The following is a 72,089-nucleotide window of genomic DNA, read 5'->3' as shown; positions in this document are numbered from 1 at the left end:
TCTCTCCTTCCTTTTCTTAATCTGCTCCTTCTTCCCACAAAGATGCTCTGAGTCTCTGCTCTGTGGACTGAGCACAGGAAATTCACTGTGAACAAAGCCAACATGGTCCCTGTTCTCATGCAATTATTATTTAAATTATAGCTATAATGAGTGTTTTGACAGAAAGGTAGAGGGCATTTTAAGTGTATACAACAAAAAAGACCCTACCTGTTTTTTGAGGTCAGGGAAGACCTCCTTGTAAATTTGAACTTTAAGATGAGACATAACAAATGCTGGTAAGGATGTGGTAAAAAGGGAGCCCTTATACACTGTTGATGGGAAGATAAACTGCTGCAGCCACTAGGAAAAATTTCATGCAGGTCCTCAAAAAATTAAAAGTAGAACTGCAGTATTACCTAGCAATCCCCTTTCTGGGTATATATTCAAAGGAAATAAGATCATTATTGCTGAGAGATATCTGTATTTCCATGTTCATTGCAGCATTATTCACAATAGATATGGAAGCAATCTTAAGTATCTGTTTAGAGGTGAATGAATAAAGAAAATGTGATCTGTATACAATGGAATATTATTCACCCTTAAAAAAGAAGGAAATCCTGTCATTTATGATACCATGAATGAAATGGGAGGGGGTTATGTTAAGTGAGATAAGTCAAAAAGAGAAAGACAAATACTGCATGATTTTACTTATATGCAGAATCTAAGAAAAATAAATGTCAAACTCTGAAAACAGAATGGTTTTTTGCCAGAGGCTGGGGAGGTAGAAATGGAGAGAGCTTGATGAAAGGATACAAACTTCCAGTTATACAACTAACAAAGTTTGAGGGTCTAATGCATAACATAGTGACTATAGATGATAATACCATATTGTATACTTGAAATTATAACACGCATTATACCTATAATTTGCTAAGAGGGCAGGACTTAAATGTTCTCAGAAGAAAAAAAAAGTTACTGTGTGAGTGATGGATACGCTACCTCGATGGCAGAATCCTTTCATAATATATACATATGTCAGATCATCATGTTGCACACTTTAAATATTTATAATTTTATTTGCCAATTGTACCTTAATAAAGCTGAGGGGAATAAAAAAAAGAACACTGCATATATGTTCTCAAAGTATAGCCTGGAAACCCTAGAGTACCCACCTGTGATGCTTTTTGGGGATTCAGTAGTCCAACCTATTTTTAATAATAATACAAAAAATTAATTAGCCATTTCCATTCTCTTACAAATGTACAGTGGAGTTTTCCAAAGCCACATGATGTATGATTAGAATGGACTGAATGTAGAGGCAGACATGAGAATCCATCTGTCTCCTATTAAGCCAGATGTTAAAAAGATTTGCAAAAATGGAAAACAATGTCATTCTTCTCACTAATGCATTTTTACTTTTAAAAAATAGTTATTTTTCCTAAAATATTCTATGTTAAAGTGAAAATAATTTACTGTTATTTTTAAATGAGTTAAATATTTTAAAATGTCCCAGTTTGATTTATAATGTAGGTACCCATAGATAGAATCCACATTAAAAAAAAACTCTATCAGTCCCAAATAATTTTTAGTAGTATAAAGGAACCCTAAGACCAAAATGTTTCAGAATTGCTGACTAAGCAAAGAAGAGGAGACAGTGAGTGTTCCATGTTAAGGAAACAGCAAATGGGAAAGGACTGACCTAGATACAGCTTATTGTTTTGAGGAAATTAAAATGGTTGGAACACAGATAGCAATGGTGAGAATGTGTAAGTTGAAGGTCAGGGATCAGATTTGGGGCAAGGTTTAATATCAGGTCAGAGGGAGGTCACTGAAGGTTTTTAAGTAGGCTGGAATTGTTCAGATTTATATTGGAAGAAAGAGAGAAGGAAAGAAAAGAAAAATTAAAAGAAAGAAGAAAAAAAGGAGGAGGGAGAGGAGAAAGAAGATCAGTTAGGGGCTTTTGGGGAACACTTGGTAAGCCATGAGGTAGAGGCAGTAGGTTGGTTAGAAGAAGATGGGTTTAAGTGATATTGAAGAAGGAGAATCTAGAGAACTTAATGTTTGGATATCAATAGAGAGAGAAGTTACTGCATAAGAAGGAATGAATTCTCTAATGTCTTTTTACTCACACAGATGATGGTAAATCCTAGCTCTACCCCACTAGTTCCATGATTGTTGGCAAATTATTTAACCTCCATAAACTGCAATCTCCTCAAGAGAAAAAAAAAGAATTGTTGAAATGTTTTTAAAAAGTAGCATAATAACTGAAACACCATAATCATTTAATAATGATTAGTTTTCTATAACATTTTTTCAAATTCACTTCTTTTTCTAACCATTTTTAGGTGGAAGTGGGAAGCTGGCAGTGTTCCCCAGGAAACATAAAATTCTTGGGAAGTGAAGGTCTACTCAATTTGTAAAACCTTTTGTGATTCCTATATACCACTGTCCTTTTAGGGCTTCTGGTCCTGTCCAAAATGTCCATGAGACTTTTGGTCCATGAGCTGTTAAATAATAAAAATGTTGTAACTTTCAAATGTCTTCATGAACATTTTGGACTGGTGCAAATATCAAGGGTCTTTGAGGTGGACCAAATGTCTCAGTGGACATTTTGGACAGGATTAAAAGTGTCCACTAATCAACCACTGGGGGTGTGCTTTCTTCAAGCCCAAACAAACTCTCTCTTTCTCTCTCTCTCTCTCTCTCTCTCTCTCTCTCTCTCTCTCTCTCTCTCTCTCTCTCTCTCTCTCTCTCTTCTCTCTCTCTCTCTCTCTCTCTCTCTCTCTCTCCTCTCTCTCTCTCTCTCTCTCTCTCTCTCTTTCTTTCTCATCTTGAAGGCTGCTTTCTCATTTAAATTCAGTTCTTCTTGTCCCATGGGCTCTCTTTTAATTAGAAGCTTTGTCCTGCTCCTTTTTTTCCACAATCTGATTCGGCTACTCTGTTCAATCACCTTTTGCTGTCTTCCCACAGTCTTAAACTAGGCTTATTGTATTTTCATGCCTTGCCATATTCCTAAGCAAAGAACTCCCTTCCCTGGCAACTACCATCTACAGATGAAATAATTAGGAGGAAAGTTAGGACACAATCTATGAAATAATTATGAATAAAACGTGGTAGTCCTTATGGAAAGTCACATGATGGGGGCCTGAGCTACCTCCTCTCATTGTTCCTATTATCTTTTGAAAGGCTGTTCTCAAATGCACTGACATGAGAATTTCAGTGGTATTTCACTGGGGGCCAAAGGGAAAAGGAGACAGTGAGCTGCAGGGTCATGGGACCATAGGAATGTTTTACATTTTGTTAAGTGGCCCTTACAGCAGAGAAGCAGAGCCCGGAAGGTGAGCAGAAGAGAGCATGGGTCTGGCAGTCTGCCCTGCAACAATGAGCTTTGTCTGCACGCAGGTTCACAGTGCACAGACAGTAGACATTTGAATAGAGTCCATTGTTTACCACTTAAGTGGAAAACAGGAAATAGGCCAATGTGTCAGGCACGTACTTGTTTTAAAATAAAATTTTCTAAGGATTTCAGAGAAGTATAAGCAGAACCTGGAGTTCAAGGGAAAATGAGGGAAACAAGGACACATAAGGGTTGCTTGATGTTACTGATGCTCTTCAGTCTTTGCTGGGAGCCTGTCATCCTTGGGCTGTGGGTTCCAACTCTGAACCTGAATCCAAAAAGGAAGCTAATTTCACTTCTGGGGAGGGATTTTGACTAAGATTTAATCTGAAGTAATTTGGAGTGATTGATCCTCTTTCTTCCTCCACTTAAAGGATACCTGCTCAAACTCAGGGATACAGTTTAGTGGAATTACAGACAATTTCCTCTTTTAGAGGGTGAATAGGTCAGTGAACTGTGGGTTAACATGTTTATTTGGTGGGTAAGCATAGAGTGAAGAAGGTAGACAAAAAGATGAAAAAGAATCACAGTAGTCAGGCAGTCCTAAAAATTCAACTAATTGGCTAAGCATTATTGGAAGTTTCCAGCTGAAATTTTGAAGTTACTTGGCCCTGTGATAGAGACCATAATAAAGATGGCAAAATAAAAATAAAGGACATTAGTTCAGAATTCCTTCCTCTTCTTAGAGGCTGAGGAACAGAGAAAAGTGGTTACATTATGTATATACTTTTTAAGTATAGTAACTGATCAGTAAATGACATATGCTTAGAATCTTACACTGGTCCTGTTCCATGATTTGATTTCCTTATCTGCAGATGCTCAGACTGACATTCCGTTTTCTTATGGCTCAGTGCTCTGTATAAGAATGGTCTTTCCATTGTGTCATTTCAGTTGGAAAAAATGAATGGTAGTGATGTGAATGCCACTGAAAAGAAGGAAATGACTTAGTGTCCATGGCAAAGACTCTGCTATGTTCTGCTGAAAGCTCTAGTTTGCAATTCAAACTTGGTTCACTTTCTTTTTAGTAATTTTCTTCTGAAATTTGTTCACAAAGGAATAAAATTTAGAATTACAAAAAATCCCAAGGAAGAAAATAGAAACAACCTATAATCTGACCTCTAAGAGATAACCAAGATAGTATGCTACTATATATCTTTTAATATACCGAAATTAATGGAATGTTTTATACTATTAGTAAACTGCCTTTGCCATCTATAATTTGCTTCACAATTTTTATATCACTATATATCATATTCTTCCCAACATAATTTCAAAGGCTATAAAACACTTTTAAATAATTCTCTATTCTAAATATTAAGATTAGTTTTAATTTTCTCCATAAAATATTTCTTAATAAAGTTTTGTAATGAATATGATTCATTTGTTATTCAGCAAATATTTCTTGAGTACCTACCATGTTCAAGTCATGAAATTAGGCATTATTATAGGGGGCAAAAGGATACATTAAGATAGAAATAGTCCCTTCCTTCAAGGGAATTACTGAAAAGGGCCTAGTCTCCCCTAAAGAATAATAACTGTTCAAGAGGTACCTTCTCCTTTTTACTTCTGTGGTTTCATGTCCCTTTGTATTCTATATAAATTCAGTTCATAAAACCAACTACTGAGGTTGATTTAGTTCATGTTCTTTCTTCTAGGCAGTATTGTGTAAGAGCCCAATAAAATTATATGGGGTTGATTTGTTAGGGATTTTGTTAATTCTATAAGCTAAATATATAAGTTAGAAAACATTCAAAATAGTGTATTACAATGATTATAATTGATATGCTTCTGTACCAGTAAGTATCATAGAAACTACACAGAAAAATAGCCAAAATTTAATTCTATTATAATTAGAAAAGCAATTTAATCAAATTTAGCTCAGAAACTACAGGTTGCACAGTATAACTGAAATTGTGATTTGAGAGCAAGACAGCTGAGTTTCCAACTCAAATGGTGGTCACAAACTTACTTTTGGTGGGCAATGAAATATTTTAATGGAATTATTAGCATCTCCTTCTGCCTCTAAAATTGAGGCCACGTTTATTATTTCTTGCTAGGGTGGGAGGGGCCAGTGATGACTGATTTGCTCACTTGTGTAGCACACACTTCCTCTGATGTCAAGACCATGAGGGTGATTCCATTTGAATCAGTAATTTTCTAACTGCTTCAGAACCACAGGTTGTAGTGCTTAATTCTAAATATGCCTCACAGAAAATCATATCCTATTATAGACAGATAGATGTAAAATTGAAACTACATCTGATTAAGACAACACAATCATGGTGATGATAGGCAGATTTTAAGACAACTCTCATGATGCAGTGTTACTGCAGGATTATGTTAAGTTATATGGTAAAAGGGAGGTTGTCCTAGTGGGCCAAACTAATTACACAAATTCTTTAAAAGCAAGGAGTTTTTTTCCATCTGGGAAGAAGAGGAAGTCAAAGACAGTTGAAGCATAAGTAAAACTCAACCCACCGTTGCTAGCTTGAAGATAAAGAAGCTATGTAGAAAGGATAAGAAGGAAATGAATTCTATCGACAACCAATGAGCTTGAAGAAGAGCTTGAGATCCAGAGGAGAAATGCAGTTGGCTGACACCTACCTTAGAGTGAGACTCTGATTAAAGGAATCAGCTGAGACCACCTGGAATTCTGACTTAGAGAAATGTCAGGTAATAAATAGGTATTGTTTCAAACTACTAAATTTGTGGTAATATATCACTCAGCAATAGAAAATTAATACAATGGTTGTAACAACTCAGATTTTATGCCTTGCTAATAGCATGTTGGTCACATATCTACCATTGACCAAGGACATACTATTTTTAAAAAATTTAAATGAGGTAAGAGTAAATTTATGACATTATTAACTAAACTGCCAAATAATAGAAGATGGTATATCATCAAAGGAATGAAATCTATAATATATGCATATTTTTGATATTGATGACAAGCTTCTTATAATTTATAATAAACTAATATATAATAGTTCAATAAATGAAATAATAGAAATATATTCAGACTGATGCTGTGGTACAGAAGAAGTACAGGCAGTACAGGAAGTTCTTCCTAGAGGAAGTGGTGATTGTCAAGGGTTGCAAGAGGCAACTTACCTTATGTTTACAGGCCTATGGAAAATAAATTTTCCTGGTGCTGTGCATGAAAAAAAAAACTGAGGAGATATAAGACAACTCTGATGAGCCAAGAGCAGGGAACTAGGAAAGAGATACGGCAATCTGAGATTTCATAACTTTTCTTTTTCTACTCCAAGTCTTAGGATGATTCTCTAAGAGAAGAACACTCTTGTCCAGATCTTCCCTCAGAAACCTTCCATGTGTATAAAGGAACCTCCTCAATCACAGGAGCTAAGGATAGCATTTTTGTTATTAATTGAAAGTCTTGAAAGGCTTTATATGTAAGGTGAGTTTAATGAAAGATACCCCTATGGGGGACAGAGAAGATGTTTAAACCACAAGCATCTGAAACAACCATAGGTAAGAGCTGAATGCAAATAATTATAGTGCCTAGAATACCCAAGCTAGGAAGCTCAAACAAACAAACCCCACCATCATTATTACTGCTTTTCTTGAATTGTTTGTTTATAAAATCAGGGTAGTAGCTATACCTGTTTGTCTTATTAAACTAATATGGTGGCAAATAAAAAGTTCTCTCAAATAAAATATTTTTGTAGAAAGAACATTGTATGAAAATATTGAAGTTGAACTGTTCCTTGTTAGGGTGTGTTTATGCCCTGGGACAGTGTGAAAGGCTATTGGACTCTGTGCATCCTTTGCACTGTTGAAACATGTGGAATTGAATGTTATTGTGGGGAAATCCCAAGTGCCTTCGGGAGGATTCCACCTCTATTAACTCATGATTAATTACTAGGTATTAAGAGGGAGCCAGAATAATTAGACTAATGCCAAGTATTTAGACTAATGCCAAGTGAAAGACCAATGGGTCCATGTAGGTATAAAGAGAGACAAAGGATACAAAAATATAACTGAGCTATAAATCACTTACTTCCATCATGCTATCACTCTACAGGTGATTACAAAAGGTAGTTCTCCCTACTGTCTGATGGTCCTGCCCATCAGGAATCATGTTAATGGCTGGTGCCAACCCAAATGTTTGCTTTCATCTTATGCCATCATTGACTGCTTTGCAGAAATCAGGATGTTTTCTCTGCTCTGAGCTGTCCTGTTGAGCAGGTTTCAGTTTTATCAAGGAAATACCCTTGTCCTCACTCTCACTGTTCCAGCGGCCCTGGCAGCCCTCCTGGTGCATGCTGAATGAGGTCATATATTTAGCGGGGTGATGTCTTAGCTGAGAAAGCTGAGGCAAATAAGAGACATTTTTATATCCACCATTCATTCAAAAAACTTCAGGGAAGGGATTTTAGTGTATTATAATATAATATGCAGGGGATTTAGAGGAGGAAGGCCTGGGATTACTGACTGTGTGATCTTGAGCAAGTTACTCTATCCCTCTGATGTTTTACCTCCTCTGGGTTGTATAAGAATTGCCATAAGGTTTGCTTGGGTAAACGCGTGACAGAGCATGAGCACAGTAAATGTCCATTGTTGACCGTTCGGTTTCAGGGAAGTTTGGTATGTGGTATAAGAAGAGCTCAAGTGCCTGTGTCCTTTGGAGCCAGAAACTTTGTGTCATTATTTTACTCTTAGCTCAGAGTTTTCTCCTGCCCTTCCCTTTCAGGGCTAGAGATCACAGAACACCAGTTGGTAAAGCCAGAGGTAATGAGATGGGTAGTCGGAGAAGCATTTCTGAATAAACACTTCAAAACATTCACCTTAGGGGTTTGCATACTATCTGAAAATTCAAACTATTGTTGAAAATATTTTGTAATTTTTCACTTGAAAGTTTTTATGCAAACATTTGAAAAGTCCTTTCATAGGCAAAGGTGACAGGTGTGATAACGCCCTCTCTAATCTGTCCAGAAAGTGACATTCAGATAAATATAGCTACAATTTCAAATAGTACTCCATCTAACTGCCTACAGCTAGTAGAAATGATACAAGTTTTGGAATCTAAGTACAAATCAAATAGACACACACAGATTTATTTTCAAGAAGAAAAATGCATGTCTCTGTGTGTGAAAACTTTAGCTTAGCTTTTGAGTATCTCCCCTTAGAGAGGCTTATATGCATTTTTGTTTGTTTTACCCTCTGTTTTATTTGGCTTCTATGAAGGAGCCAGAACTTCTCCTCTCTTGTCTCTTAAAACAATGTGACCAAGATCCACTTGGTCCCTCATGTCTTGAAGATCTCATGGAAAACAAGGGAATGTGGTTGTGATCTTCCTGTTGGTTTCTTCCGACCGGCACAGATATTTTTCAGAGGGAGAGAAAGGCCCTTTCCAAGTCTGATCTCAGCCCCGGCTGTGTCCAGATTGTGTCACAGGCTGTGTTCAGATTGTGGTTTCAGGCACTCGCATCTACCAACTTGGTTTTGGCTGGAGAAGGAAGAGTTCCTATCACGAATATACCAAATTGCCTCATGAAGCATATATGCACAATCTCCACTCTTGCCAAATTTTATTTCTCTATAGTTGGCTCTACTCAGGAACAGGAAAACTTTAATTTTAGTTCTTTAATTCTTTCAAGCAGTTAATTTCTTTGCAGACTTATAGGTTTTTAATGTAACTTTTGTGAGACTACCATTGTTTATCAGTATTTAATACTTTTACCATTCATGGATATTTCTAGGCTCAAAAGTCTATCAATTTATATGGCAGTTGTTATGTGTAGCTGCACTTTAGCATTTGGGAGGCCAATGTTTTTCTTAAAAGAGCTGACATAACATTAGAGTGTTATATGTATTTTTTCTAAAAAACTTCTGATAAATTCTAAACTAATAATAATAGTGGTCACAATGTCAAGAACAACAGCATTGAGAGTGAATACTACCCCTCCCTGAACCTTGTATGTTTCAGGTATCACACTAGCTTTTTACATGAATCATTTAATCCTCACAGAAGCATAATAAAGTAGGTAATTGCTTTTCTTCATTTTTCAGATGAGGAAAATGAGGCTTGGAGAAATTAAAGACCTGTTCACGGTCACAGAAGAGATAAATGGTAGAGCTCGATTTTGAATCCAAGCAGTCTCTTTTCAGCTTAATGGCTATCCATGAGTGAATGCCATCAACACCACCAATCATCAGGGAAATGCAAATCAAAACCACGGTGTAATAGCACTCCACATCCATTAGGATGGCTATTATCAAAAAACAAAATAACAAGGGTTGGTGAGGATGTGGAAAATTTCTATTAGAACACCTGTACAATGATACAGCCACTGTAGAAAACAGTATGTCAGTTCCTCAAAAAGTTAAACATAGAATTGCCATTTGATCTAGCAATTCCATGTCATTTCGGAAGAAGTGAAAGCAGGGCTCTAACTGATATTTATCCACCCATGTTCATAGTAGTAGTATTCACAATAGCCAAAAGGTAGAAACAACCCAATATCCATGAACAAAAATACAGATTAAAAATATATACAATTCCATAATAAATGTAAACTAATATTAAATAAATTCTATATGCATACAATGGAGTATTATCCATGCTTAAAAAGGAATCAAATTCTGACCTATGCTACATGGATAAACCTTGAGGACATTATTATGCTAAGTGAAATAAGCCAGACACAGAAGGACAAATATTGTATGATTTTACTTATGTGAGGATCCTAAAGTAGTCAGACTCATGGAGACAGAAAATAGAATGGTGGTTTCCAGGGCTAGAAGCAGGAGGAAATGGGAAGTTAGTATTTAATGGGTACAGAGTTTCAGTTTGGAAAGATGAGAAGTTCTGGAGATGGACGGTGGTGATAGTTGCACCACAATGTACCTAATGCCCCTGAACTGCACACTTACAGGTGTTAACAATTATAAATTTTATGTGATGTACATTTTACTACAATATAAAAATAATTACTTGGGAGATTTTTAAAAAATTAAATAAGAGTGAATGTTGACCAGAGTATCTTCAAATGGTGGATTCATCCTACATTATAACTTAAGAAGCTACACCATCGCCTCTCGAGACGGACGGGCATGGGCAACAGCAGACCCTCCATATCACCCTGCCCAGGCTCTGTAGCTTCAGCTTCACTGGAGAGGACACTCCAGCGTCATCGCAAGATGTCGATTCAACACGGGAGGGGACAGATACCGTGTCACTCCCGAGTCGGACTGCACAGCCATTCTCGGCGGTGCAGATAGACTCTTAAGAAGCTACACCATCGTCTCTCAAGACGGACGGCTGCCGCCGCCGCCGCCGACAACGATAACTTAAGTCAGTGAATTCTGTTTGTAAGTCATGAGTAACAAAAAGACTAGGTTTGGGGAGAAGAGTCCTCTCTCTTTTACAGAAGTGTCATATGACCTCTTTCCTTAATGCTTTGGTCATGTTCTCTTGAGTCTTCAGGAGAAAGACAAGGGAAGGCCCTCGTTCTTATGCCTTTATTATTAGTTTTGCTTCCTTGTCTTATCACTTTAGGTAAATCATTTACTGTCTACACCTCCATGAGAGGACTGTTGTAAAAGTTTTTAACCTTCGCTGGTCTTATTTCTGTCAACCCCCACCCCCTTGAATTGGCAGCAACCTATGTGACAAAGATGATACATGGTTCAGTTTTCATTGGCCCACTATTCAGTCACTAATAGCTTACCTCCCTCCCACTCACTCAGGGAGTGTCTCCAGCCTTGGAATCTGATAGTCAGCTTGTGGTTAAGATCAACCCAAATGGCCCAAGTTCTTTTCCTATTAGCCCACACAATTCAAATTTTAGCTTTAGTTTTCTTTTCTTTTATTTTAATCCTCACCTGAAGACATGCTTATTGATTGTAGAGAGAAAGGAGGGGAGGGAAAGAGAGAAAAATATCCATCAGTTGTGCCCAGACCAGGGCTGAACCTGCAACCTAGGCATGTGTCTTGACCAGGAATTGAACCCCCCATGACCTTTCATTAGAGAATGATGCTCTAACCATGTGAGCTACATGGGCCAGGCCTCTATGTATTTTTAAAAGTTTTTTTTAATGTAGTCAATTCTTGCCTATAAAGTAACCAATTAAAAGGTAATGTTTGACTTCCAGCCAAGATGGAGGCTTAGACGGACGCGCTAGGTCTCCCTCTACAACTAGAGAGGAACACAACTACTTCAAAACAAAGGATAACTAGAAATTCCAGAAAATAAAACTACATGGAAGCCCAATGTATGAAGTTATAAACCAGCGGCGCCCTTTGGGCAGGTAAGAGCGAAAGGGGGTGGTGCTGTTTGCGGTCGCACCTGGGACAGCGGCGGGGAGAGCAATCCCAGCGGCAGGGAGGACAATCCCGGCTGCAGTCAAACCCCCGGCAGCTCACGACCCCAACGCTGGGGAAAGCAGCCACCACATCGCCTTGAACAGTGAGGCCCAGGGGGGCAGGAGGACGGATCCCGGTCTCCTAGCGGAATAACTCTGTGAATCCATCTTGGACCCCCGCCCCCACACAAACCGCCACGGCGCTGCGAAATAGGTTGCGGACAGGCGCCCGTCACTGGGTTGTGACGACAAAGGGCCACGGCGCAGCGAGAAAGGCTGCGGATCAGCGCCGGTCGCTGGGTCGTGACGAGTACACAGGCACTGCCCCCTACACCCGCCCCAAGAAAACAAAACGCATCTGTCAAAATGAGGCAGACAACTATAGAAATCCCGGTGGCACAGCTCACCAGGCAACAGATGGAGAACCTGACACATGAACAAATAAGAAACCTGTCAGAGGCTCAGTTCAGGGCCATTGTTATCAGGTGGCTTACAGAATTAACAAAAGATCTGGAAAAAGATGAGAAAGAAGCGAAAAACACTCATAAAGAAAGGAACAAAACCACATACGAGATAGATGGTGAGGGAAAAAAATCCAGAGTTCATTTCCACAAACTGGAATATGGAGAAGGAACAAGCAGTCAACCAATGCAGCGAGAGGAAATGGGAAGCAACGATGAGAGGATCAGAAACCTCTGGGACAGCTATAAAAGGCCCAACATAAGAATCATTGGTTTGCCAGAGAATGAGGAAGATGAACTAGAACTTGAAAAATTGAGTGAAAATATAATAAAGCAGAACTTCCCAAACTTGGGGAAGGAAATAGACTTACAGGTCCAGGAAGCACAGAGAGTTCCAAAAAAACTGGACCCAGGGAGAACCACTCCAAGACACATTATAATCAAAATGTCAAAAATTAAAGATAAAGAGAGAATCCTAAAAGCAGCAAGAGAGAAGAAAAGAATCATGTACAAAGGGGTCCCAATTAGACTATCAGCTGACTTCTCAAGGGAGACCCTGCAGGCAAGAAGGGACTGGCAAGAAATATTCAAAGTAATGAAAATCCAAAACCTACAACCACGAATACTCTATCCAGCGAAATTGTCATTCAGAATAGAAGGGCAGAGAAAGTGTTTCCAGGACAAAATAAAACTGAAAGAGTTCATTAGATCCCAACCACTGTTATATGAGATGTTAAAGGGACTGGTTTAGAAAAAGGAGAATCAAGACTATGAAATCTAAAATGAAAACTGCATCACAAGAAACAACAGAAGCTAGGGAATTGAAACAAAGGCAAACTAAACAGGCAACGAGAGTGGAAAAAGAACTATAGGTACGGGGAACATATTGGGGGGAGGTCAACAGGGAGGGGGAATGGGGAGAGGGAGGGAGATGATATAGGAATTAAGGATCATGGTAGGAGGGAATGGAATAGACAGAGGTTGAGAAGAACTATATGCACAACTAGTGGACATGATCTAAAAGGGGGGAACAACTGGAGGGAGGGGGACCACCAGGTGGAGGGGAGCAGAGGGAAGGGAAATTGGGACAAATGTAATATTATGATCAATAAAACACATTAAAAAAAAAAGCTAAAAAAAAAAAAAAGGTAATGTTTGATATAGGAAAAAAAGAAAGGAAACTGAGATATTTTGGATTTATCAATAGCCAGCTGCACTAAGCTTTGGCCAAGGCCCTCAACTGCTGGATGCTGGCCTTTTATTTCTTTTTTTGGTGGATCTTTCACTAGATCTCAGTTAACACTCTCCTAAACTGATATGAGAGTCTGAAGTACTGGACCATTGTACATGTCCTGCCTCTACTTGATGCAATTTTTAAAAAGCTATAATAAGTATATTGAAATTTTCAGTTTATTTTAAAATATGCATCTATTTATTTTGAGAGGGCAAGGTTAAATTTGAAAACTTAATCTCCAGAAATAGGTAATATTATATATTTACTTAAATAAGACAAATATTTAGTTCTTTGAAAAAATATAAAACAGTTCCAGTATTATTATCTAAGTTTTTTACTACAACTTGCATTTGTATAAACATGCTTTACTGAGAAACATTTGGAAAAATTATGCCAAAGGTGATTCCACCTTATCAGAACTCATCATATTATGAATTTATCAACCATGATAAACTGATGACTAATATAATAAGAGTATATGTGGCTTTTTAAGAAATGTAGATTAATTGAAGAAGTACATTATCCATGTGTATATTATAAATAAGCAGATAACCACATAAAACCTGTTGTAAAAATGTCAGTAAGAATGCATACTTTGGTAAAAACTTAATTAGATTACATTTTTAAAAAGACAGACATGGCCAACTGTGGAAGATTGCAACTTTTCTCATGGTCATTGCCCATTTTGACATTCTTTGGCCTAGGCATAGGTCTGTTAGACTTTTAGTTCTGTGCTACTTAAAACATCTTTGGCCCCTCCAATAATATGTCTAAGGGATGTGACTTTTTCCCTCACAAATTCAAAGTGTGAAAGGACGTGCATATTAGCTTCACTTAACAAGAACTATGTTATTTCTGCGCTTAGCCTAGACACTACAACTTTCTCTTTTATGTAGCTGACTAGGGAATAATCCACTTGTCTAACTCTTGATCTTCCCTTGTATTATGTATGTAAAATTCTTGCCCTGCCTCTATCTTTTCATTCTTTGCTCTTCCTTTCCCTTCCAGTCACAGCTTTAGGTTCAGTGGTGGGAGAATAATGGAAGAACCAGTTTTTAGGTACATTTCCAGGAGACTCTTAAAAGCTATACCTAGAGATCTTGGGAATGGAAGACACACATTTGTACAGAGCCTAGGTCTATGTGGGTTAGTGCAAAAAAAAAAAAAAAAAGAAAAGAAAGATTTCTTACAGGCTTTAACACCTTAGGTAAGTAAATTATTTTCTCTAGGATTTATGTTTTTAATCTACACATACATCTCATCAACACATAGTGCTATGAAAGCTGGGTAGCTACATACAGACAAATGAAATTGGACCTCTGTGTTACACCACTCACAAAAATTAAGTTGAAATGGATTAAAGACTTAAACATAACACCTGATACCAGGAGCACTTCTAAACACCTCTGGTTTGGCACTGCCTGAGTCTAATTGATTTTTGCTCAAATGAGCTCTTTAAATTTTTAATATGCTAACAGTTCTAGTGTCAGAAGAAAGAATCAAGGGAGATGTCTGATGGCCCCCAGGAGCAGTAAGCAACCAGGCGTAGGTACCTGTTGAGCTCCTTGAGCTCCCTGCCTTTTCGCTGCCTCTGGAGGTCATGCGGAAGTCCCTTTTGAATCCTGAATTCTAGCTTTGTAACGTTTATATTATAAGCTTTCAGACTTTACTTTGAGCATGTCTTTTTCCAGACTGGGTCCAGAAACAAGCCAGAGTCAGACTGGCTGTGACTTTAAAACTGGACTGGGTCCAGGGTCTGACTGGGTCCTACGTTATCTGGACTGGGTCCAATGTGAGACCTTAGGTGATAAAATTTTATTTGAAGGCCAAACAAGTAATTTAACTTTACCAAAGACAATCTTGAATTACAGTGGCCACAGTGGAGAACTTTTAACCATCTTACATAAGTCGATCCATCTAGGAGGTGCCCTAGAGAAAAAGGGGTCTCAGCCAGGCATTCACGGTAAAAGGTAGAGGGAAAGTTCTTTTTCCTCTTCTACAGTTTCTGGTGAGTTTGATGAGACCTGCTTCAATGCCCTCCTCACTCCAGAGCCTGCACATGCCATCCTGGAAAATCTGGCAGAAGCTGGCAAGTCCTGAGAACTTGGCTTGGCAACCACCAGGTTGGGCACTCCAAAGCTATGGCTGGACAGAATTGTGGGTTGTACTCCATTGCAGCTAGGGTTCTACTGACCATTGTCAGTTTTTAGTGGAATTGTCTGAATCTTTCTTTCTCTTGGTTATCTTTGGGAGTGGCTCTGAATCTTGGGAGTAAACTCTTTTTGGGGGACTCCTTTTGTGTTATTCAGTACTGCCAGGAATATTTACTGTTTGTCCTAGCTCAAACCTAACATGATATTCAAAAGGATTTTTGTAAAGTAGCTCTGTGGTTAGAAGTTGGCCCAACTGGAAGCTGATACTCAGAGCACACTAGGAAATTTTTAAAAAGGCTTTCTCACCTAAGCTAAAATGAAACTGTACTCAGAGGGAAAGAAGTTATTGTGGAAGGAATTACTAAAATATTGCAAAGAAATACATCTCAAAATTTAGAACATAGAAATTTTTTTATTTCTAATCTTCTGATTTCCATATTAATTAAACATCTTCTCTCTGTTGTAATGAAGATAATGTAGTTGGATTGCTTGATATCATTCAGGCTGCAACCGTTTTTTTTTGAGGAATTAAAAACTACTTCTCTTACTGAGTCTTTACAAGAATAGAAATGCAGCTCTAAAACCAATTCAAAGCTCACCTATCTTTATTACCAATCCCCAAATCATGTTAGAAACAATGCCTGTGTCTGTTCAAGTTGTTTAGTGTGTCTATGTGGAGGGGTGGTGGAGTGTGGAGGAAATTTTTTGTGCTGAGAGTCCATTGTTTTTACAGGCCAAGGTTGCGGCCTAGCTGAAAAGAGGGCTTAGAGGGGTCTGACTAGAATTTGGTCAAGCAGAGAGTGTTTGCCACCTCTACCCTTGGGTCACATCAATGTTCCTGAATCATTAATACGAAGTGTCAGGCATCAAGCCATCCACAGAGTTGGGGAGGATAACTGTACTCTTCTTACCACCACTTTGAATATTCTCCCTGTCAACCGCGGCTCTTTGTGGCTCCTTATCACAGTCAACAAACAGGAATGCTTCTCAAAGCAGGAAATCCCAGTGGCCATTGACTCACCCCTCTAGAGACAATTGGAAATCAATTCTGGAATACTGCTATGAAGCAGGCTTGATTCCTGCAAACCTGTCCCCAGCAGGGGAGTTTTCTCTTTTAGTTTAGCGGCACAACTCCTCTGTCCAAACTATTTTTTCAAGTCTCTATACTTTTTTTTTTTTCATTAAACTCTCTCCTCCTCAATGAGCTTAAGCTTTTGAAGATACAATTCAAGAAGTTTTTCATGCTTAGTCATATATCTCCCTGAGGTACTGAAACACAGAGCCTATTCTTGAATTGACCAAGGGGAAGGGAAACATTCATAGAAAAGCAGGAATGAATATCTTAGAATATTTTCCAGTCATACATACCAGCTGTCATGGACAGGAACTAAGGTCTAAAAGTTCACTCCTAGACATGATAGAGTAAAAGAAATCTCAGTTTTGTGCTATTGATAATTCACTGAGGTGAGTGTAATGGGACACACACTCACCTGAGTTAGATCATTATTCTGTTTTCTTTCTTGTTCATTGTCACCTCACTGCAAATTCCTTATCTGTGAAATGAGCATGTTGGAAAGTTAGCTCTTCCAGCAGTCATAGTTTTAACATATCCAACTGGCACATAAGTGACCTGATCATTTAGCGCCTAAAGAACACTGCTGGCAGATTTGTATCTATTTAGTTTACTTGATGCCCACTACCATACCATATGGTCATTTCATTCAGTTCCATAAAAGTCCATCAGATCAGTTACTAGTGTCAGAGATTACCCTTTCCTGATTGAATGATTGGCTTTCATTATATTATACAGGTATTCTAATCTCTGACATAAATGGGATATCACCTTTTCTCTGGAAGGAGTAATGGACATGTGCCCTTATAGCTTCTTTTCCTTTTCTCCTGGAACCATTTTTCAGAAGGATAATAACTTTTCTCCTTTTATAAGTATGATTTTTTTTTAAAAAAAGAGGGAGATAGAGTCACAAAATCTGTTAATATAATTACCCTAGCCCCTCTTTTTTTTTTTTTACCAAGTATCCTGGTCAGTGACTGAGGAAAAAAATTGTAATCAATAGGATTTCCATTTTAAACAGAAACGTATTGATGCTTATTTGTAGATAAAAAGACAGGCAGCAAAAGGTGCTTTGAAACACCTATTCGAATACCTATCTGTAGACCTGTTGCCAGCTCTCTTCAAACCTTTTCTTTCCCACAGTCACTTCCCTCTTTCTGTGCTATGTAACACGAACAGTCTCAGAGTTCTGTTGCACTGAAAGATTTCATTCCTTTTATTTTTCCCCCCTTTGTCTTACTTTGCACTTGGTAGAGTATTGCTTTCCCAAAGCTGTTTATATGTAGGTGGCTCATGTTTTTCATAGCTGTGCTCCTACTTTCTACAGCTGAGTTGCATATAATTATTGGCATCTGATGGAATTTATTATAAGCAAATGGGTGTCTGAATCCTATGCTGACTTCTCTCCTTTCCCCTCCCCTGCAGCTCCCTCATCCATGTGCAATATATATGTTTTGTGGGGCATCTTACTCAAGGCCAGATGTTCTTGGCTGAACTTCAGGACACATCCTGATTCTGTTTACAGGTGAGGAAGGAACAAAGTCTAGTGCTCTGGAGAGAATGGGGGGCACAGAGTTAATCCACACAGGCATGTTTCAGACCAAAGCAAACAAGAAACTAGTTGGCTTCCTCTGGAGTCTGATGTCACAATCAGACTTGTTGTTTCCTGATTTTGTTATAACCTGAGGCCAGGACAACTCTATATTAAGTTTATTTCCATCTACTGAATTGCATTTGCCTCCTGAAAAAAACAATGACCACTTAAGAGGCAGAATGTGTTCCTTGCCATATTCTCTCTCTCTCTGCATACTTTTAAAATGGACATGAGCAATTTATCTTGAATGCTATTTTGTTTCCCAAACTACCTCTTTTTAAATATTTCCTAAGGGCTTTCATTTAATCAGGGGCCTATTTCACTGGGGTTTGTGGACAGGGGACCCCAGAGAGGGTAAAACTAGTTTTCGAAAAATGAGCAAACAAAACCTTGGATTCAGGATCCGTACTTTAAAATATAAAAACAATGGACAAATGAGATGTGTTCTATGTTATTTTATAGGAGAATCGTCTTTTCTTAAATGTATTGGCAGTAAAATGACTTTGATATGACAGAAATAATAACTAGATGGTCGAATATTTTAGGTTTTAATCCCTCATTTACTTAGTTTTCATCTAATCAGAGAATATTGCTTGAGTATCTGCTATCAGTCATTGCACTCAATGTTGGAGAAATCAGGAGTGCCCAGTATATCTATCAAATATAATTTAATTTAACTTTGTGTTTCACAGCTCTTCGCTGAGATTTTTAAAAAACTTTTAAATAAAGTAATGTAATAAGAGAGTCATTAAAAAAAGTAAAAATAGAGAATTATATGTAATAAAAAGTAAAAGTGCCTTTTCTCCTGTTCCCTAGAGACAGCCTTATGATAAGATTATTCCCGTGTTTCAATATATTTTCTATATAGTTACAGTAATCCAGTAATTTTTTTACACAAATTAAATAATATTATACTATAAACTTTTCTAGAAAAATTTTCACTATCAATATTTTGTGGATTTTTTTGGTTCTAGCATATTGTGATTTTCTTTATTGTATTCAGTGCTAATACAATATACCATTGCATAAATCCACTGGAATTCATTGAACCTGTCCCCTGTAAGTAACCCCTTCTGTATGCTTTGTCTCTGTACTCTCTTCTTTCTGTTTTACAAACAATACCACAATGAACTTCCTTGCATATTTATCTCTATACACATTCCCCAAATTGTGCAATTGGTGAGTAGTGTGCATATTTAAGAGAAATCATCCTCTAAAAATTTGCATTGAGTGTGGTCCATGATAATTTTTATTTTTCTGTAGTCTTCCTATTATAAGTTAATATTGCCAGTCGATAATTTTATATTGGCAACAAATATGTATTTTTTAAATCTTTGTTTCCTAGGTCAGCAATTTTCAACCGGTGTACCACAAGAATTTTTAAAACATGCAATACCGTTTCACTCTGCCTGTTTTTTATGTGAATAGAGTTGAACCATGTAATCACTTATATAGTCTCTCTATATTTGATCATGCTCTCCTTCACATTCTCACTTTTATGTATTTTTTCTCTTTTATATTCTTGATGAAGCAAGCTAGTGTTTTTTAATTAATGCATGTGTTTCAAAGAACTGTCTTGGATTTATTTTTCAATTATATTTGTTCCTGTTGACTTCTGCTTTTGTCTTTATTAACGCTTCTATTTTTCTTGGGATTTTACTCTTGTTTTTCAAACTTTTTGAGTTAATATGCAGTTTTCTATACTTACGACTAATATCCTAGATTGGTCTACAAGATTTAGGGAAAATAATTATCCATTTTATCCTATGTGACATGATAAAGAGTTATTTTTTGGAAGGTTACTTCTCAGCAGTAAGCTTATTAATAATTTATAGGCACAATGGATACCAATGATTAGACACACAAGGCTTGTTTTCCACCCAAAGCACCTTTTCCTCAGAAACCAGAGGGATGTTGAAATGCAAGGCCACATAAGAAACTCTCACTCTGCTGGCAGGCTTTGCCTCGAGGGTACCTCTTGCCATTCTCCTGTTCTCACTCCTCTCTGATCTATTGCCTCGAATTTGAAAAATGTTTATTAAAGTTGTTTGTTATTGAATACATCTTCATGAAGGAAACCCCAAAAGATAATATTAAAAATTACTCATAGCTTTGGGTTAAGTCTTAATCTCTTTTAGCTCTGTGAATTAGGATTCTATCAAGAAACATATGATATGCTAAAAGTAGGTGATGCAAAGTATTTAATAAAGGGACTATTGACAAAGATTTGGGTAGCAGGTCTTAAAATAAGAAGTAGTTTAGAGGCTTGGAGCTATTAACAGTAGGTGATACTGCTACTAGCTCTAAGCCTGAGAGGTGAGGGGCAGCAGAGGTTTTTCGAGCCTAATGGCAGAGAGAACTGTGTGGGGAGGACCAGCTGACAGGAATTGTGCTTTCTGATCCAGGGAAGCGACCAGCCTGCCTTGGCCCCACAGGGAGAGATGCAGTGTAATGAATACCCTTGACTTCACTCTTCCCTTCCTTTCAGACTTCTACCAGCATGTCCCGTGGTTTGAAACCAATGAGAAGTAAGCGGGTAGTAGTACCTGTTGATGTAATTTATCAGTAAAATATTGTGGGGCTGAGAGCAAGGTGGAGAGGGATGAAGAATGGATACTAAAGGGAAAATAGAAGACACTCAGTACACGCGCCTCCCAGGTACTATCCATTCTAATCCTTCTCAGAGTCTGAAAAACCCATATACCAGCTTGTTCAGAATAACTTTGTGGAACTCACCTCTTGGTGTCTTTACTAATTTGTGGACAGGTTTTTAGTAACAAATTCAAATTCTTTAATAAATATGGAACTGTTTAGATTTTCTATATCTTTTGTATGCAAGGGTAAGTTGTAGTTTTTTATAGGAACTTATTCACCTAAATCATACAACTAACTTCCATAAAGTTGTGGATAATATTCCTGTATTTTCTATTCTTTATATGTGCAGTCTTGTAGTGGTATATTCTCTTTCTTTTTTGATATTGGTAGGTATGTGTTATTTCCTTTGTTTTGGCCAGATTTGCTAGGTGTTTATGTTATTATCTTTGAAGAACCAACTTTTGGTTTTCTTCATTTTTTCTATTAATATTTTCTATTTTATTAATGTCTTTTCTATATTTACCATTTCCTTTTTCTATGTAATAAGCCATAAACTTCCCTCTCTAAGCCTTGCCTGCATTACACATATTTTTATACATTGCATTTTCACAATTATTCAGTTTGAAATATTTTCTACTTGTCTTCTGAGTCTGTCTTTGACCTATGAATTATGTGGAAATGTGTTATTTTATTTCCAAATGTTTGGGATTCAATAGGAATTTTGTTAGTATCACTTTCTAATTTGATTCCATTTTGATTAATGAACATATGCAACAAGTTTTCAATTATTTCAAATTTATGGAATATAATATTTTTGTGAAGCAGCATATTTTTTATCTTGGTTAATATTACATTTGTTCTTGAAAACAATAGTATTCTGTCCTGTTGGGTGCAGTATATTATAAATGTCAATTAGATCAGGGGGATTGATAATACTGTTAGTAATTATATCCTTACAAATATTATGTCAACGTGTTTTATCAGTCATTGATAACTGGGTGCAAAATTTACCTAATTATCCCTTTAGTTGTTTGCTTTTGCTTCATTTATTTTGAAGCTCTATTATTGGATGTATGAACATTTAAAATTGTTGTGTTTTCTTGATTAACAACTCCATTACCATAATTAAAGTTTTCTCTTCTTCATCCATGGCAATACTATTTATCTGGAAGTTCACTGCTTTGTTCATGCAATACTGCTTGTGTGGATATTATTAAAGCTGCATCATCATGCTTATGCTTGTTTGTATAGTATAACCTTCTCCATCCTGCTCTTTTTCAATCTATTTTTATCTTTATAGGTAAAATTAAGCTCTTATAAACTGCTGAGGCTTGATTCTTTTAAAGTGCCATCTAACAATCTCTGCCTTTTAATTGAAGTGTTTGGCTTCTTTTTATTAAGTGTAATTATAGATATGGTCGTGTTTAAGTCTGTCATCTTGCTGTTTGTCCCATATATTTGTGTTGTTCTTCTGTTCTTCCTTTCCTGTCTCTTGGTTTAATCAGACGAGTCATTTACTATTCCATTCTATCGCCTCTATTGACTTTTCAGTTATAACTCCTGTATTTATGTCTTTAGTGGTTACTCTAGGATTTAAACTACCCATCCTTAACATATTACTTTCTACTTAGAGATCATGGTGTAACATTTCAAATAAATGCAAGAAATATATTTTTAATCATTTTTATTGTCATTCTATTACAGTTGTCCTAATTTTCCACCCTTTACCTCCTCTGCCCATCCGCTCCCCCACTCCCACAGTCAATTCCTGAACTGTTGTCCATGTCCATGGGTCATTCATACGTGTTCTTCATCCTCCATCCTTTGGGTTACTGTTGTCATGTATTTTGCTTCTAAATACAATATAAACTACAAATATAATGTCATTATTTTTGCTTTAACTAATTAGTTTTCTTTTAAAGGAATTAACTAAAGAAAAATGATTTTTGTACTTATAATTTCTGGTGTCCTTACCTTCCTATAAGTTTGAGTCTCCAAATGGAGTCATTTATTTTCATCTAAAAGAATTACTGTATTTCTTGCTCCATAAGATGCACTTTTTTTTTCCCCCCAAAGTGGGGGGAAATGTCTGTGCATCTTATGCAGCAAATATTGCATCACAGACCGTGATGTGTATTACCTGACCTGTCAGCAGTGGTGACAGGTGTTAGAAGAGGAAGCGATGGGCCCACGTGAAACCCCTGGGGACGCTTAAATGTCCCAGTTTACTGCTGAATCTCAGAGCATCTAGTCAGTTGCCCTCTGGCTCTGCTCATCACCCCAGACCTGGGAGAGTGCAGAGAGCCACCTGACACTCCCAGCTACAATCCCTGGTCTATCAAACCAGCAGAGGCTAATAATGGGTATGAGGCCAGTGCCAATTGCCAGTTGTCTTTGACACTGGGTGGTGTCTGTGTCAGTAGAACTGCCTCCAATCACCGATCACTGTGTCTTAAGCTCTGCCAATTATGAGAGACAGATGGATGGAGCTGAAGTAACATGTTCTCAGCTGGCTACTGGCTCTGTTAGATGCTATAGCTGTCTCATCTACCTCCATACTGTTTCCAGTACACACCAGATTTCTGTGTGAGGAGGCCAGCAGTAACTGGGTGAGCAGCCATAAATGCTGAAGTTTGTAGTATATAAAGGGAGTTATGGTGGGGTCAGTATTCTAGTAGTTACACGGGCACTGAGGGAATTAAGGGGTATCACTACCCATATCAGGGACTGTGGGTAGTCTGCCAGATCCTATAACTAGGATAGTGATACTCTCGGTAACGGTTACAACTAGTGATACCTCTTAACTCCCTCAATGCCTGTTATTAAAGGCCCCCATAAATTCTGACACTAGTGATGATGAGTTCTTGGGGTTCCCAGAAAACTAGAAGGATACTTGAACCTTAAAGTCTCTCCTCATTTGTTAATGACAGTGATGATGGTTCTTAATACTGCTGTTGACTGCTGTTCACTTTGCATGGTTGAAATATTATCCTCTTATATTTTATTAAATATTTTAGTACACCATTTAGTTTAGAATATTTTTTTCTTGTTTTTCCTCTTTAAACCTACGTGCATCTTATGGTCAGGTACTTCTTATAGTGTGAAATATATGGTACTTAGATTTCTTTCTTTTTTATTTTTCTGATAGTGCTGGTCTGCTGAAGAAGAATTTTTGTAGTTTCAAATGATATAAAAATCTTTTTATTTCACCTGTGTTTATAAGGATATTTTTTCTGTATGTAGAATTTGGGGCTAAAAGCTGTATTCTTTTGGAACTTTAAAGATGTTATGTCACTACCTGCTGGCCTCTACTGTTTGTGATGTGAGTTAGATGTACCCTAAAGGATTGTATTATGATATGTCATTTTTCTCTGCGTTAAAAATTTGTCTTCATTTTAAAGTTTAACCAGTTTGGTCATAATATACTATGTGATTTACTTTTATTTTTATTTCTTAGAGTTTGTTCACTGATATTTTTGGTTGTGTAAGTTGTCTTTTATTTTTTGCAAATTTGGGTGATTTTTATCTACCCATGTCCTCTTTCTTTCTTTTTTTATTTTTTTTTTCTTAGTTGGATTTTGTTTTTATTTTTTAGATTCAGTTGTTGATAGTTGTGAGTTTGTTGTCATTTTAGTATTCATAGTTTTGATCTTTTTCTTAAGTAAGTTCCTTTGACATTTCATATAATAATGGCTTGGTGATGATGAACTCCTTTAGTTTCAGCTTGTCTGGGAAGCACTTCATCTGCCCTTCCATCCCAAATGATAGCTTTGCTGGATAGAGTAATCTTGGTTGTAGGTTGCTTTTCATCACATTGAATACTGCTTGCCAGTCCCTTCCTGCCTACAAAGTGTCCTTTGAGAAATCAGCTGATAGTCCTATAGGCACCCCCCTGTAGGCAACTCTCCACCTCTCTCTTACTGCCCCCAGGACTCTCTCTTTATCTTTCACCTTTGGCATCTCAGTCATGATGCGTCCTGGTGTGGTCCCCTCTGGGTCCAGCTCGCCCGGGACCCTCCATGCTTCATGGACCTGTATGTGCATCTCCTTCACAAAATTTGGGAAGTTTTCCTCATTTTTTTCAATTCTTGCATCCTCATTCTGCACTGGTTGACTGTTTTTTTTTCTTCCTTATGTTTCAAATCATTGATTTGAACCCTGGTTTCCTTCCCTTCACTACTGGTTTTGTGTAGATTTTCCTTTGTTTCACTTAGCATAGCCTTCACTTCTTCTCTTATGCGTTTGCCGTACTCAAGCATATCTGTCAAGCTTGTGAGCATCTTTATCACCAGTGTTTTGAATTCTGCATCTGTTAGGTTGGTTATCTCCTTATCTGTTATTTTGGCTATCTCCTCGTCACTTAGTTCTCCCACTGGAACCTTGATCCATTTCCCCTTTTGGGCCATACTTCTCTGTCTTCTCATTCTGACAGGCTCCTGTGTTTGTTGGCCTCAGTGACCCAGGTAGAGCCGTCGCTCCCATTTTGTTGTAAGGGGTGGAACCTTAGGGATTCATCAGTACAGGGCGACCTCTTTCAACACGTTGTGGTGCTGTATGTGGGGGAGGGGTCTGAGAGGGAACAGTCCCGCCTGCCCAGCACTCACCCCTTTTCCAGGCACCTCTCCCACTTCCACACCAGACTGGTGCCCTTGTAGCTGCTGCCCTGGCTGTTGTTCCCAGAGTGGGTGGGTCTGTGGACGTTCTAGGACCGTGGGGGCCCTTTAAACAAGCGAACTCTGATGAGACTGGCAGTTTCTGCCTCCACCCCAACCCCCACTGGTCTGCACAGTCAGAAGCAGTGAGGCTTGATTTTCCCCGATACTGGGACCATGAGCTGCGAGGTCCGGTGAGGAGCTGGAAACGGTCCCAGGTGTCCCTCCTGACTTTTTAAAACGTGTGACTGCTCTTTCTGCCAGCCTGCCGCTGCCGCCACCACACCATATCCTCTTCGCCCTGGCTCCACCCCTCCTACCTGTCTGGATGAGTATTCTTCATATCTTTGTTTGCTGGACTTCCATGCAGTTTGATTTTCTGGAACTTCTGGTTGTTTCTAGTTTTGAGGTAGTTGTAGTTCTTCTTAGTTTTCTGTCCTCTTTCATTTCTGTTTAGGATTCTAATTATGCTGTTAGACTACTTGATGTTTTTATATAGGTTGGCAAGTCTCTGTTCACATTTTTCAAATGTTTATTCTTTGTATTAAGAGTGGATCATGTCTATTGATCTATCCTTAAGTATACTAACCTTTTTACATCTTGTTCTGGTGGGCAGTTAAATTTCTGATGGTTCCAGTTTTTTCTGTCTGGCTTGGTTTTATTCCCAGCCAAGGAGAATCCATTTTGGGTTTTACCTTTTGCCTTGAGGATGGCCACAATCTAGGGCAAAGTTTCTTACTCCTAAGGCATGGCCTAGCTGGGGTCTCAAATGAATGCTTAATGTGCTCAAGTGAGGTCTCCCCACTCTATCTGTGCCTAAACACAGGCATCTCTGAGTACTTTGTGACTCTCAGCAGCATGGTGTGCCATGCCTAGTAGGCCTTGCAGAGTCTAGCTTTACACATATACCTCTCAACCCTCATCCAGAGAGCCCTGGTAACCCCTCGTTGGTATAGCTCTGCCTTCTTCAGTACTCTGCTTTATAAATTCCAGCTGCTTCAACAGTCTCAAAATTCAGTCCCTGCCTCTTCACATCACTGAGATTGCCATTTTCTCTTGAGTGTTAACTTCCCTAAAGTGTGGTTCAGTGTGCCTCAAGTCAGAAAGTCAGGAAGTACACGTGACTCACATATGTTTTTCTTCTCTTAAGAATTTCTGTCTCCTAATACCGCTGGTCCAATGCCTGAAGACTGTTGCTTCAGATTTATTTCCACTTTTATAATTATTTATGGAGAATGGGCAAGTTCAGTACCAAATTGGCTCTCGTGGCCAAATGTCAAAGTCTGCCTGCCAGTTGTTGATAGAGTGATTTTTCCACGCTATTTGTGATTTGCATACAGAGGCACTTTTTCCTTCTAACCGGGTATAGGTTGTGTCTTTTCACTTTGTACTTGATGAAAAACTCTGTAATGTGTTGCATCTTTCTAATTCTAAGTCCTATCTGCTCATATTCCTTCTAAGACCAGAGGGAATGTTTAATTAAAAATGAACCAATAAGCTACATACTGTTTGACTCCAACTATATGGCATTCCGGAAAAGGCAAAACTATGGAAATAATACAAAGATGAACAGTTACCAGGGGTAGTGTTGGGGAGATGAATAGGCAAAGCACAAAAGGTTTTTAGGACAGTGCAACATGGAGAATAAGCCCTAAGGTAAACCATGAACTTTAGGTCATTATAATGTGTCACTGTAGGTTTATCCCTGGTAAAAAGTGTAACATTCTGGTGAGTGATGTTGGTAATGAAGGAGTCCATGCCTATGTGGGGACAGGGAATATATGGGAAATCTCTGTACCTTCCTCTTAATTTTGCTGTAAACTTAAAAGTGTTCTAGAAATAGTCTTAAAAAATGAACTGACTAATAATAGTGTTTTAGGACAAACCTATAACCTATATGATTAATAGTTTTATGTGTTCAGTTAATTTTTTTTTTACTTTTAGTTTTCATTTCTTAATAACAGAATTGCATGTTTTTTTGAAAAATAAGTTTTCTCTTAGGCTGATTTTTTAAATTGCATATTCACTTTATTTACTTTGTGTTACGTCTTAAGAGATAGCAAATTATTTGAAGGTTTAAATTATTAAATTCCACTTGTATTACCTCTTTTCTTTCTTTTCTTAAAGAGGAATAGCTGACCCCATTTTTATCAGTAAATATCTATCTAGTAAGAGAAGCATAATAGTGTATGACATAGATGTGGGTCTTAGGATCAAGGTTGCCTAGATGTGAATCTCACTTCTGGCAATTAATAGCTGTGCAATCTTGAGAAACTCTCCTATTCTCTCTAACCTTCATCCTAAAATAGCAGTAATAATTATACCATCTCTTAGAAAGTATTTTTTAATGTTTCAATTTATGCAAAAGCAGTTGGCATAATGTCTAATATACAGTATGTGTTTAATATAATGTGTTAATAATATCTAGTGCTTAAAATACTACACTGATTTGCTTACTTAAAAAAAAACAAAAACAAAAGAGGCAGCATAGTAGACTGGAAAAGAGTAAGAAAGTATCTATTCTATTTCTACCTCTTTTTATTTGTGTGACCTCAGCTCTCCAGTCTGTATTATTGTATAAAATGAGCACAAAAGGTCAGCCTTACCTATCTCAGTTTGGTGCAAGAATCAATTGGATTAATGTTCTAAGCTTTCAAAAAAAATCAAACAAACCTTTATATAATAAGTGAAATACAAACAATTCAATAAAACAACAATTTTAATAAGTTATTCAAGTTATGATACATATTGAATCCTAATATTCTCCACTCAATAGAATTATCTTGCTATAAAGAAAACACAACTTTGTTTCTTCAACAGGAAAAAAGTGATGGATGGTCCCCTTCTGAACTTCCATAGTTTCTGCCAGGTGACCCATCACTTTGAGAGGGAAGAGTTGTATATTCTTGCCTACAATTTAATGAAGAGAGAACTTATATGTCTCATTAGAAAATTATTACAAAAAAGAATATGCTGCACATTTATTATATGTATACAATTATATGTATTTCATACACATGTGACAAATGTGTGCATAAATGTGAGTTTATATTTAATAAATAACACATTCAAGAAAGTAAAATTCAAACTGTAGAAATTTAAAGTAAGGGCTTGACTCCCATGACACTCTCACTTGCTGAAAACTTCTGTTCAAAAAAAAAAAAGAAAGAAAACTTCTGTTCATCATATTGCCAGATGCTATGACCTATTGCTAAAAGGATCTTGATTTTCCATTCATGTGACTATGATGCTGACATTTCATCCCTTTCTCTAGGAAGCAGGGTTCTTGGTGTCATAGCTCCAGAAAGAGAGCTGGAACACTACTTAGCACCAATTCTGCTGTGTTAGATTCAGTCAGGAGACAGAAACCACACTAGTAATTTGAATAAGTAAATTTAACATAAAGAATTGTCAACTAGGTAAAAGGTGTAGTTCTAAAAAGGATGTAACAGAGATATCTATGGTTTAATTGGGGTAGTGACTACGGAAAGCAACCCCCAGCCCTAGGCCTTAGAGAAAGGTGAACAAGGAAGAATCTCAAATACTTGGGGGAGGGAGGATTGGGCAGGAAGCACCTTTTTAAAGGGTAAACACTTCTGCTTTTGACTTAGGAGTTGTTCCATATGGTGATTGCCATGGAACATGACATTCTAGGAGCAATTTTATATCTGGGAGTTTCCTGAATTCAACCTGAAATTATTACTTTAGGAGGAAATAAGTAAGCTATTTTCCCTTGATTTTTTTTTTTTTCTTAAATCTGAGCAATGCAAACAACCTTCAGAGCTATAAACTCTGTGCCACAGGGGTCCACTAACAACAAAATGAATCTTCCCCCAATATTTACTGACTGAATGTGGAAAGTTCTAGGCTTCTTTTTCTGGGAGACATGATGATGTAAGTTCCTTTAAATGACTTGCTGCCTCAAATGGAAAAGAAAAATATTTAAAAGTTGTTATATTACCAAGTAGAATGTGGTTGAGTTAAATAAAATAGTAGGAACATGCAGCAGAAAAGAAACAATGGTGAAAATTTGTATTTGCCTAGGACATTACAGTTTTCATAGAACATTTCATATAGTTCATGTTATTGAATTTTCAAAATAACTCTGTAAATAGTCTGAATATTATTTTCTTTATTTTAAAGATGAGGAACATGAGGTTTAAGTGATTTCCCCCAAATCTCACAAGTGGCAGAATGAGAATTTAAACCCATACCTCTCAAAAGACAATCCCTTGATCTTTCCAAAGCAACTCAATACTCTGAGGTTTGTTCAGCTGCTTATTATGAGACTTCATCTTTATATGGACACAATTTAGTTTCTCATCCTGAGGCCCCAAAATTCTAAAGTTAAATGGGTCTAAGGAACTAGGTAACTAACAGAGAACCTGTGCAGAAAAGTAAATGAAGTCCCCATAAAGGAGAAATAGCAAATAATGAATGGTCTCTGGATAAGAAGTGAGACTCAGGTAATACTGAATCAAACTCCCAGCTGAATCTTCCTTGCTAACTGCATGATTTCTGGCCTCTTTCCTAGAAACTCCCTGTCAAGTTTCTGGAAGCTCAGCCACAAAGGTAGGGGAAGGTTATTTGAGACAGGGCCATTCTGTTGTACCTGAAAAGATCTCTTCTTCAGCAGATGACCTGTTTCATGGGGAGTGTCAGGACTGCTGAGTTACTTGCTGAGAGATCAGCTTCAAGACAGGCCCCTATTGATACGGCTGTTCAGAATAAAGCCAGTCTGGTGTCTCAAGAATTTTAAGATATTCATCAGTTGCATTCTTTACATTCAGTTCATAATGTTGATGTGTGTGAGTCCCCGTGCTCTGGTCATGGTGCACACTACTTCCTGCATTCTTTTCCTTTGAATAGATGCTTTTACTCTGGGGATTTTAAGCTTATTTTTACCTTCTTAATAGTGTTACTTCTATGCAGCATAAGTATGCTCTTTAAGAAGTAGTATTATTTCACCTTGAACACCTGGTCTTTCCTGTTTGTGGTGGCTCTTTCCAGAGCAAAGGCAGACTAGGCCCCCGGCAGAAGGACTCATGGAGTCCACAGCTGTGCATTGTCTCTCCTTTTGCTCACCTCTCTTTCCCTCATTGTATTTCACAAGTCAGTTGTCCTTTTGGATCAAAACATTACCATAGAATGGGGCCTTCCAGCTAGGTATGTGTTGGCTAACGGCAGCTCTAGAGTAACTGATATTGGCCTTTATTTCACACCTGTGTAGGTAAGACTCATTTTATCTAACTCCAAGACTCATTCCTTCATACCCTCTTAGTGAATATGCTGGTTTGGAAAGCAATCGTTAGTACATACAACAGTCTAATACAGTGGGTACCAATTAAGTACTGATTAAATTGAATTGAGATTTAATTAGATTGTCCATTTTGAAAAATAGTTGTTCTACTAATATGAAAAACATATTCATTTATACATTATTCTTGATTTTAGCCTCTATTTATTGTCTCATAGGCCTTAGAGATTCTTGCGTATAGCAGATATTTAGTAAGTGCTCATTATAAATGAATGAATGAATAAATGAATGAACAGATGATGAAATGTAAATTTCCACACTTAGATTTAAATAAATTTATAGGTATGGGATAAAGAAGTACCTTGGTGGTGGAATTCCTTAGAACTACAGATGTATTAGATCAATTCATATAATATAGAAAGGTTTATTATATGTCATACAATATATAAGACATTATAATGGTTCCTGTATGACATCAAAGGTGAATCAGCCACCGAACTTACTATAAAGAGATTTAGACACAAATAACAGATTTAAGATGGAAGATAATAAATGAAATAAAGAATCTGTGAAGAATCTCTTGCAGAAATCAGACATCTCTTCTGATCTTCCCCAGCTTTGAAATTCCTGTACCCATTACAGGTAACAGCTTCAAGATGTTTCATCATTCCTTCTGCCTCCAATCACAGAAACCTCTGTGGTTACATGGGCTATTATTCTCCTCAGAAGAACTGTTCCTGCTATATCTGAGAGAGCTCTGGTTCTCAGATATGGCCTTACCAGCTTCCTGAAAAGTTATTACCATCTCATTAAATCATGTTTCTTTTTCTGAGTGAATTCTTTTCTCCTTCAAGTGATATATTCCAACTTCTTTATGCTCCTAATCTAGAATAATTAATTTATTTTGCACTTTTAGTTTAAACTCAAATGTAAACAAGTTAGGACTCAGTATAGATCCCACCAAACAGTGTGGTGTAGAGCAGAGCTGTTCCAGTTTTTCTCTTCTACCACATCACATGCTTTGCTAACTTCCTATTGATGTGATTAAGAAATCACACCAGATTAGCAGGAACACAGGTGTTTCTTTTGATGCAATGCCAATTAATTGATGGTTAAAGATTGTTAAATATCCCTAGGAAAACATTACCTCATATGAGGAACAAAGTTATAATCATTGTTGTATTTAACACAAGAATTCCAGAAGAGACTGGTCTTTGTTCTTTATGACAAATCCTGACTAACTTCATTTCATTTCACAGCTTAAACAAAAGCTGCATAGTCTTTCCTGTTCTGGGATAATAATAATAATTATAATAACCTACACTTATTTATTGTTAATACTTAAATGTGTTTTCCTATTTTAGCTTCAAAACAATCTCTGTGGTAGATATTATTATTGTTATTGTTATTTTACAAATGAGAGAACTAAAGACCAGAGAGTTAAGTCAACAGCTAATAAATGGCTATTAGAGGAATCAGCATTCATAACCAGGCATCTGACTCTAGCCTGCACTTTTAACTATGAGATTTTGCAGCAAGAAATGTTTGGGTACATTTTATCATATGAAGACCTAAATATTTTTCATGGTTAGGGAAAACTCATGCTCACCCTTTAGTGACTAACTCAAATGTCATTTCTTTTTATTCCTTCCCCATTATAGCCAATGAAATTTATTTAGTATCTCTGCTAAGCATGGTGCATGGTATCCACCAGGGCAGAGTGTTGGCTGAATGGATAAGTGAATGAAAGTATTTGTATTACACCTAATACAAATTTCTGTCATAGCTGGACTTACACTGAATTATGGGTATAGTGTTGCTCATACATTTATTTATATATTAGACTATACACTTCTTGATAAAAGAGCTTAGTTTTAATCTTTTTTATGCCATCACCTAGCACAAATCCTGGCAGATAGGTACTCAATAAATGTATGCTAAATGAATGAGTGACTTGGAGAGGAAGTGAATGAATGAAAGGATGATAGAGATAAGTGCTAGAATTGCGTACATACTCAAAAGTGTGAATATGTATTTTTTTGAATGCCTAAATATCCCTTATTGGTTATCTAATTTTCTTGCTATGGAAGAGACACGTAGCACTTTCCAAGGACTTGTGTGCTTTTATTTACACAGGGTGATATCGCTAGTTCTTGCTGTGAGCCAAAATAATGTATCACTTTGGGCTTAGGTATTTAAGGGGAGGTATGAGTTCTCCACTTTCTCTCTTTTCCTAGAAAAGCCATAGAGATGGCACATTGAGATGAAGGCGTCACATGATGAAAGGAGCCTAGGTGTCTGTATTATTGGATGGAAAAAAATCTGATGAATTATTAGAATAGCAAAGTACCTCATGTGATTGAGATACATACTTTGTTGTATTATTAAGACTGGCCTCACTGCCCTGTTGATTATGGAATCACTTTCTGTTTCACGTTTAATTGGTTAATGGTGTGTGGTCTTTTAAAAACAATGATGGTCAAGCCCTAGTACAGTAAGGTTATTGTTTACTAATGTGAAAGTTCTTCAGCTTAGTCCTCTGACCTAAGTAATTATAAAACATGTTTAACAGTCTCCCAGTTAAATTACAAGAAAGGAAAAAAGAATAAAGCAAAACAAAATCTCCTTGGGGTTAAATGTGGACTGCACCTTAATACTGGCATATGAGTTAGTATTTATACCTTACGAAGAGTTGCATGTTGACCTGTGCCACTTCCCACCAGCAGAGAGTCATTCATTTGTTCATCAAATATTTTGTGAGCACCTAGTCGGGATTACTAAACTGCTACAATGAGCAAGATTGATTGGAATTTCTGTTCATTCTCAGATCTTCCTTGGACTTACAGGCCATTTTAATTCAAAACAACCCGATTTATGCAATCTGGGGTTTATAGGCAAGGGGTAATTCTTATGGCAGACTTAGCATAATCATGATGTTTTTCTTTCTTCTGTTTACATTCATAGCTGTGGCTTGAAATCTTAGTTTTCTTATCAGAGATCTGATATATTTGCATAGGTAGACCTGAGTTATTACAAAGGCTCAACTGCTTTTCTTGTTTTTCAGGCACTAAGCAGTTACCCTGAGGGTCTCCCATTAACCCTCTGGCTGGATGAGGTGCAGCAGTGTGGGTATCTAATTCATTCTGATGAAATAAATTAGTTGCAACTTGTTGGATGCTTCTCTAGCAAGAACAGACTTCAGTACATCATCAGTGTTTGTTTTTTAAAATAGATTCTTGATCTCTTGGCTGTAACTATTGTTATTTTCAAACAATCTAAAAAGGGAAAGGGGGAATATGTCTATTTTTGTCATTTTGTTTGAGTTTATTATGTTGGGACCTGGTGCTCATGACTGAACAGGGCCCTGCTGTGTGGGGCCTTAGGCGATGGCAGGAGCTGGCTTCTAGCTCAACATTTCCCATTTAAGAGTTTAGGCAGTCAGGAAAACAAGGAAGGAGGTAGGTTTATTGCCTGTGTTGGGTAATCTGATGCCTTGGGGTGAAGTGAGTGAAAGCCAGACAACCTCTTTGTATGTTCCTTTGAACAGGAGCTGGCAGCATCTAGAACCGGCAACTTTCCATCATGGAATATCCATTAACCTTGTTTATCGCTGGAAAAACACTGCCCTTTTTCCACAGTCTGCTGCCTGTAAAGAATGGTGCAAAAGTGCAAGAGATCATCTTCAAGTTCAAGGAGAGGATGAGACTTTCAGCTATTGTGAAAGTAGTCTTGTGATAGTGATTTTTCTTTATTCTAAGATGGCAGGCAACGTGTGACAGAATATGATATCAACATAGGATTGTTTCAGAAAGGTCCGTCTTGGATGCCCCATAGGCCCTCCTTAGGTCCATATACTGTCTATGGATGAAGACTTTTGTTGTTGTTATTCCCCAACTCCTGGAGTTCATGGGTGATGTGAAGCTAAAACTGAATGTAAGATTCATATTCTTCTCTTGATTTTCCAATTCCCCATGAGACTCTGTGCTCATGCAATATTGCCAGCTGGTGGGACTACTCTAGTTCTTTCTCATTGTTCGCCTTACATCCAGTTGTGACATTTTAACATATTCAAAACTACAAAGCTGTTATTCATCTGTCTTCAGAGCAATCAGATGGAAGTTTTAGATAAATGTTTATTAATGAAAGACTCTATATTATATATTAGAGTTTTAAATGGGAGTTTTAAAAATTTGATTAGACTTGTCAAATATGTTACTCCTCCCATAACAGTTATTAAACATGAAAATAGGCTACACTATAAAGTTTTAAGTTGGCATCTGTTGTCTTCAAATAAGTGAGAAAGCCATTTTCTTGGATGATTAATTGCTATCTTACCTTAAGACAATTGACGTATAATACTGTTGAATCTGATATAGAAATTCTTAATCTTTAAGTTAAATGTAATTAATTTATAAGTGTATCCTTACAGAAAATGACATGAAAGTTAAAACATAAATTTTTCAAGTGAATTTTAAGTCATTTATTGATTACAGATGATAATGGATGATATACAGCTTTATTCCCCTCTATAATTTTATCTGGTACCATAATTCAACTTATATATATTGCATAGGATGTCCTAATTATCATTAATAACCAAATAAACTCCAATACTCTGCCTGGGTGACCCTTTTTAATGGTGAACTTGAAGTCACAACAAGATACCTTATCAGTTCAATTACCACTAGGTTTCTGAAGGCAATGACTTCTGCATCCAAGCAGGTTATAAGTAAACTTCAATTGGAACTGGCATCACACTCAAGGAATTCTAACTGCACACTGTTGGTAACTTACCTAGAACTTAATTTTGAAATATTCAAAAATGAATCACAGAATATGAGCTTGGACAAACAATATACTAATTATATGTTTTGTCCCTCAGTAGCTAATTAGCACAGAGTGAGGCGGCTTTAAATAATAATTCTTAAAAAATAATTCAGGGTGAAGATGCCACAGAATTCTGTGGTATGTTGCTTAATAACCATTATATCAGGAAATTCTGATACCTAAACTCACGCCTAATATTCTATATCTCAAAGATATTTTTCTTCATTAGAGAAAAAGTATCGATGAATAATACCATTAAGTACAACATAAATAATATAGCTATGTGTAGTGCCACCCAGAAAAGCTTGATTACATCAAAATACAATATTAACAGAATAACGTTTATCATAGTAGCATAGTTTTGCTTATCTGGTCACATTTTATGAATAAAAGATATTGCAGTCTTCAAAATAAGTTTATGTTCTTATGCTATTGGCTGCCCTTCTAAATATCCATGAAACGCAAACTATCTTTGAATATGAAGCATTTCCAGTGGACCAGTCATGTTATGGTTGCCTTCATGTGTTATTTCATTTAATTCCTATGAACAACCCTGTGATACAGGAATTTCCAAAACCCTTTACAAATATATTGCTTATAGGGCTTCAATGTGCACAGTGAGGTCCATCTAGCTAAAAAATATTAGGTCAAGAAACACAAACACCAAAGCAAAAGTTCTTGGGATCTTAACTCCATCTGACTTCAACAGAAAAAATCTGTCTCTATAATTGGTTTATTATGGACAAAACAAAACAAAAAATCCATACAAACAAGAATAAAACCTTTTCTATATGAAAGTCAGGGGATACACTATTGCGTAAACTGTCCACAATCCTGTGATCTTAGGCAGGGTTGTATTGGAGCCATAGTTTTTTCTTAATCTGTAACTCAATAAAATCATAATTTTATAAATAATGTTTTTAAAATATTTTGACTGTGACCCATAGTGAAAAATACATTTTAGATTACAGCTCAATAAACACACATACACTAAGAGTTTTACCAAAAAGTACTTATTCTTACTATGTACAGTGAATTCTGATATTTTATACCTTGTTCTGCTTTACTTTAAAAAGTGTTTGCGACCCACTCACATGGTTTTACAATCCACTGGTGGATCTCAGTTTGCAATTTGAAAAGCATTTTATGCTTTGAAAAATAATTTATGATATGTATTAATGTACTAGCACTCCATAAACAAACCCATCTCTGATAATTCCCACTCAAAACAATCACCACTGAAAAATAATTCCTCTATCTATATGTATTTTAAAAACAAGATAAAATTTAACTGATAATTTTTATGTTTGAAAAATTATATATGTCAGGAAAAAATAGCAGAGTCCTGAACTATTGAAAATATGAAAAGAGCAGAGGTTAACATGATTCATTGAGGAACTATGCTTTTAAAGCATCTGAAACATCATAACAGGAGGTAGATATGAAGACCCTGTCTGGAACAGTTCCTGAAGTGTGAAACTTATGTTTATCTCTAGTAAAGACAATAAAAGAATTGAATGCACCCTTTCACTACATATTTTCTAAGAAAAAATAAGGTAATTGTTAATTTTCTGTGTATTTGGGTAACATTTGCAAGGAGAAACCTTTATGTTTTCTAAAAGGGAAATAGACATTCTAAGAATTAAAGCCAGTTTCATCAGGAATGCATTCTTGTTTCCCAAACAAGTTTTATCCTCTTTAGTATGCATCTGTTTCATTTGGAAATCTGAGTTTATCACTAGTGGATTAGTTATTCATTCCACAAATGTTTGGTGAGTTTCTTCTATATGCCTCAAACTGGGAATACAAAGATAAATATGATAGATGAAATTTCTGCTTTCACTGAGCTTATACTTTGTGAAAACTGAGTGGGTCTTCACCTCTTTAAATGAGATGGCATGCTATGGCATTTTTATACAAACATAGACTGGAGAGTACAGTGTAATGCATTGTGAGTAAAGCTCAGGATTTTGAGTGATCATGTAAGGAATTAACTGCATGTGTGCAAACTTGAACATTTTGTGTATTAGTGTTAAAAATCTGATTTGCTTCAGATTAAAGATCCGCATTGAGGAGCGATGCAGAATGAGACTGGTAAGGTGTGAAGGATGAGAGTGAGAACTGACAAGAGAGCCTTTAAAGGAAGGAGGAATTATTGGATTTTAATATAGCAGGTGAGCAATAGGCAGCCATCCTTAAGCCTAGAATTTATAACTTGGGTTTTCATTAAAGGAGCTCATGAACTTGAAAAGGAAAAAGTTGCATATTTACTTCCACTAACCTTTACTGAAATTTTGCATTTCTTTCATTTTTGAATGTGGACAGTATATCACATTATAATTATTATTTGTAAGTTTGTCATCAATATGGATATTTCCATTTTCTATTACAGCTGAAATATTTGTACAACTCAATACATTGAAATTATAGTACATAATTACTGGTTCACTACTAGGTCTTGTTATTGAATGAACTAATAAAGATTCATATTCATTATATCTTAAATTTGTTTTTCAACACTTTGGAGAACTGTGTTTCAATATGATTAATTTCCTTTGTAATCCTGTTTTATGTTATACATGTAAAGATACTGTTCTGAGAAGGGATCACAGCTTTTCCAGACTGACAAAGGGGTTCATGTTACAAAAAGGGTTAAGATCTTATTCTCTAAGTAAAAGACTATAAACTCAAATGCTTACAGAGCAGGCGGGAAACATCAAAGACTGAAAGGAAAGAGAGATTAATTAGAAGTCCAATATCGCAATCTAGAAAAAAAACTAAAAGAATTGCTGGAAAGTTCATGGGAGCCCAACTAACATTCCTCTATTCCACCGAAATTTGGACCCAACTAAAGAAAAAGCAAAGGAATAGGCCAGATGGAGTCCAAAGTATCACATTTTGAACTAACAAATCTGATACTAGAGAATGTGACTTATTTCCTGGCTACCACAATTCTAGGGCCCCATTTGAGAGGATTGAAGAGTGAAGGAGCCCCCAGAGTCCTGGAGTGTGTAACCAGCTCCACTACAGCATGCTGCAGCCGACTTCACATCCATGACCACAGACACTGAATCCTGCCTGGACTTAAACCAACTCACCCAACACAGTTGGTTTGGGCAGGTCTTCTCCTGCAAGATGGAGAGTTTGCCCCAGGAGGCTTTGAAATGGGTCAGAATAACGCATTAATTAAATTCACTCCGAGGCCAAAAATATTCTCTGTATTCTATTTACTTTTCCAGGTTTTGGCCTGCTACAACTGTTCAATATAACCTATCAGAGATTCCGCAGTAATATCAAATAAAAATGCACAAAGAAACTATATTAATAAAATGCCAACAATGGGGAGATGCCTTAAATTTGAATATAAATCCTCTCATTGTAATTCCCTCAGAAAAATTAAAATTTAAACACTAATCTCTTTACCAGTTTAAGTCTAAAGTCCAAAGGAATTATAGTCTGAAATCAGATTCTATTGCTCTTGCGAATTAAAAGTCCAAAGTAACTAATGTCCTGACCTCTCAGTCCTGGGTTGAGGGGTTCCCACAGTCTTGGCAGACAGAGGGGTTCTGCCAGTGCTTCCAGCCTGAGCTCCCTCTCACTGGGGTTGATGTGGTTCCTGCAAAATGTAGTGTTCAATGTGGGGTTTCTGATAGATTTAGTTGGTTAAAAGTTTCAAAAAATATTTTTATTGCTGGGCCACACCCACCATATTTAGAAGAGAAGCCAAACCTCAACCCCTAAAGCAATCATCTGAGAAAAAAAATTACACTTCCAGAATGTGAGGCTTAGTATGTCATCAAAGACCATGATCCAAATGAAATGCAACGTCCCAGTAAAGGAGAGGTGGGATGTGTGCCTGTGTGGTAGACAGAATAATGAATGGCCCCCTGAAGGTGTTTATACTAATCCTTGGAACCTGTAGTGTTATCTTATATGACAAAAGAGACTTTGAAGATACAATTAAGAATTTTGGAATGGGGAGATTATCCTGGATTATCTAGGTGGGCCCAATATAATGATAAAGGTCTCTTATTAAAGAAACACAATAGTGTCAAAGTCAGAGAAAGATTAGAAGATGCTATGCTATTATATTTAAGGATGAAGGGAAGGGAGCATGATCTAAGGAATGTATGTTGCCTCTAGAACCTGGAAAAGGTAAGGAAATGAATTTTCCTATAGAGTCTCCAGTAGGAATGCAGCCCTGCCAACACCTTGATTTTAGCCTGTTAGATACCATTTTGGACTTCTGGCCTACAGACTGATACATTTGTGTTGTTCTAGATCTCTTAAGTTTGTTGTATCAGCAAAAGAAAACTAATATGGGTTGTTCAAGACTTGGATTCTGGACTTCTGGCCAAGATGGAGGCCTAGACAGACATGCTGTGTCTCTCCACAACTAAGAAGGAATACAACTACTGCAAAACTATGAACAACCAAAAGTTCCAGAAAATCAAACTGCATGGAAGTTCAGCAAACAAAGATATAAATAAGAAATACTCATCCAGACAGGTAGGAGGGACGGAGCCGGGGTGGAGAGGACGCGGTGTGGTGGCAGCAGCAGTGGTGGCAGTGGCAGGCCGTCAGAAAGCTCAGTCACACGTTAAAGTCAGGACGGACACCTTAGGAGCATTCCCAGCTCCTCACCAGACCTCGAAGCTCACGGTCCCAGCACTGGGGAAAATGAAGCCTCATAGCTTCTGACTATGCAAACCAGTGAGGGTTGGTGCGGAGGAGAAAGTGCCAATCTATCAGCAGAGTCTGCTTGTTTAAAGTGCCCCCATGGTCCTAGAACGTCCACAGACCCACCCACTCTGGGGATGATGGCCAGGGCAACAGCTAGAGGGGTGCCAGTCCCATACAGAAGTGGGAGGAGTGCCTGGAAAAGGGGTGAGTGCTGAGCAAGTGGCATTGTTCCCTCTCAGACCCCTCCTCCACACACAGTGTCACAATGTGGTGAAACAGGTCACCTGTACTGATGAATACCTAAGGCTCCGCCCCTTACAATGTCACAGGGGACGACAGCTCTACCTAAGGCACAGAGGCAAACAAACACAGAAGCCTGTCAAGATGAGGAGACAGAGAAGTATGGCCCAAAAGAGGGAACAGATGAAGGTTCCAGTGGGAGAACTAAGTGACGAGGATATAGCCAACATAACAGACAAGGAGATAGCCAACCTAACAGATGATGAATTCAAAACACTGGTGATAAAGATGCTCACAGGCTTGACAGATATGCTTGTGTGTGGCAAATTCATAAAGGAATGAGTGAAGGCTATGCTAAATGAAACAAAGGAAAATCAACACAAAACCAATGGTGAAGGGAAGGAAACCGGGGTTCACATCAATGATTTGGAACATAAGGAAGAAAAAAGCAGTCAACCAGTACAGAATGAGAAAACAAGATTTGAAAAAAATGATGAGAGGCTTAGGAACCTCTGGGACAACTTTAAACGTGCCAACATCTGAATCATAGGGGTGCCAGAAGGAGAAAAGAAAGAGCAAGAAATCAAAAGCTAATGTGAAAAAATAATGAAGGAAAACTTTCCAAATTTGGCAAAGGATATAGACATACAAGTCCAGGAAGCACAGAGAGTCCCAAACAAGCTAGACCCAAAGAGGACCACACCAAGACACATCATAATTAAAATACCAAAGGCTAAAGATAAAGAGAGAGAATCTTAAAAGCAGCAAGAGAAAAGCAGAGAGTTACCTACAAAGGGGTGCCTATAAGACTGTCAGCTGATTTCTCAAAAGGAACTTTGCAGGCAAGAAGGACCTGGCAAGAAGTATTCAATGTGATGAATAGCAAGGACCAACAAGCAAGGTTACTCTATCCAGCAAAGCTATCATTTAGAATGGAAAGGCAGAGCCAAGTGTTTCCCAGACAAGGTAAGGCTAAAAGAGTTCATCATCACCGAGCCATTATATGAAATATTAAAGGAACTTAAGAAAAAGAAGATCAAAACTATGAACACTAATATGACAACAAACTCACAACTATCAACAACTGAATCTAAAAAATAAAAACAAAATCCAACTAAGCAAACCAGAATAGAAACAGAATCATAGGTATGGAGATCATTTGGAGGGTTATCAGCTGGGAAGGGGAAGGGAGAGAAATTAGGAAATGGTACAGGGATTAAGAAGCATAATTGGTTGGTACAAAATAGACAGGTGGTAGTTAAGAATAATGCAAGAAAGGGTGAAGCCAAAGAACTTATATGCATGACCCATGGACATGAACTAGCAGGTGACGGGGGTATTTCTGGAGGGATGGGGGTACTGGGAAGAGGAGAGCAAAGGGAAAAAAATTGTAACTACTGTAACAACATAATAAAATATACTTAAAAAAAAAAAGACTTGATTCTGCCACACAACCAGCATACATTCAGATATCAGCTCCTCCACGTACTCAGTGTGTGGCCTTGATGCCTTCCAGCATATACCGAGGTCCCTGAATGACTGGCACTTGTATGATAAGTCCAGTGCTTGTACTGGTTCAGGCCAAGACTTCACCATCGGATTGCCTGTGCCCACTAGCGTCCAGGCTTTTTGAGGTCCCATGCAGTTGACACCTGATGAGGTCATCTCCAGGATTTTTGAAGCCTTCAGCCACCACATTGTTGAGACCCCATTTTCCCAATATTTCTCCTAAGACTTGTGTCTTTGCTGAAGGCCTTGCAACTTTGTTTTAGTCTGTCACAGTCCATGAAAGATAGGAATAAAAAGCCACATATTTAAAACAAACAAACCAACAGTCCATATAAAACAGCTGCAGGATAAATTGTAATCATCCATCAGAGCTAGATTATCATATGATTTAAAGCTTCAGGCTACTTTTCTAAGTCACAGAATTTAAAAAGAAGTCAAATATGGAAAGCATCCCTTCCATATGTAAAAACCCAAAGCCCAGTACCCCTCAAGACCTTTTAACATGTTTATTATGTTCCCTCACATTCCAGCCATTGTTGTATTTCTCAGTGTTCCCAACCAATGCACCAAATGGGGTGTGCTAGAATGATAAAGCTGACATGTGTGGTTTATATGTGCTATCAAGAGAAGAATGAATAGAGGTACAAAGAGAGTTCAGAAGTACAATGAGAATGCAGGTTCTTCCTCATGGGAAGAAGTGTCTGCAGCTGGTAAAGTTATCCCCATGGATGCAGATGAATGCCTGGCTTTGATTGACATGATAAAGAAGATTCAAGCAATAAGTGACATGTGCTGGTCAGTTTAATTAGGTACAATGGTTATAATACAGAGGCAATTTCAAATTGCACAAGGCCAACCCCATAGATTTCCAGTCCCTCTGAAATTCACTTGTTAGATCCAATCAAAATGTTCCCACTGTAAGAAAAAGAAAGCTTTGCCATACCAGTCAAGTGATGATTGTATTTTACTACTATATAAATAAATTATTAATGTAAAAAAGCAGAAATTTAGGCATCATAATATAATTAACATGACTAATAGGGACATAACTCAGAATTACCTAGAAGATCACCTCAGAGGAGACACTGGATTAGGCACAGAATTTGTAGAATCCACATGAACTACAAAGATAAAAAAAGAATTAAACTCATTCCTTAATTTCATTTATAAGACTAAGTTTTGATTTTTGTTCTCAGTGTATCATATTGAATATATTCAGAAAGAGAGAGGGCTATTTTTAAATAGAATCTGATTTCCTAACCTACATTCATTTAATTGTGCAATGAAGAGATTAGCTGAAATGGGAAGGCCAATTGATATAGAACTGCCTGAACTCAGAAGTTTGCAGCAGGTGATAACCAGTGACGGTGGTTCATCAGTCGCCAAAGACTCTGAAACTGATTTAAATGGGGCCGATAAGGGACTGTGCTTATAGCTGATGTAAATATGGATCTTGCCCACTCGTGAAAGACACACTGCTCTACTTTATCAGGTGTGCATTTTAAGTCATTGTTATTTTCATTGTCAGCTACAGCTTAAGAGTGTATTCATGGTTTGCTGATCCACTGCCCTACTTCATTTGTATTTTCTGGTGATATCTGGGGGTAATTCATGTTGCTCAGAGTTGTGCATGTATGATTTATTGAGGCATTTGGGCTCCACGATGGAACAGAGCTCAGAAAGAACTAGAATCCTATGAAGCTTCTCTTTGCCAAGATAAATCAAGGATGTTGATGTGGGATGGTTTGCATAGCTTACGAGAAATCCATCACCACCATTGAGAAGCTATACGTGTGTGCTCAACTGATGTTGTGCCGGAAGTTATCACTCCATGAATTAAAAAGGAGGCATTGTGTTATCTAAAATTATATTAAAAATATGTAGATGCTATGTAGGATCTATAGAAACTTTAAAATGGTTGCAATATTTTACATTTTATCTCTGTGTTCATTAACTTCCGTACTTTTTTTTCCCTAGGGAGGATTTCTGGTGATGCAGATTCCTTGTGAGAAGTGTTGATTTCACTGTTCAGGAAGGATGAGTTTGGATTATCATTTCTTATGCCTAAGGTACTTTTTTGTTTGTTTCTTGGGAATCTTCCATGTAGGATATCTTCAGAACCCAATGGAGCTAGCATTTTAAGCAGCAAAGCAAATGTAAAATCAGGGGTCAAACCAGTAAGGTTGAAATTTTGGTCTTAAGCCCCCAGTACTGATAAGTTGATTTTACTGCAAAGTGGTCCTGGCTGTTGCAGTCACATATTACTACCAACTGTAGTTTGGTGGGCCCTGATCTTCAACTGCTTCAAATAAACACCCTCCTCTCATCCCATCCAGGCATACTTCAGTGTACTGAGAACCTGCACTCATTTCTTGAGTGTGTAGATGTTTATGGATTGAATCATCCCTGTCAGATGCTCTGCATATACTGCTTTGTTTGTCTTGTTTCCTCTTTTGGTTCAGTCTGTAACAAGACCCAGAAGCCAAAGTTCTGGAAATGACTCTGCCATGGCTGAAAGGCATGGCTATGCTTGTATATTTATTGTACCTGGAGGCAGCATGACAACTTGGCAGCCTGTGTCCTGCCCCTTCCATCCAGGGAAATAGTTATGGGTTAGTTCTCTAATGGAAGGTTGGGGAATAGCTAACTACATAACAATTTAAAATAAGTACTAAAATGATAATGCTTTTGTTGGCTTCTAAGAAATGCTCATTATTGCTCTAGAATGGTGTCCTAGCCTGAAGTACCATGGTTCTAAAGCTTGGGTTGAAATGTTTAAATTGCACGATGTTGCCCTTAGCATAGTGCTCAGTATTTTTCTATTAGAAATTATTCTTTCAATGCATCCTGGAGAAGTCAACTCAGCCTCAAGTCATTTGGGAACCCCAGCGACACAGATTTCGGAGAGAGAGGAAAGAAATGAGACCCAGTTGGGGTGACTTGACTCCCACAGTTGTGAGAAAGCTTCCTGAGAGGGGCAGATAACAGTCCATAATAAAATATCCGAAGTGGCTATGAATCAGGCTGACTTCACTATTCTTTTTCTTGTGGTACGATATTGTAAGTTGGAATTTGCAGTAGGGATTGTTCCCACAGCAATACTAAGTTAGTTTGGTGATGACTTTGTGGACCCATGTGGTTAGTACTCCAATGCAAGATCCAGGTGAGGAGCCTAGAAAAAGCCAAAGTATCAAATTATAGTCAAGAAGGCAGTGTTCAGGGCAAGATTCCAGTCTCAGCAAGGAAGAACCAGAGCATGGAGCAAGGACACAAGGCAGAAATCAAACCAACAAGGAGATCACAATAAAAGGCCAAAGTGAGTTTAACTCAATATGAGTGTGAGTTCCCATGGTCCACTCCTGGGACTAGGTCTTCAGCAGGGTTTCTCAACCTTGGCACTATTGACATTGTTATCAGATAATTCTTATTGTATGGGATTGCCCTGTGCATTGCAGAATGTTTAGCAGCATCCATAGCATCTGTCCACTAGTTGCTAGTAATATTCCTCCAGCTATGACAACCGAAAATGTCTCCAGGCATTAACAAATATCCCTGGGTGGGAGAAAATCACCCTACTTAAAAAAAACGACTAGCTGATAGCAAAGGACTAATTCCTGTCTACACTGGATGGTGGGACCACTGTTTTGATCAGAATTGATTCAGGAATAGGGCACAGGCGAACCTATCAATCAAGGATCTCAGAGTCTATAGACAGAGTTAGGGCCTGACAAAAACTGTCCAAAGGCTTCTAGTACCAAAAACTTTCATAATGAGACAACCAAGTATTGGAGAAGAGAGGAAGCTGAAGTTTTGTTGGGAGTTAAGAGGAGAGGAGAGAAGGAAGATAATGAAGTCAGTGTAAAGTTATGTCTAGAAGCTGAGCTAAGCTGAGAGTTTAAGCTAGAGGATATGCCTTCTTCCTTGGACTTATCTAGAGCAAAACCTATTGTTCCGAACTCCCAGGCCTTGCCATCTGGTGAACTTTGGGATGAAATCCTGCATTTTAACTGAACAAAAGACTCCAGTGGATATTTAAAGATGAAGTCTATGTTTGTCACTGTACCTTAATGACTCAGTCTTTTCTGGATTGATAGCTGGTTTCACCATGAGAGGTCTTCCAGTGTGCTAATAACAGTACCTTTCTAGCAATAGGAGCCCTTTGAAGGTTCATATAAACTCCATTTAGACAGAACATCCAAGGCCCAGGATGCTTTTCATGCTGGATTTTGTCTGTTTCTCTTTTCCTGAGAGAGATGTTAGTTGACTGTGGAACTAGGTTTGAGTTGAGGCCAATGAGATGTGCCTTACAGCATTGTGCCCAATAATGGTGGCCACTACTGGCTTTTTAATTTTTATTTTGGTAGATTTTTATTTGCTGTGTGTTTCCAGAGATGGTATCATGCAGTCTGACTCAATAGAGCTTCAACCCCCAGGATTTGGCTATTTCTAAATCTAGGACATCTGCCATTTCTTATGGTCATTTTGGTTCTCCACAGAGTATGACTTTTCTTTCAGATAAGTAGTTAAATGTCATACAGTCTGAGCAAAGAAGCTAGTTTGAACAGAGAGTGCCTGCCTGGGTACCACTCAGGAAGTAGTATGGATCACTTATTTCTCTAGACAGAGTTGGGCAGCTCTTGGAGTTCAAGAAAGGACTGCTCTCCAAGTGTGCTGGAAGGCCGAGTTAGAGCCCTGAGCGCAGCGCTGCCTCCCCGCTCCCAGTACCACCTTCGCCGGCAGTGATAGTGGGTGTGGTATTTGACTATAGTACATGGCAGGTAGCAGGAATTTCATACACAATTTTGTTTGTTAAATGAAAATGAAGTAGCATTCCATATAAAACTTCAGGGTCTTGGGAGCTTCAGGTAAATGCATGTGAATTTCAGGGATATTTGAATGGGGTTAATTTTATTTCTGCCTTCTGAAAAAACCTAAAGGAGCAGATGCTGACTTTAAGAGATCAAGAAGTGATCACTTGATATAGACAGAGTGGTAGGATGTTGGCCTTCTTTCCTCTGCTGTGTACTCTTTTTATGTTTGTTTGTTTGATTCCTGGGGTTCAGTATTATTTAGGAATAAACATTGTTTTGACTTGAATGTTTTTTGATAAAATTTATGATCCATTAGGTACTTTCTTACTACTAATTAACATCTACACACAGATCATAAAACTATAATACATTTCAGGTGCCAATATGGGTAGCACTTGGCTTAAATTCTCTGTGTTATTTATTTTAGAATTAACAGAAATTACAACACACCAGATGTATTTAGAGTATACTCTGTATAATTTAAACAACTGTATTTTTTAAGTTTTATTTTTTTTATCTGAGTTATGTGTGTGAGAGTTGGAAAGAGAGTTAAGAATGAGAGAGAGAAAAAAAAGAGAGAGAGTTAGTTTTGCTTCCAGTGTCTCAAAGGATTAACTTGGTTATTCAGGAATGATCTCAATTTTGTTTTGCACATATTTTGCTCTGAATTTTATCCAGAAATTTAAGGCTAGATTAATTCTTATTTTAATTTTAGCAACTCCAGTCTTTAAGAAGAGAGGTCTAGTATATTTAGTACTCATCATTCAGGTCTTCACTTCCAGTTTCTGTCATTATACATTACATAATATTTTTAATGGATTTGAATTCTGCTTGGTGGCTTTTGAAACATTTAAGCGTGATGTTGAAATGAGGACCAACAGAAGTTCTGTCTTTCCTGTTTGCTAAGCTTGCTTTCCAGGACTCCTTCCTGAAAGCATACCCCAGTCCTTGGAACTTGCCAATAAACATTCAAACTAAAACAATGCTTCCACTCTTAGGTTTCTGGACTTTTCTTCACTTGCCATTTAGCTGTGTGGCACAATATGATATACAGAATATTAAAGTCTAGGGGGTTGGGTAGATCTTACCAGCTTTGAAACTTTAAGAAATTAAAGAAATTTAAAACTTACACTTTGGATTAACAAAACTTGGAAGTCCCCAAAGTGGTGATTGCTTGCTTTGTCTCCCCATTCCCACCAGAGACTAAAGGAATTAAGTAGAATTTATAATCTATTCAATCCAAAATCATACAAAAAACATGAAATCCGGGAGCTTCATACAAAAGCTCACTAAGTAGAGATGACTCACTTTAATGATATGCAAAACACTGCAAGATGATACAGATGTGGCACTGGAAGGTCCACTCCTTCCCATGGCCTTAGAGTCATTTCCTCTGCCTTCACACAGTCATCTCAACCAGATAGATATCAAAAAGCTTTTGGTAACTCTCTTTTAGAGACCTCAACATGACATTCCCATATCTTCACCCTCCCCCACCCTGGAAAGGTATTTTCCATTCAGTTATGTTTCCACCTCTTTGGAAACTTAATATATTTCTTCTTGTTCACATTTAAATAGAAATTTGATAACTGTCTTTATACTGTATTCAGGAGGTCATTTCTTTATGACATAATGCTGATGTTCTGTTTAAATGTATGAAATGCTATTTAAAATTCTATAAGAGTATGTGATGATCTACCTCTAAAACTAAAGCTTTTTTTTTTTTTACAGTTAGTTGTTGAAGTGTAATGATGGGCAGTAAAAAGTTGATAGAGGGGAATATTATATTTAGTTTTTTCAAAGCTATTATCCAGTAGCTATTACTGACCATGCATCTTAGTAAAAACAACAAAGGATGTGATAATAGGTTTCTTGCTATATTGCTTTAAAAATTATCTATTTGTTTAATTTCATGATATGAATGAGCTGAACACTTTTGGGAATGACACCCTCATGGGACTATAAAGGCCCTGAGTTTGTCTCAAAAAAAAAAAATTCATTTACTTTTGGGTTCAGTGTCTCATTTTTCTCTTATCTCAGCTTGGTTCCTGGGACACACAGTGTGCCTGTCAAGTATTGTTGAATAAAAAAATATGAAGAATCACAGAAATGATTTCTTAAATGATTGTGTGTGTAGGTTGAAGCTTGTGTGTATAATCGTTAAATGGCAGAATTCTGAAACCTAGATTGGGATTCTTAGTAAGTTAGAAAGAAGCATCCCAATCAGGCTTAGAAATTAGGCCACAGGTAGATGAAAATTTCAGGCTTAGAAATAAGGCCACTGAGAGATGATGAAACTTTCATCTTAGTGAAAGCTAACTTAGCTTCTGCCCTCAAATTTTTCATAGGGGGGATTTTTATATTTGTTTCATAATACCACTTGAATTTAGTTATCTGTATTTTTTGTCTTTAGTCATAATAGTCTTTGTGATGCTACTTAACTAAAAATAGAGTGAATGGAAAATATATTCATTTTTTAGTTCAGCTAATTACATAATTGACCTGTTCAGTGGCAAATATACTACTTACGGTCAGTTGTACTAAAGCTCAACATATGTATTCCTTTAGCACTATGCAAAATTGCACAGTAAGACCCACAGGGAAAATGGGATCAGGGATACAACAGTCAAAAACTCCTATCAGTGGTACATGAAAAAGGCAGGAACCTAATAAAAATAGTAATACATTTTTATACATATTAAATGGTTAAGAAATACATAAATGCTACAAGAAATACAGCACTTTATGATGAAAAAGCTTGAAGTTTGTGGAAGCAGGCATTGCAAGGGTTGCAGCTGAATCACTGTGAAGCGGTAGAAGGAGGTTACTGAACTCAAACCCAAAGCCGTTACCAGTGTTGTGGATGCATGTGTCCATTACACAAAGTAGGACCTGCAGTAGCTGGTAATTTCTAGGCACACACTAGGCATGAGCATGCATGTGTTTTGTGTACTTCACAGCTTAGTGTAGCTGGTGCACATAGCAAACTTAAAATTTGCATTTTGCTCAAATTGTTTCCTTATATATCAATTATTGCAGCACAAATTCGCATTTTTAAAATAAGCATGTATAGTCGAATCAACTATAAGCAATGCAGCTAACACCGATCATAGCTTATCACATGCTTTGAGCCCTTATTATCTGTCAAGCACAGTTCTAACCTTTTGACATACATTAATTAGCTCATTAAATTTTATTAACAATCCTATAAAGTAGAAACTATTGTGAGGACACTGAGCCACAAAGAGGTGAAATTAACTTGCCCAAGTTAACAGAACTATGTGGGCAAGAGTCCAGCTGTTTTAACCCTTACCTCTTCTTATCTCCCTGCTAAAAGAAAGGTAACCACCTTTGAATGTTAAACTTTAGCTTTCTAAAGCAACAAAAAGTGCCAGACTTTCCTGGCATATCATTTGCCATGTGATTTTAATGGATGAACTCCTTCAAACCAGAAGGACATTCACTGACTATGACCTAAAGGGCCTGATGATGAAGGAACTGTTTAAGCTGTGTCAGAAGAATCTAGTTCATTAGCTCGCCTTGCCCTTTTTTCTCCTCTGTTTCCTAGGCAGAATTTTCATAATGTGAAATGGAAAGCAGTAGACAGGGGTAGGTCAGATAGATGATTACACAAAGGTACATCCTATATTTGGCTAGGGGTAGATCCATATTTGGTGAGATTAAGCTCTTATGTTTTAATGATTAACAGTTACAGAATTGAAACTTGTCCCTCAGGACAGGAATTTGCCATTTATGTTCCAACATTCCATGTCTTCTGAGTAAAACCACTGCGTTGATGTCATCTAATCCCCTTGTTTTTATATTTTCCATCTTAGCTCAATACTCTTCCATCCTTCTCTGGTCATTCTACCATACTGTAATGGGAGTTTGTTTTTGTTTTCTTTTGTCTCCCCTTATCCCCCTCTTTATTTTTTGCTGGTAAGAGTAGTAGGAAGTGGTTTGCAGAAAAGAGCAGAGAAGCAAAACCACTCAAGGCTTTGAGATAGTTATAAATAAATGGTCCATTCTTGCTTATTCTTACTATTAAAAATGTACCTTTTTTTGCAACTGTTATGTAAATCTCTTATGTAAGTCAAATTATTTAAAAATTGAAAGTTACAAAAGTTGTATTTCAGTTTAAAAAATAAATGTTAAATCCTTTAAAAAAGAAAGATTCTCTTGTATAACCAAAATTGATAACAATTACCCAAGCCCATTGGTTATCAACTTTGGTTGTATGTTAGGATCAATATCTGGGAGAGCTTTAAAATTACTTAAACAACAATAATACCCCCCCCCTTATCTCCGTTTCTTCCCCAAGAGAACAAGAAGCGGACATTAGTTGATCAAGAAAAGGATTTCCATTTCTATTAGTGTATAAGGACTGTGTTAGATATCATACTAATTTATTTATCCATCATTTTTTATGTACCTGCCACGTGCCAGGCATGAGTAAGGAATGATATGGTGCTTAAATCCAGAGATCTGAAGAATGTGTCCAAATTAGTTGGGTGAAAGAAAAAGTGGCATGAGAGAATGTTACGGGAAGAGTAATCTGGGGCCAAAGATTAAATCCTGTGATGTGAAGGACACTGAGATTTCTGAGGAGTTTTTCAGAAGGTGGGTATGGATGACTGACAGAGACTGTTCTTGTGTGACTTTCCTGTCTAATTTTGGGCAGCCATGGGGATGAACTAGTTGGATGTTCTGTCATCACTCTTCCCTCCATGCTTGTCTGTGCACCCACCTGCCAGCAGCCGCTCGCTCTTCACTGACCTCACCTCAGCCTTTTTTCCCTACTGCTCTGTCCATATTGTTTCCTTTGTGACCGTTTTTTTGTGCAGCAGCATCTTTTCCTCAGATATTCGAGAAACCTTGGTCAAGTTGAGGCAGAAAAGAAGGGAATGAGTTCAAGAAATGTTCTGAGGACTTGGATTCTGGTCTTGGCTCTGTTGAAGTAGCTCCAGCATCTTAGGCGAGTCCTTTCGCTTTCTGGGCCTCCATGTTCTCACCTGTAGGTGGGTGTGTAGGCCCAAAGATCTCCAAGGCTCCTTCACACTGAAAACTTACCTTCTAAAGAAGCTCTGCAAATCAAAGGTCTTCACCTTGAGATAACAGACTGGCTATTTAGTTAAATTACTCTTTTTAAATAGCCATTGCTAGGACATGATACCAGTTGAGAAATATACTTAAAAAAAATTTATTTGTTTGTTTGTTTACTTTATTTCTAGGGAAAGGGGAAAGAGAGGGAGGGAAACATCACTGTGTGGTTGCCTCTCACTCGCGCCCCCAACTGGGGACCTGACGTGCAACCAAGTCATGTGCCCTGACTGGGAATCGAACCAGCGACACTTGGCTTGCAGGCCAATGCTCAATCCACTGAGCCACAGCAGTCAGGGCCTGAGAAATACACATTTTAATACAGATAGATTCAAGCAAACTTGGGATACCCTATTTTTGTGTAATAGTATGAATATAAATATTATAGTCAAGTGGCCCTAACTTCAGTTTATTTCTGTAGATCCAGATGCTGCAGTTACCAAAGTTAAATAACAAAACTTTCCTCAAACATACAGTATGGGAATATGAAATCTTAATGTATGGTGATACGATGAAGTCTGAGGTGAAATGGATTCAGTAATTCAAAATGATAATAATCTGGTTATATTAAGAAGTAATTTATTGAACTAAAATGAAAAGAAAAAAAACCCTTGAAAATATAAAGTGTTGGTGATTCTCAAGCACTACTATTGGGAATGTAAATTGTAACCACCACCACTTTGGAAAACCAGTTGTCAGTATCTCTTAAAACCAAACATGCATACACTTTACAAGCCAGAAATTTCACTTCCAGTGTATATCCAACATAAATGAGTATATATGTTCACTAAAAGACATGCCCTAGAATGTTTATAATTGGTAGTAGACCCAAACTAGAAACTACTCAAATGCCCATAAAGAATGGAAGTAATAAATAAAATGCTGCCTATTCATACAATAGAATCCATATAGCAGTGAGAATGAAGAACTTGAAATAGCACACAAAAATGTGGGTGAAATTCACAAACTTAATGTTGAGCCAGAAAAAAAAAAAAGAGCCACACAAAAGAGCATATAGCATATGACTCTATTTACATACACTACAGAAACAATCAAAACAAATCTAGGCTGTTAGAAGTCAGTGTGGTGCTGACCCTTTGGTGGGTTGATGGTCATCAGGGAGCATGATAGGTGACTTCTGGAGTAACGATTCTGTTTCTTGAACTGTGTGCTGGTTACCCCGGCATGTTTAGTTTGTAAAAATGCATGATTTTTTTATTACCTGTATAGACATTTTATTTCAATAGCTACATTTTTAGAAAGGGTTTTGATATTTATTAGTTCACTTGTTCCATACAACACTTCTAGAAGATTAAAAGGACAGGTAACTTTTCTCTAATTGTATATAGAGAAAACAGACTCAAAGTTTGATCCAAGGTCTTAGGGCTAATTAGTGGTAGACTTGGGTCAAGTATATAAGTCTGGCTGAGGGAGATAGCCTCTGGGGGAGGAATTTGACACATAGTAGGTGCTCATAAATGTCATTTGAAGCTGGATCATAGACTACTGCTCTCCCAATGCCACAAGGCCATCACCTTTCTCTGGGAGTGACCATTTGCTCTTATGGCCTTTTTTCTCTGATGGAGCTAGTGCATTTTCTTCTCAGAGAGGGATAGAGATGAGCCCCAAGTCAAATGTCCCAAGATGCTGCCGAAATACCTGTGGAGTCCGAATTGCATAACTTTTCTCTAGGGCTTAGAAAAGAATGAGTCATAGACTCAGCTCTTGGACCTGGTGCCTAGGAAAACAGAAAGAAGGTTAACTTAGGCAGATATCCATGGATATGACCTTGGATAAATCATTGACCTTCTTTGGGGGCAACAGTTTGAAAGACAAATTTGATACTCCCTACTTAGGACCATAGAATGCTTTCTGGTTAACCTTTTGAAACCTCTACATTTTATGCTTTCCCATGATCAGATTCTCATTATTTTCAAGGGCATCTGACTGTTTTTAAAACTTGACAGTTCCTTGGTCTTATTTAAGGTCAACATTTGATTAATTTAATTTATAACTTAAGTGTGAATATGCCCAGTTTTCTGCCTGTCATCATAGTTTAGATGTACCAACAAGTTATATAGAGAAACCAGGGGTCCTATTCAACTTCTTGACTTTGTTTCTTCCAAAAATATAAAACAGAACTTTTCTTGTCAACAGAATATTCCAGTTATTTATGATGTGGCTAAAGAAAAGATAAGAAGTCCTGGAAATGGAATCTGTTATTGCTTGGATAATAAAAACTCAGGCCCTTCTTTGGAAAAAATAGAGAATGATAAATGCTTTGATTTAGGGCTTGGCTGTGATGTCAAGGTCAGCCAATGAGCACAGAGAAAATCTGAGAAAAATAAAGACATAAATAGAAGCAGATGTTTGGAAAATCTTCTTGACTATTGCTAGTGAAGTTGTATGGTTAACAATCAAAATTTCAGGGTTATGTCTATCATCCTAATATGGTTATAATGAAAACCTTTTAAATTGGTGTTCAAAAACCTTTTTACCATGTCAACTTTACTTTATCATGAAGTGGCATTTTCCAAATTATGCTGCAAAATTTTTATCTGAGCCACTTTTGAGCTAAAATCCTTGTTGGGGTGTTCTTCAAGGAGGTTAGCTGCCATGGGACATCAATTAGCTCAAGATCATATTTCAAATTAATGTGAGAGAGAAATCTGATGGGAAGGGGAAAGGAGGTCAAGTTGAAAAGTTTTGGTTTCTGATTGGTCAGAAACTATTTTCTCAGAAGCAAATTTCTTTTTACCTTTAGTTATTTCTGATGACAGGAAATAGAAGAGTTCTGTGTTATATTTAGAGTTAATCAATGGCAGTAATTTGAAAAGGATGAATAACCTAAGAATAAATAGATCACTAATTACAGAGCCAAAAAGGCATAAAGTCGGCAGTGTAGAGATAGGAGGCACTTAGATGGAAGGCTGGTCTAAAGTATGGGCACAGATGGCCAAGAGGAGCTTTTCTTACAAGCCAAGAGTCAAGGGATTTGAAAAAGAGAATGATCAAGATTAGGGAAAAGGGTTAAAACTATAGTATTGATATTTACTTGGCAGTTTGCACTAAAAAATCATTATCCACTTTAATGATTAATTTTCAAAAGTGTTACATTTCATAATATAAAAGGTGGAAAATTATGATTTCTTTTTCCTCTATCACTACAAAGCTTGGACTTAATTCAGTTGAATGTCTGCCTTAGTGTTAGTTGTACGGCCTTGGGAAAATTCCTTAACCCCTCTAACATTTTCTTCATCTGTAAAATAAAGAAATAATAGTATCTACTTCATGGGGTGATTTTGAGGCTTCCATGAGGAGGCAAATAAAAATTGTTTATTTCAGAGCCTAAATTATATAAAAAAGAGCTTTAAAGTGTCTATGGTAGAGATGATGCTGATCACCTTGAATATATTCACATTGAGGGAATCTTTCTTACTTTCCACTTTTCTTACTTCTACCTCATTTAAAAAAAAGATTTGAAGTGGCTTAAGAAGTTAAAAATAATAAATAAAATTTTACTTTGTCTATTTTGTTTATACTATGCCTCAGTTAAGGGTAAAATTGAAACAAAATTGTGAGGTTTAATGTTTAAAAGGTTATTTTAAAGTTTATTGATATACTTTATAGTAAGATAAGTATATTTGCTATTTTACTTTACATATATTTTAATAATAGTATAAAGGTATAATTAAGGTTATTTTAAAGAAAAAAAGAAATTAAAAATTTTTACTAGAAGAGAGATGGTGCCAAAATAAAAGATTGGAAATTTGTGAATTAGTGAGTTTATATCAATCAAAGACTTAATGGAAAATAGATGACTCATTCAAAATAGGGTGAGTTGAAGAGAGTTTATTTGCAGAGATGGGGTTGCAAGTGAACCTTAAGGGATAACTGACCCACAGAGACGTTTTGTGAGGAGGCATGGTCGCTGGAGCTTAGAGGAGACAGTTCTGTAGAGTGGGCTGCCGAAGAAGGCCCTTCAGAGGACCAGAGTTTTCAGTTGTGGGACAAAGTCCTTGAGGAGACAGAAGAGAGAAATGAATATACTGAATTCACTCTTCTTCATCCCCATATTCTGCTGGCTCCTCCCACTGACTGAAAAGAGTTCAAAGCCATTGATGTCATCCACAAAGGCAAATCTGTCCTCAGGGGCAGAAGAGAGTGAAGTGTGGGGAATGAACATGTAGGACAGAGAGGACCATAAAGTTGCTACAAACATTGAAATCTTAGCTAGAATTTAAAAGAAAAGGGGGGGATAAACTCAGATGCAAAATCTGTGCTATCAACAAACAATAAAAACCATGTCATTTCCACTAGAACTTTGTCTAGATGATTGGAATTACAAGTGACATTCTGAAAAATTGTCCAACATGCTAAACATGTATCTGTTATATGAGATTGTTGGATATACATCAGTTAAATTTGGGAAGCATCTGGGAAAAATAATAATTTTGGTTTTAGAAGTTGGTCCAGTATGTTCTTTCTGAGAATAAATAAAATAGATAATAAAATGATCTGAAAAGGCAACTCTTGGATTGAGATAATAAAATGTTTTCATTTTTTGTCAAGATTTGTTTTTTTTTAAATTTTCTATTATGAGTATAAGTAGACACTTTATGAAAAAATAGACAATTGAGATAAGTTTAAAAGAAAGGGGACCAAAACATACTGATTTATCCTACCCTGAATTGTTTACTGATATGTCAATATGATATTTTAGAGGGCTGAATTTCATGGTGATGGAGTGCAAGAAAAAGCACCAAGAATTGGCATTCTAAACTGAGCAGCCCTGGCTGGTATGGCTCAGTTTGTTGGTGCGTTGTCCTGTAAACCAAAGGGTCACAGGTTCAATTCCTGGTCGGGACACATGTCTAGGTTGTGTGTTTGGGGTGTGTATGAGAGGTGACCATTCAATCTTTCTTTCTCACATGGATGTTTGCCTCCTTCTCTCTTTCTCCCTTCCCATCGCTCCCATCAATAAGCGTGTCCTTAGGTGAGGATGAAGAAAACACTGAGCGTGCACTGCTTGGTTCATGAATGTTTCTTATTTACAGAGATGGAACCTAAGAGAAGGTGAGGAAGAGCTATAGGTGATTTTATACTGATTTGACAGACCTTCCCTCAAAAAAGACTCTAAGAGGAATCAGATATTTCCAATATATGTTTTGATATTTTGAAATCCAAATCTGACAAAAGACATAGCTAATAGTGTAGAGATTTGTATAACATTTTTTGGTAAAAAAAATCTCTTATTTTTTTTGTAAATATTGAATGGAGAAGGGGATATATAGTACTAGATACATGGTTGCTAATATCATTAACAACTTTTCATACTGTGTTATATTTTAAAAACTTTCATAGATGAATTATTGAAGCCTCACAATAATACTCTAACATCTACCCTGTTTACAGGTTAGAAATGGAAAACGGAGAGATAGAGACCATCCTCCAGATCACCAATCAGTAAATATTCTTATGGGAATGGTGGTTGGAGGGGGTAGGAATCAAACATGGAAATATAAACCAAAGTCTTGTAAATATATCTGAAAATCAATGAAACATCTTGGTTTACTAGTTCTTAATGAATGCCTTTTGTATTCATGGTGAACACATAACAAATATTTGCTGGCAAATGAATGAGCGGTTGCAGAACCAATGGTACACCTGAGAACACTGTGCTAGGTTTGTTTAGCTTCTGAGAATACGTGTTCTTGAGAGAACACTCACAAATTTAGAGGGTGTACAGGGTGGCATTCCATGCAAATTATTTTAATCTCCATGGATGTGTTTGAGGAGGGAGGAAAGCAGTAGCCGTGGCAGAGCAGTGTAAGGAGCTCTGGGGGGCCCAGGAACCTGATGGCTGTCGCACATGCCAGCTTGCAGAAGTTAGATGTGTGTGATAGTTCAAGGTTAGGTCCATGTCTCATGCTGCCTTAGAGGCCTGGAGGCCTAATCACCCATGATGGCACGAGGGCAGGCCCTAACAGCTATAGGCACACATGGAGCTTCCTAACCTGAGGGCAGATGGACTCATACTTATTGTGTCAAAGCCACTGATAGCCTTGGGCATGTAATTACCCCTAATGAGTCTTTTCTATGAAGTGTCATCTACAAATATAGGGGTAACCCAAGGTCATTGTTGGATTCTTTGCACTAGAATTATCTTAGGTGGTTGTCAGTGTGTATCCTTCCCACCTTTAAGTAGGTGGGACCTGAGTGACCAACCTCCTTACAACCTTCCTCAGAAATGTACAAAACAGTTTGACTCAGTTAAGAGACTAACAACATACCTGGTGGTGGTGAGCCCCCACTGCCTTTGTGAACAAGCCTGTGGGGGTCTACTGCAGCAGCCAATTTGCTTCCTGGGATTTTCTCTGCTTTTTTTAAACCTGGAATATGCCTTAAGTGGCTGGAAAACTTCAGAAGGGAGTTAGGAAGCAGATCTGTCTTCATTAATCCAGAAACACTGCCTGTAATGCCACCATTGTGGGTTCAAATATTCCTTTATGACTTCTGACCAGGCTTCTCTAGTCCCTGAAGCAGACACCTTGGGGGTAGGACAATGTCTCATTTACTGAGTTTAGTAAAGCCTGTTTGGGCAATGCTCTTAACTCTAGTTTGAATGACAACAGCCACAACATAACAAAAACTTGTAAATATTCCACCAGTTCCTCCTGGAAGACCCTGAATCCTTGTCAGGCTGAGGAATATACTTCAGGCTCAGTGCTGGCTCTATAGACAGGAAGTACTGCCACCAGACTGAGGGTAGGATACCAGGAACCTCACCAGAAACCTCTGCCATGTGGAGGGCACCTTGATTCTGTGAGAGCTGGGGACTTGGTTTCTTGCATGGCATGAATATGGGGTTTGGAGCTGGGCAGATCTGGATTCAAAGGCCTCCACTGCCACTTAAGAGGCAAGTTTCTTAATGTCTCTAAGCTTCGGTTTCCCATCTAAATTAAAGATAGTACTGCCTACCTTATAAGGTTGCTGAGGTGATTAACTGTGCACTACAGAGAGGATGGGGGCAGATGGGCTCCATAGGCATTCCTAACTATGAAGAAAACTCCTGCATTTTTGCAGTGCCTTTGTCTAGGTGTCCAAATGGATTTGCTTGTATGGTCTCCTTGAGCCTCACAGCGATCCTGTGTTAGGGGGCAGTGTGGCTCTGGACACCATTATGCAAAGAGAAAAAGGATGATACTGGGAAACTGATTTTTTCTAATATCACACCATTAGGTGGAACCAGGACTGATTGTTCTGCCCAATACTTTATCCAGAAAACTTTGCCAAGTCATAGTTTGTAAACATTCCTACAGTGTCTGAACAGAAGAAATCCAGGTGAGACACAAAAAAGAAAGCTGTTCTGCCTGAGACTGGCCACCAAGGGCAAGTTACAGAATCTTTCCTGTGGCTGAAGAATTAGGGGACGCTAATCAAGCAAACAGTACTCCTGCTGGAAAAATAGTGCTTCTACCATCACACCATTAATCTAACCAGAATCTGATAATCTGTTTTATTGTTAGAGTCATCAGCTATGACTCATTGTTGGGAAAGAACGGCATTATGAAATATAGTGAAGCCATTAAAAACAATGAAGCCAGATCTATCTATATGTACTGAGATACAGAAGTATATCTATAAGATATGGTTTACTAAAAAAGTACAGAGCAATATGTATATGTGATTGTATTTTTGAAACAATAATATTGCAGTTTACATGGCATACATACTTAATAAGATTAGTAAGATTGCACATCAAGCTATGGACTAACTTTGTCCCTGAGACTGTGTATAGAATGAGAAAGAGGTAAAGGGCTTAAAATTTTTTAATACATTTTTCCCATTTACATTTTTTACAATTAAAGTATATTGTTCTTTTTAAATTACAAATCTCTAAACATTGGGGGGAAAAAGAAACTCATATCTAGCACCAAACCTAGTATCTATCATATGTTTATATAGATATTTACTGAATAACAACTTCATGAGATCCCTAATAATTTTGTTAATAATAATAAACCTCACATTTAAATTCTGCTTTATATAATAGAAAGCCTTTTATATACATTATGTCGTTTGGGTTTCCCACAAACCCAGACTGGGCAGAGAAGAACATTTTACAAATTAGGATTGTGAAACTCTTTGAATTTCAAATGACTTTCTCAAGGTCACTTGTAAGTTGCTCTAGGACAACAATCTTATAATCAACGTTTTTTGTTTTTTGTTTTTTTTTTGAGTAGCATATATTTCTTTTTTTTAAAGTATATTTTATTGATTATGTTGTGACAGTAGTCCCAATTTTTTCTTCCCTTTGTTCCCCTCTGCCCAGTACACCCCTTCCCTCCAGCAATCCCATGCCCCCTTAGTTCATGTCCATGGGTCATGCATATAAGTTCTTTGGCTTCACCCTTTTCTATATTATTCTTAACTTCCCCCTGTCTATTTTGTACCAGCCGATTATGCTTCTTAATCCTTGCACTATTTCCCCATTTTTCCCCTTCCCGTTCCCAGCTGATAACCCTCCAAATGATCCCCATGCCTATGATTCTGTTCCTATTCTGGTTGCTTAGTTGGATTTTGTTTTTATATTTTAGATTCAGTTGTTGATAGTTGTGAGTTGTCATTTTAATGTTCATAATATTGATCTTTTTCTTAAGTAAGTCCATTTGACATTTCATAGAATAATAGCTTGGTGGTGATGAGCACCTTTAGCTTTACCTTGTCTGGGAAGCACTTTATCTGCCCTTCCATTCTAAATGATAGCTTTGCTGGATAGAGTAATCCTGGTTGTAAGTCCTTGTTTTTCATCACCTTAATACTTCTTGCCAGGCCCTTCTTGGCCTGCAAAATTCCTTTTGAGAAATCAGCTGATAGTCATATAGGCATCCCTTTGTAGGTAACTCTGTTTTTCTTTTGCTGCTTTTAAGATTCTCTCTTTGTTTTTAACCTTTGACATTTTAATTATGATGTGTCTTGGTGTGGTCCTTTTTGGGTCTATCTTGTTTGGGACTCTCTGTGCTTCCTGGACTTGTATGTCTATTTCCTTCACCAAATTTAGAGAGTTTTCCTTCATTATTTTCCCACATAAGTTTTCAATTTCTTGCTCTTCCTTTTCTCTTTCTGGCACCCCTGTGGTTCAGATGTTGGCACGTTTAAAGTTGTCCCAGAGATTCCTAAGCTTCTCCTCATTTTTTTCAATTCTTGTTTCCTCATTCTGTACTGATTGACTGTGTTTTTCTTCCTTATATTCCAAACCATTGATGTGAACCCTGGTTTCCTTCCCTTCACCATTGGTTTTGTGTGGACTTTCCTTTGTTTCATTTAGCATAGCCTTCAGTTCTTCCCTTATGCGTTTGCTGTGCTTAGCATATCTGTCAAGCCTGTGAGCATCTTTATCATGCTTTGATCTCTGCATCTGTTAGGTTGGCTGTCTCCTCATTGCTTAGTTGTCCCACTGGAATCTTCATCTGTTCCCTCTTTTGGGCCATATTTCTCTGTTTCCTCATCTTGACAGGCTCCTGTGTTTGTTTCCCTCTGTGTCTTAGGTAGAGCTGCCACTCCTGTTACGTTGTAAGGGGCGGGGCCTTAGGTATTCATCAGTATGGGCGACTCGTTTCACCACATTGTGGTGCTGTATGTGGGGAAGGGGTATGGGAGGGAACTATGCCACTTGCCCAGCACTTGCCCTTTTTTCAGGCACCTCTCCCACTTCTGTATGGGACTGGTGCCTCTCTAGCTGTTGCCCTGGCCGTTGTTCCCAGAATGGGTGGATCTTCAGATGTTGTAGGACCGTGGGGGCTCTAAACAAACAGACTCTGCTGAGAGAGGGCAGTTTCTTCCCCCGCCCCAACCCCCACTAGTTTGCACAGTCAAAAGCAATGAATGAGGCTTTATTTTCCCTGGCACTGGGACCATGTGCTGTGTGGTCTGGTCTGGTGCTGGGAACGCTCCCCAGGTGTCCCTCCCAACTCTTTAGAATGTGTGACTGCACTTTCCACTGGCCTGCCACTGCTGCCACTCCTGCTGCCACCACACTGTATCCTCTCTGCTCCAGCTCCACCCCTCCTACCTGTCTGGATGAGTATTTCTTCTTTATATCTGTGCTTGTTGGACTTCCATGCAGTTTGATTTCCTGGAACTTCTGGTTGTCTCTAGTTTTGAGATAGTTGTATTCCTTCTTAGTTGTGGAGGGAGACACAGCGTGTCTCTCTAGGTGTTCATCTTGGCCATAAGTCCTATAATCAACTTTTTATTTTTTCTTTTAACAAAGATTTTTTGAGTCCCCTCTGTGCTAGGTCCCATGTTCTCCCTACTAAGTCACACACATGGAAACTTATAAATAAAGATATGAAAATATAGAAGCACTACATAAGTCTGAAAATGATACTAAAAATTCCTAACAAATAGGTCACTCTTAGATGCAAATTTTATTTTGTTTACTTTCACCATGTGCCTTTTTAATACTTAATAAGCTATGGCAGACCTTATTTAGTAAACCAGTTTTACCTTGTTTTTCTGAAGAGTGAACTTTTTGGTTTCAACTTGAGTTTTTCCTTTCTTACATCATTCACTTTAAAAAGAAGCCCATTAAATAGTGGTTAGTTCATCTTCCTTTTCAAAAAATGTTCAAATGTCCATACAGCTTTTATTTTTCTCTGCTATAGCAGACTATTTTCCTTCATTTTTTTTACAAAGGGAGAGGAAAGGATTGGGCTTAAAAGAGGGATGGGCCAATCATCCTAGAAGACTGGAAAAATTTGTAAATTCATCCCTGAAGGAAAATTCCTTTGCTATAATAACTCAATTTACCTAATTTTTGTGGCATGGCTTTGCAAACAGAAACCTGAGTCCATGGATGTGCTCAAAGTGAAACACCATGAAATTGCAAGCAAGTGAACTCTAGGTGTTGGTTGGCTAGGCATGCCCAGTGGGGAGCTGAAGGGGGAACCCTGTTCACAGTTCCCCACTGATGAAGGGCAACTCAGACAAATAGGATTTCAGTGCTCCTGCTCCAGAAGGATGGGAAGATAAAGAATGAAGTATTTCAAAGCAACTGAGTAGAGGAGAAATGGGTCCTAAGGATTGGTATTTATTCACACATTCATTCTTTCATTCTCTTATGTATCTATTATCTGTATGAGCTACCCTGTGATACAGCTATAAAGATGATTAAACAGGGTTCTTACCTTCCTGGAACAACATTCCAGGGTGAAGATGGGGCAACAAACAATTTAAAAATTTAGTTACTAATTGTGATAAATGTTAAGCATAAAATAAACCCAGTGCTATGATGGTTAACAACAATGGTTGGGGGAAAGCAGAAGTGTGCCTATGCCTAGGGAGGTCAGGACAAATCTGAAAGGCAAATGTGATAAGCCCCTGCAAGGCATCATTCCAAACTCTGATGCAGAGTGGACACAGCCTCGCCCTCCTCTGCAAGACTGTAACACTAGCCTCCTCTGAAGACTGGGAGTAAGGTGCCTGTAGACTACTTTCTCCGAAGCTGCATGATCAACTCCTGTGACATGTTAGCTCACTTTGTGGTATGGTATTGTCATGGGATGCTTTCTCTTGCTGAGGAAAAGCAATTTCCTCACTCTTTTTCTTGACCCATCTTGTCCCTCCTAAACTGTGGCCGCTGCAATTCCTACCTTCAAACAAAACAGTAAAATGAGTTTCCTTGATGGTGACCGCTATGCAGTTGGAGGCATTGGGAGATAGCAGGAGGCTTCTGTGTCTGTGACTTTGTATAGTGCACAGGGAGGAAATAATGGGCTTAAGTGATGACAGGAAGGACTCAGGTTATGAACAAAGGAAGCCTTCATGACTGCAAAGAATCACCAGGACACATGATCATTGGGAGCATAGAGCTCCTTTCGTAAGTATTTCAGGCAGTGAACTTTGGAATTGTTTCAGTACAGTCCTACCTCGGGGCAGGGAACAATCCCCAGTAGACTTAAGTGTTCCTTCAAGTCCTGGGAAGCTATAACATAGAATGTCTTCTTTCTTCTTTTTTCTCAACATATTGTGTTCAAAAGCTTTCATTCGATGCAACCAACAATGCAAACAACTGCATATATTTGGAATTCCTTCCAATAGTCTTTTCTTGGAAAACTAATTGCATGAGCTTTTCCAGATGTAAACCTCACTCTAAGGGAAATAACAAAGAATTTGTGAATTAAATAAGTTACTCTGCCTGCCTTTATGTGCTCTTTTTTTCCTGTGTGGTTTTATACTGTAAACAGAATGTTGAGGTCATTTATCAGAATTTGTTAGAAAATGCATTCTCAGAATTGTTTTGCTTAATAAAAATCAAATTTCTTAAGGAAAAAACAACCAGCTGTTTTACATTTCTAATAAGATTGGGGTTAAATATTTGAGATCTCAGTAAAAATTAGGTAACCAGCTGTCTTGACAGTGAATAGTATGTCACACTGAAAGCTATAAGTAGAAAACACTTTTTATGTAAATTACAAACCTTAAATTTACAAAAGGATTTAACTACTCTCAATTTTTCATAGAGGCCTGCCTGGTTTTATCAAAAATTCTGCTTGAGATAAATTTTACTTATTTATAGCTAACTTGCTTGATCTTTTTGGCCTGATGCTATACTGATAAGATTAAATTCAGATTTGAAATATTGATATTTTACTGACCTAAATGATGAAAATCCCTATAGTCCATTTTGATGAAATGAGTGTTTGGTGCTCTTTCTGTGTAAATTATGCACACAACAGCTCTGAGCTGCTCCTTCTTGGTCCTGAGGATTCTCCTTTCCCAAGGACAGCTGCTACCCTTGGATACAGTCAGAAGGCTTTATGTTACCACAGAACTTGGGAACCTCTCCAGCAACTCTTCTAGGAGAATTCCCAAGTCTTGGGACAAAGTCTTAGACTCCTATCTCACGGGGAGAAGGTGAATTTATTTTATATCATTCCCAAGAATCATAAACAGATGATCCACCTGTAGCTGGTGCCTTACAATCTCATTTTTCCTTTACACTGGATTCTGAGAACTAGCAGAGGGTTGGAGAAAATATTTGTTCCTCACATATTCTGTCAAGAACACTATTTAGCTAGCATTGTGATCACAGTTCTAAAAATTTATGTTTTCCTGGCGTAGGGAGCCGAATTCTGGCAGAAATAAAAAAGAAGGCCTGATGGGCATCATCCGCTTTCACATTTTCTCTAGTGCATTTTTTCTGGAAATCTGTATCTGGGTATTATGTTTATGTCCATTGAAATAATAGAATATAAAATTTTTTAAATAAATGCAAGTTTGGTGTATAAATCAGATGTCTGCAACCTAAAGAGTGAGATTTAGATATACCAGCTGTATTAGAACTACCAGATGAAAATTATACTCAAGTACCTGTATTCATATATTTCTATAAAGTTTCCCCAGTCTTTAAGCCTAGTGAAGACAAACATGTTGGCATGTGGGTAGTTCAGGAAAAATACAAATATTTACAAGTCATATTTTTTACACTTAAAGATAACCTTATTCAAGTCTATGAAAAAAAGGATAGTCTTATCATTTAGATTACTAATTCAATGAATGTGAGAATTTAAATGAGAAATAGGTGTTGCTTCTTATTTAAATATATATGTAATTAAAACATTAACATTTGGGCAGGTTTGAAAAGAAACTGCACAAAGGCAGCTTTCTCATTTTTTCTCCTTGTGGTTGGAAGAGTCACAGGCAGCCAAAGATGCACAGGTTGCTCCTTGCTATATTTGCCTTTGCTGTTGCTTTATGGGTTTACCACTTGCCTCTCCTGCTAAGGAGAACTTATAGTCAAACTATTCACTCTGTCTCTTAGGGTTTCAGTGTTGTCCTCCAAAAATAAATATTTTTTCAAAATTCCCTTTCATCTGTAACATTCAGTGCTTTCATGGCTTAAAAGGAAAATCAAAGTCATTATGGCCATCATTAGAATGAGCTGCCTAAATCGATGTTTATTTAGTACTTCCTTAGACCCAAAAAAGGCCCACCTAACAAGGCCAGGAGGGGATTAGCTGAGAGAAAGCCAGAGATGAGAGGCTGCCAAAGACCTGCTCAAAGTCAGAGCTTGCACTCTGATGGCAAAGCAACCTAACCTTGCCAAGACTCATCAGACTGTCTGGAAGGCAAGTCCACTCCTCTCCTCCCTCCGCCTGCCCTCCCCTGACCCCAATCCACAGCTTGCCTTGATTATGGCATTGAGATAATTAAATATTATATATATATATATATATATATATATATATCTCCAGCTATTTATAGAGACTTAACTCTGCATATCACTGAATGAGGTAAACTCAATTCTTTGTTTATGCCATGAAAAGACATACAATAACCAGTGAAATGTATAAGTGAGGTGGAGGGAGGTGAAGAGAGATATTTTACTTTTGAAAATAAAGAGAAACAGCTCTGAAAGAAAAACTAAAAGGAGATAGTAGTTTGGGACTGTGGATGAAGTTACATTTTCGGATAGGGCTCAATTATAGTGAAAAACTCAAATTAATTACGATGAAGGTAAAAAGGATGATTGTAAACCAATACACATACTCAGTCAGCATCCATTGAGACATTCCCACATGTCACATTTTAATTTTTGCTAGATACTGAAAGTTAATCAGAAAATCTCTGTCCTTAGGAACCCCAAGTTATGGAGGAGACGGATAAGCAAACACAGAGACAAAGTAGCGTGAGAGGCTAGCACAGAATGATGTGTAGGTAGAAGGTTGATACTCAGCTCTGACCAGCTCTTTAAAGCGTGAGGAGTTCTACCAGAAGATGAGAGAAGGTGTGTCAGGCAGAGAGAACAGCACGTACAAAGAAGGGAGGTGGGGGTGTGTGTTCAAGGAGGCCTTGAGGATACTGCAGGCACTTGTAAGCTTCTGAAACCTATGGTACGTATGAGGAAGTGAAGAGACTTGAAGTGACAAAGATAGGCAAAGTCCTGGTTATAGGGGCCTATGTCAGGGTAATGAATTGGGCCTCTTTTGGTAGGGTTGAGGTTTTCTGATTAGATGTTTCTTAGGACAATCATACTGACTCAGGTGGTGCTGATTTAACTGGGATTATAGCTACAATAATGAACAGCTCACAGAGTTGTAGTTATGCTAAGAAATAGGTAAAGGGAAGTGCCTATGAGCTTAACATTAGTCCTCCATGTCTGCATACCTATAATATCAAACATAAAAAAATAAGATGACTCTTAAAAAAATAATGAACAGGAAGTGCTACTTTCTACACCAGCACTGCATACTTATGCTTTGTCATCATCCACTAGGGGTCAATGACCAAAGCTTGGTTTCTATATTCTTATGCCATTGAAATAGAAAGATATTGCTTCCTTATCTTACTTTGTAAGTATGGACAAATCAGGTGACCTTGTTATATTCACACTGTGGGCATAACTCATAGAAACCCACTCGGTGTGGGAAGCAGAGTCAAGCCCTTGCTCCAACATGAATTGAAGAAACCACAAGAGTTAGCATGGCTTGTTGCCTGCCCAGTTGACAGAACTGTGCTCAAGTGGCCTTTCACATGCTCTACTCCTGCCTCTGCTTGTTGGTAAGTTCAAAAATGCTTAGGATGAATCAGCTGACTTTACTCACTATAGCTGTCAGCATGGGCTGGGAAATTACTTTGAAAAACTTAGGTCTGACTTTTTCACATGTCAGTTTGATAAGGTGTAAGGTAAAAACTTGGGGACTGCCCTGCTCAGTCAGAATAAACAGGCACTATAAAGAAAATCATGAGAAAAAAATAATCTTGAATAGTGTTATTGTTTGGAGTACTACTTCTCCAATTAACGAGGGGAAGGCCTACTCACACCCTTACTCTCCTGTTCAGCTCTGGTTATCTGAAAAGCTATTGAGTGAAATGTCACTTCACACAACTTTTCAAAATTGCTTACCCACTGTCATTGACTGGTCTCAGTTGCTGAGTCCATTAAATAGACCATTTAGTGACAACAATCATAAACTTGGGGAAAATGAATCCTTTTTTTTTATTAGCAATCAGTAGGCTTTGCAAAGACCCAAACTGATGAGTCACCAGAATGCTTTTTTTTTTAAACTTCATTTGGCTTGTCCTTATTTTCTTTAATGATAGCATATTGCTCTTGAGGTAGTAAAAACATGCAAAGGTGAACTTTTGAACACAGTGAAGTCATGAATTGAATTGGGTTGTGGGCTTATATTTCATAGTAAGCAAACTACTGTGTTTCTAAATTAACTTCTGTTTTAGTGGTTCTCAAAGTGTTTTTCATAGATCCCTGGATGGCCCGAGATCCTTCTGCATAGTTTACAAGGTCAAATTCTTTTCATAATAATGCTTACATATTATTTGCCCTTTTGCTTCTGTTGACATTTCCACTGATTTTACAAAAGCAATGTTGGGTAAAACTGTTGATGAATTAACAGAAATCAAGGCAGTGGCACCAAACCATACTAACAGTCATTGTATTCTTCACACATCACATGCTTGTATTAAAAACAATGCTTGTTTCACATAAAGCTGTCCTGATGTAGCAGGAGGAAATTATTTAGTTAAATCTTGATCTTTGGGTACATTTTTTTTTTTTTTTTGCTATTCTGTGTGACAACATGGGGAATAACATATAAAGCACCCCTGCTGCATATTGAAGTATGGTAGTTGTCTAGAAAACAAAGCATATGTACATTTATTTGAGTTCAAGCTAAACTGGACATATTTTTAACAGAATACCATTTTTATTGAAAGAATGACAAGTTATAGTTATTTGCACTTGACTATTTGGCAGCACATTTTCTTAAAATGAAAAAAGTCAGTCTGTCACTTCAAGAAAAACAATTGTGGAATTTGTTGCCAATGATGGAATTTAAATGTTCAAGTAAAATTCAAATTTTGAAACCTTATAACTGTCAATGGGAGCTTGGCAGCTTCCTCATATTAAAACATTTTTTGATAAGATTAGTGGTGATATTTATGAATGTATTTTTTTGATATGGTATAATGAAATGGGTCAAAATTTGGAAAACTGGAACAACTTGGTGAACAGATACCTTCCAAATGACTAATGCATGAAAGACTAAAACTTTGCTGTGAATATATAAATAGTTGCTAATCTGATAAAGTTGTAAAGACAGAAGATGTTCTTGCTTTATCCCTCATTCTTCATGAAGTTTCTCTGCTTAGATCTACTGATTCTCTCGGTGTCTACAGAGAACAGCAGGTCTAACCTCCTCAGCATGCATTTAAGGACTTCTGCAATCAGAAGTCTTATTTGCTACTTTTCTTCTCTCCCTTATCCACCTCCCCATCCTAATTTGATACACCAGCCATGCTAAATTTTCTCTAAATTTCCCTTCCCTCTCATGTCTTGGGACTTTTGAATTCCTTGTTTTTTTCTCCTGGAATGCTTTTATTCCTCTTTTCCTCCATCCAACAAATTCACATTCATATCTAAGATCAAGGGTATATTTGCTGCCAATGAGAAGCCACACTGTTTACTCATTCATTCATTCATTCACTCATTCATTGAACAAATTAGAGATGCTCAGCAATGGTGAACTGCATCATACATGGTCATATGTATGATTCATGTAACTACTTTCACGTATCCTAACATGGGAAAAATGACAATTGTGATAAATGGACCTATAGAAGAGATTCAGGAAGGCTGTGAGAGTCTGTAATGAGAGGGTTAGTCCTGGTTAGAGGGGATCTCATGGGGAAGTAATACTTGATCTGAGCACTGAATAAGGATAAGGATAAAAAGAGAAAAGGGAATGAAAGTGCCCTACATGGACAAAGGCTTTGTGGCAAGAGAGAACATATGAGCAATGGGACTGGAAGAAGAGCACCGTGACTGGAGTTGGGTGAGGGAGAGAGAGCTTAGCACACTGGACTTAAGTGAGGAGGTAGAACCTAAAACAGGCAGTACCCTTTGAGCATGCTAATGAATATTGTCTTTAACGTAAGAGATATATGAAATCATTAAAAACTAGAGTGATGATCGATTCACAAATCTGCATTTTGAAAAGATCCCTGTGGCAGCTATAGGGAAATAGGCTAAAGAGAGGGAGATCAGGGATGAGGTTCATGTAAGAGTCTAATAGCACAATGGCGGTGGCTTGGAAGTCTGAGTAGGAAGTTGAAGGTAAGTGGATAGATTCAAGTGATGATTGTTAAGCAGTGAATCTGAAAGGACATAGTGATTAATTGGAAGTGTGGGTTAAGCAAGAGCAGGTATCAAGGATGATAGCTGGGATTCTGGCTTGTGCACTGAATGCCTGAAGGGGCCATCCACTGAACCAGGAGTGCCCTGAAGAAGGACCAGGCCTAGGAGGGGCTCCTGACTTCCCTAGGAAGAGGTAGTGACAGTTATGGCTTTAACTTTATATCTCTATTACAGCACTCCCATTTTGTATGAATATTTGTCAGGTTTATTTTTAAGTGTGTGTGTGTGATTGTTAATGTTGACATTTCTACATTGTAGGAATCCACCCTTGTGTGAGCCTTGATAAGGGACAGAGCACAACCTAACAGTATAGAAAACAGAGTAGACCAGATACAACTTATGCCCAACCCTGATATCAGGTCTCAGACAGGTAAACTGGGCTCTGACTATTATTTGCTTCCATGCTGAGCTTTGAATTTGGAGCAAGTGGGAAAAAAATGTATAGTTGATTTCACTAGAGCAGTGGTCAGTGGTGGCCATTGGAGGGACCAGCTCAGGTGGCAGTGGTGCTGGGGCAGCATTTTAATCAAGCTGTCTCTGCAGAAAAAATTTTGCTATCAATCTGCTTTTTACCATAAAAAGCTTTTTACCATTTGCCTGTCCATTTTCTGAATCTGCTTCCATGGGTCTTTGATTGAAGATAAATTAACGATAATGAGAGCAAACATCTCTTGAATGTTTAATATGAATCACACACTGCTCCAGTTCATTCAAATGCATTCAATATTTTAGTTCTTGCAAGTAATACACATATTATAGCCCTCATATGACATATGAGAGCATAAAGCATAGCGTTGTTAAGTAGCTGTCATACAGGTCCTACATGAAAACAGAATGGAGACCTTGGAGCCTGGCTCCAGAACTAGCTTTCTTATTAAGGATGGATTTTGTGACTTGTAACTAAGAACTTTGACTGGTATGTTTGTTTCTGTGGTCTTTCACCCCCTGGGAGCCCCAAACATGCTACAGGATAAGATTGGATATTACTGTCCATGCCTGGCACAGTGCACCTGTGGTAGACATTGAGAGCACTCAGGGTAGGAGCAAGAATGGTTCTTCCAAGATTTACCACCTCCTTTCCATGGGAACATGCACAGTACTCCTACCAGCCTCTGCTCAACTGCTCCACAGAACAGGGTCCCCAGCACCATGCTATTTGCTAGGTGCTTTCTCTGCTCCATGGCACTGTTAACCCAGGGATGCAGGTGCCAAAGCAGGAATGAAAGCTCCTATTGTATAACATCCCTGCAAGGGATCCATGTTGAGGTTTTTGTGGGGACAGGGGAATGCTGAAAGCCAGCTGACAACACAACAGGACAGAGTGAAACTGTATAGTTTCGATTGCCTGAGAGCAGAGAACTCGTTTGTTCAGAGCAGCTGAAACAGCTAGCAAACCATGTAGTGTCCGCATTCCTTGTGAAGAAAGCTCTGTGTACACAAAGCCAGTGAAGCAGCGGCCCTGAAGGTGATACTGCGCAGCCAGGCTTTGCCCTTCCCTGGGGACTTCCTGTCACACATGGAGCCTTTCAGTGCTGGGCTGGGAAGGGGTTAACAAAGCTGAGTCGGGATGAAGTCTCTGATTCAGAAGCTCCTGAGGATTGAGGGGCTGGGAACCAGGGCTCTGGGGATAGTCTGTGGCCTCTAGCTTACCAGTGTGGGACATTGTATGACACAGTCTCTTTGAAGCTTCCTCAACAGAGTCAGTGTGTGGCTGCAGAGTTTCCTTGACACTTTTAAACAACGTGTGACCTAAAAGCCACTTACCCTGGCTGGAGAGCCAATTTTTTTCCTGGCCTCTAATCTCTGTGGGGTCCACACAATCCCCTTACTTTAGTCCAGAGACTAAAAGCAGTACTGAGCTGTCTTGCCACTCCTGTTTGTTTCTAAGGTGAAGATGAAGTCTGAGAGAATCCACATAGGTCTAGCCACGATTGCAGGTTCCCATCCCCTTTCATCATTGCTCTCACTTCTGTT

Source organism: Furipterus horrens, unplaced genomic scaffold, assembly GCF_987537825.1.
Source record: "Furipterus horrens unplaced genomic scaffold, mFurHor1.1.pri manual_scaffold_3, whole genome shotgun sequence".
Classification (NCBI taxonomy): domain Eukaryota; kingdom Metazoa; phylum Chordata; class Mammalia; order Chiroptera; family Furipteridae; genus Furipterus; species Furipterus horrens.
Note: the sequence above shows the minus strand (reverse complement) of the source record.